The following is a 67,959-nucleotide window of genomic DNA, read 5'->3' on the forward strand; positions in this document are numbered from 1 at the left end:
AGGGGATGAAAACAGCAGGAAGAAGTTGTTGGAATACGAAACAATTGTTCAGAATCTGAGTGACCGAATCAGTAGTCTCCAAAATTCGGCATTCACCCTCGCAAGTTCTTATTTCATCTCGCAGGCAGTCGTCTTCACGGCACTCTCCACCACCAACTTTCTGGTGTGCCGCGACTCCTGGTTCCCTTTGCTCCTTTCACTGTTCCCCGGCGCTCTCAACTTGTTCGCGATCTTCAAGATAGGACAAGAGTACATAGAAACCACGATTTCACAGAAGAAATACAAAAAATTGAGGAGAAAGTGCGAGGTTCACAATACGTCGGGAGAAACTCCGATATCAATACTGAGTGATGAAATCAACGACATTTTGGAGAAGAGAGAAAAAGAAAGGCTTACCAGAAATTTATGTCGCCACATGTATGCTTTGGGTCTCTTGGCTGCTGTCGTAGCTTCTGGTATTTTGTGGATGCTTTGCTGGAAGAGTTGGTATGCTTTTGGTCCCTTGGCTGCTGTCGTAGCTTTTGGTATTTTGTGGATGCTTTGCCTTTGGGGGAAGAGTTTTACATAAAAGCTCAAGCACAATGCGAAATGAGTGAAGCTATGCATGTGATAGTGCATAAGAATCTGCCCCAATTCCTAATTATAGTACTACTTTTATTTGATGGTTCAAGGAATTGGAATGCTACAATTAAGTTGGAAATACTGCAATTGCTGGAATAGGGATGTTATTTTGTAGTTTCGGATGTGCCATTTTTGTTGTAGTTGTTGTTGTTGTTGTGTATCAGTCTGCCAGTTAGTTCCTAGCTAGACACTCCGTCTGGTACATTTGTGTCACTTTTCTTGTATTAGCTTTTAGTGCAGTGTGGTTGGCTTCTCACCAACTCTTCTTGTTCCGGGGGCTAATGTGCCAATCTAGTTGGGATATTAGTTTTTGGCTATGATGTTGTTTTCCTTATTGGGATATTGGTTTAAGGCTCAGGTTTTGTTTGGTTTAGTAGTTCAAAATAAAAATGTACCCTTTCCGTCCCAAAATTTTGTTCCATTTTTTCGTTTTTGGATGTCCCATAATATTTGTTCATTTTGTCTCATGTGAAGATGAAAAAAATAAACTAGTTGTTTCCTTTTTTTGCCTTTCATTGCCCTCTTCAAATTCAAACAAAGCAGTGGAAGAAAGATAAAATTTTGTCATCAAAGGCTTTAAGTTCAAGGTCAACTCAGGTACAAAGATATAATTTTGGAAGCATAAATGGTTGGGTGATGAGACTCTAAAAGTTGTTTTCCCAAGGCTTTTTAGGTTGTCTACCCAAAAAGAAGCAATGGTAGCTGACATGGTGGATGATCAAAATCAAGATAACTGGAACTTCCAATTCAGGAGAGTTTTGTATGACTGGAAAAGAGATCAACTTCAGAATCTAGTGCAGTTGATGAGTGCGGTGCAGTTGCATGAATCTCATGAGGACTGCCTTCAGTGGAGGTAGAGCAAAGATCTCATTTTTTCAGTCAAGTCTGCTTATACTAAATGGGAAGAATATAGATTGATATGTGGAAGACAAAGAGCTCTTTACTGTTTGGAAAAACATTTGCCCTCCCAAAGTAGAGCTCATTGTTTGGATGGCCATTCAGAATTGTATATCAGCTAAATCAGTTCTAGTGAGAAGAGGCATCTTGGACAATAGCCATAATATATGTCCATTATGCAATATTGAGGAAGAATCTCCTGATCATCTTGTCCTTTTTTGTAATGTGGCTAGGAAGGTGTGGGATGAAATGTTTGTATGGTGGCAGATGACTTGGAATTGCCCAACAACTTTTAAGGCTTTGTTTCTGTCTTGGGATGGTATTAGGTTCAAAAACCTTGAAAGAATATGCTGGCAAGCTACTTTTTATGCTGTGGTGTGGTCAATTTGGTTATGTAAGAATGATACTGTATTTAATACTCCCTCCGTCCTGGTTTGTTTGTTCCCTTTTTGATTTTTTGAGAGCGTTTGAACTCTCAAAGAATTGTTTATAATTTTCAACTCGTAATGTTTTTAATATGTAATATAGATCTTATTTGATAGATCTCAATTAGTTTTATTATACAAAATCTTCAAAATCATAAAAAATATTATAAATGGTAAGATATAAGTATATTTTTAAAAGACACGAATTTCGACAATTGGATAAACAAATTGGGACGGAAGGAGCAATAAACTTTGGGAGGTAGCAAATATTTCAGACCATGTGAAAACAAGAGTGGCTTTTTGGGTTAAAGCGAGGTGTAACATTCAAGTGTATCCTGTGGAGGATTTCAAAAGTAACCTGAGTGGGAGTAGTAGAGTCAATCTTTGATCTTGTTTTTGGGGGTTAGGGCGGTTCGGGGGGTGGGTCTGGTGATCAGCTTTTGGTTTGAGTAGGGACCTAGGGCTTTTGGGGTGTGTTTTTACTACTTCTTGTTTTTGGTCTTGAGGGGTTGGGCTGTTCGGGGTGGGTCTGGTGATCATTGTTTTTTTTTTTTTTGTGGTCCTTTTGGGAGCTTTCTTTTGGGTGTCTTCTGTTTGGGTTGTTTTGCGTCTGGGTTTGTGTCTTCGAGTGGTTGGGTGAGTATTGAGTCTTTTGGGTTTCAGTTCTTCTTTGGTTGTCTTGTTTGAGTCTCTTGTTGGTATTAGTGTCGTGAGTCCTGGTCCCTTGCTGCCTATTTGCGCTATTCTCTTTCAACTCCAGTTTTTTGGAGGGCTAAGAGTTGCTTTTGGATTTCAGGATATCTGTTGGTTACCCTTGATGCAGCTCCTAATGTGGCTGAATGACTTGTTCTCTGCTCTTGCAACTCCAACACTTGGAGGGCTAAGAGTTTTCTGGATTCTTTGGGCTACATCTATTGCTGCTCTTGTTATGCTTATTGAAAGGTATGCTCCCTCGATGTTGGTCCTGATGTGGCTGTTGAATGATGTGTAATCTACTCTTGCAACTCCAGCTCTTGGAGGGCTTAGAGTCTTATGGATATTTTGTGCTACACTTGACAACTATTAGGTAACTCTCCGCTGTGAGCTCCTTGAAATCCCAGTCAAGTCAAGGATTATGATACCAGTCAAGTCAAGGATTATGATACGAAATCTGTTTTGGTGTTTGCTTCCTTCTTAGATGTGGTAGATGGTAAATATTGAATACTCTTTTCAACTCCAATGTTTGGAGGGCTAAGAGATGATTCGGATTGATGGTCAAAGTTTGTGGCTTTGCTGCTAAAATTGTGTCTTAGTTGTTGCTGTTAAGAAATGATAGGAGGCCGAGCATCCTATTGTTGCTTCAAAAGCTATGGGTTACTCATTGTCATACCTCTTTTCAACTCCTAAGATTAAAGGGGCTATGAGGATTGGTGGTGCTCTAGAATTCTGCTGAATACTGAGGCTATCAAAATAAAAAACAAAGCAGTGGAAGTAAATTCATTTTTAATTCTAGCAATTGGACTGTTGTTTATTAGTCACTTTTTGATCCATAGATTAACCCTTTAAAAGTCAGGCCCTTTGACTCAAGAACTTTTCCCCAAAAACTTTCATAGTTTGTCCCTTGTGTGCATTTTAAAAGAAAAAGATCTCTTGGACCAATACTTGATGCATGGCTCTATCTTAAAGACACTACTGGCCCTATCCAAATCAATTCCTTTTCGGTCAACATGGGTCCAAACTCCCAAAGACTCAGGCCGAATTAGTTGTTACTCAAAGTGGTCTACCAATTAGACAAGTGATCAACCAGTAAGTCAGATTCCGGCAAAGGAAGGTAGGTTTGGGGCTAGGGAGAAATGACATACCTCATCTAGGGTTTCCTCCTTCATTTGCATAGGTCTTGCCTTACTTGCTCCGCAAGCAAGCGCGTGGAGAGCACGTTCGGGTAACCGTCTCAGGTGACGTCAAATGACACACCAGATAAGGTGATTATGGCACACACATGGCCTACCTGGCCCTAATGATGACACATGTCCCATAATTTGGCCTACGTAATGATGACATACATAACTAAGCGGGTGGATGCACGAGCTGGAGCCTTCTTCGGTGAAGTCACATGCGAAATGATGGTCAAGAGGGCTCGGTAATCCGAACAATAGCTAGGTTTAGTTCGGTCCTTCAAAACCAAGGGGCTCTCGGTTCAAGTCTTTGGAGGTCCTTTTAGTTTTTGGCAAAGTATTTCTTATTTCTTATTTTTCTCTTAGATCTAGGTAAATAATAGATGATTCTTGCATCACTTGTACTCTAAATTAATTATGCTTAAGTGGTTGTAAATATTACACAAAATCTGTTCAAATCTTTTGCATACTATTAATGTTTTGATAAGTTTTTCCCTTTCATTTATTTGAATTTTGTTGTCAATTTCATTTCAAATTTACAAAAAATAATTTTCACTATAAGTAAACCAAAATAATTTATTTTCACTGAACAAAATTTAATTAAAAAAGGTTTAAAATAAATTGTTCTCTTATTGTTAAAGTAATCCAAAATAATTTATTTTCACTAAACAAACTTTAATAAAAAAAGGTTTAAGATAAATTATTCTCTTATTGCTAAAATTAGCATCATCAAATTAATATAATTATGATGATTGATGAATTTATTGATTTTTTAGTAAAGTGGGTCTGTTAAAAGAAACAGAGTAATAAAACAAATTTAAAAGTTAAAGAAACAAATTAAATAGGCATCATATTAACAAGACTTATTTAGGTGTCCATTCTAGTGGGTTTGAATATTTATGTTCTCATCCTCAAATTGTCATGTTACCCCAATATGCAAATCCCAACAAAAAAATGTTTCTCTCTCTCTTATCTCTAGAACGAGAAACCCATATACCTACCATCACCGATCACCTCCACTGTCTTCGCCCCACCGTCTTCGATCAACCTTTCCATCGCTGTCAACCCTATAGTCGCCGACCGCACTGTCAAACCCATCATCAGTTTGGGTCTCTATTTCTCTTGATCGATGACCACCGCCATCGCCCAACGCATCTGCCCCTGGTTGTCGATCAACCGCTTGAGGACATATTCTTGGATACGAAGTCTATCATTGATAACGCAATGTAGCCTCTTGGTTGGAAATGATCAGTTCTGGTAATGAGTAATGAGTAATGACTCATTACGCTTAAACGATTCTTTCAAACCAGGGTTGTAGATACCGGCCGGTACGTTCTGTTTTAGCACAAATCTGGTAACCTTGACCTCCATTTCCGTCTCGTCCAACTTTCTGGCTGTTCTCAGACGATTCCGGCGTACTGAGCAAATTTTGGCCGAGATGTCGTTACTGGGAATTTCATCTAGTATTTTGCTAAACTAGGTTTCGGGGTCAATCGCAACAATTCTGGACCCGCAATTCTGGACTTTACAGTACCAGTGATGATTCGTTGGCAATCGGCTTCAGTCTAGAGAGAAAGATACACATACATATACATACACCTACATATATAGAGAGAGAGAGAGAGAGAGAGGAGGAGGAGGAGGAGGAAGAGGTTGAGGGAATCGATCAGGCCGGCCAGCTACTTTCTCGTCGAAAATCTCTCCTCCGGCAATAATTGTAAGTAAACCCTAAGATTTAAGCATTGTTGCTTTCAAACAATTGCTCTGAAACTATCCTGATTTCTTTACCACAAACAGAGATTAGCAAACAAACGCCCCAATTTGGCAACAAAAACAAGTGATGGCATGTAAATACCTAGATAAGATGCATTACGATGGTAGAATAATTCATATTATTAAGTCAATTATGTGGATTTTGTTGTCTTAATTTATGTATTTTATGATGAATAGCTTGGTATGGGGAATTTTTTTGAGTTAGAATTATATATAATTATTATATATATATTGTAGTTGCGATAAATCTGAAACAGTACCCGGTACCGGCATGTACCGTACCAGTAAGAAAACCGATATTTTGTCCGAAACGGTATTCAAAACCTTGTTTCAAATGACTAGTTCAACTCGCTTTTCTCTTTTCCTAGGTACCAAATTCACTACTTCCGTGTTACAGCGTAAGTAATTTTTGCAGCCTTTTGCGTTTCATTGTGTGATGGATGCTAGCTTTTGTAGATGTTGAAGAATATATCATGAAAATTGTGGAATAGTTGAGACAATTGTGTAGTATAGTGGTCTGTTATATCTATACAGGTTTCGTCCACCTCCGTTCTCGGGTTTTGTCCTCCACCGCCATTATTGAGTTCCGCCTAAACATGGATTATTTTCTTAAATATGTCATGAAATTCATGGATCACTTGTGTAAAAATTTGTATTGTAGTTGATGGTATGTTGAAGATAGGTTTTCATGTTGGAAGAATTGTAGTAAGTTTTCGGTTGAAATATTGAGTTGCAATAGGTGTCATTGTAAGTATCATATTTTACGAAATTTATCATGTTTGAACTCACTTGTATCGTGTTTGAACTCACTTGTATCATATTTTACAAAATTTGTCATGTTCATGAAACTTGCCATATTTGAACTCACTTGTTTCATGGTAGTAATCTATCAGTTATCTTTTTTTTCCAGATGAATATAATTTATTGATTCTTTATTTTTCATGAAATAATTTTTGAAATAGGTCATGAATAATTGTTGGAATATATCATGAAATAGATGACATATTTTAATAAATCATGATACTGGTAGGTTTAGGAAAAAATCATGAATTGTATAAATATGTCATGAAAATTAGATCATAAAATATTTTAGAAAAGAGAAAATTGGAGAGAGAATAATAGTTTTATTTTAAATTTGGTATTTAGATTTTACGGGAGAGAAAATTGAGAGAGAAGATTAGGAGAAAAAAAGATGTGAAAGATAGGAGAACAAGAGTAGAAAAACTAGAAATGGAGGGAGAATGATTTGAAGGATTATGAGAGAGAAACGGTAATTTGGGGTTTATTTGAATTTGAGGATGAAAAAATAAGTTTTTAAGTTTTTATGTAGGGCATGACTTAAGTATCTGACTTTAAGTTTTTTTTTTTTGGGTATAAAACCTTGCTATCTACGTACCTCGGACATGTGCTTTTGTGGGGCGTGGGATATCTTCAATGGCTATAATTTTTTGGGGAGAGAGGCATCTAAAAATGAGATGGTTGGGGATAAAAAGGAAAGATAAAAGAGCCTTTTATTGGCAATATAATAGGAGGAATCTCCATGGTTCTTGGTCGATCTTGTTTTTGGGTTCAATCGGCGTGCGAATCGCCATTGCTTCATTGGCAGCCTTTTTTTTTTTTGGTGGGGTAAAAGCATTATAGCAGGGAAGAGAGGGAGAGAGAGAATAAAGCGAGCAAGGGAAGCATGCAATAAAAAGAAGAGCAAGGGAATATTGGTGGATTTCGAAGGGGATGGCCTTAATTAAGAATCCATACAAAGAAAACACCCTATCTAGCTGTTAAGAACATGCTCAACATGACAATGTTTGATTATGACAAGTTTGCGTTTTGTTTAGGTAACCTCATATCAGTAGTGGATATTGAGAGTTAATTTCCATTGAGTTTTTCAGTATAGAAAGGGATTTGCTAGAATTTTTCTAAGAACTTCACATGTTAATATCATTACGATGTCCCATACGTTAAAGAATTTTTCAATACCGAAAATTGAGCATTCTAGAGTTTATATATAGGATTAGGTGGATGGCCTCGTGCCAATGCGACCATAGTGCCCATCGTTTTAACGTTGCAGGCTTTTTTTTCTTTGGCTCCATTTGTTTTGATGTAAAATATTTTTCGTTGTTTGGTTAGACAAAAAAAAGTAAAATGTTTTTGGAAGTAGGGGGTGTTTGGAAGGCCTGGTTTTACATTTTCCAATTCCCATTTTTGGATTTTGGGTGTTTGGTAGGAAGAGGGAAAATGGATTTTGGGTAAAATGAATTTTTCATTTCTAAAACAAAACGGAAACTCTGGTAAAAGGAACTTTTTCAATTCCCATTTTCGAATCAAGCCATGCCAAAAAGACAAGGCTACCCTCACTCTTTTGAGATAATTCCCACTCCAGTTCTCACATACGGGTGGTGGTGGTGCGCGGGTGGAGATCTCGGTTGGTGGTGGGGTGAGCTTGGTGGCGGTGGTTATGGAGGAGGTGATGGTGGCCGGTTGAAGGTGATGATGAGGAAGTAGTGGTGGCCGGACTCCCCTCTCTCTCCCTCGATCTCTCACACGCTGCTCTCTCTCTCTCTTCTCTCTCTCTCTCTTCTCTCTCTCAGCCCTGTGTGTGTGTTGTGTTGACCAAAAGAAGAAAAGAAAAGAAGTAAAGGAGAAGAAGAGTACTGGTAGGTGGGGGCATTGGTAGAAGAGAGGGCCACGTACCAGTAGAAATAGTTGGCGGGGGCAACTCAGAAAAAAATTAATTTATAATTCATTTTCATTTTATATCTTTCAAATATTATTCCTATTACAAAATGTATTCTGCACATATCATTCAAATACTTCACCAAATACAAAATACATTTTGATGATAATCTCAAAAGCCAAAAAATGAAAAATGAAAAGCCTAAAAATTGACTACCAAACACCCCTAAAACCTTTTCCATCATCCAGGCACCAATGATTTCATCCCAAGATTACCGTAAGTCATTTTCCCCAAAGGGCGTCATTCATAATTTGAGAACCCACTGTTCACATTATCAACAACCAATGGGAGAGTGTTCTTTGTCAATCATTGCAGCCCAGATTTTGGAGCCCAACAAGCAATTGAAACCAATTAAATTGTGAACATTATTGAAACCACCACTCCTGAACCAATTGGAACCGTTTTATGTTTGCAAGTATATATGTTGGTGATATATTACATTTTGTAAAAATTAAAAATATTTGAATCGAGAGAGCGTTTATTCAATTAAAATATTTTTAAACCAGCAACCTGCCATTATTTTGGAAAATATTTTTCAAGTGTTAACCAAATTAACACCAGGAAATAAAAGTTTGAAATTTGATTTTTGAAAAAATATTTTACATAGAAAACATTTTACATCGAAACAAACAAAGCCTTACTGTTGTTGTGTGGAAATGTAAGCAATACATATGTAGCATACTTATAATTGGAAGTAGTTGTAATAATGTAAAATAATCCATAGTTTGGAAGCAAATTTCAGAAACTTACAATGATTTGAAGTTCGAAATTGGCTAAGTTGTGAGTTTTCTGGAAGCACACGCAAACAACCATGGCCGAGGACCATGCCTGTTTGATAATGAATCTTTCATGGATCCATATAAGATGAACTTGAAATTTCTCAAATGTGAATTTTACAAGTCATATGAAAAAAAACTCACAATTTTGGCATGTGGATTTTTTTTTATAATTTCAAAAAAGCATGAATTCCAAATGTGTTAATTTTTAAGAAATTTACATCTTTTCATTGGCAGTATTTTTCATTTTTTTTCGCTCGGCAAAAGAAAATTTTATTAAACTCGAAGAGGGTACATCAAATAGAGGGGAAGGGAGAACCAGAAAAATCACCACATCCCAAAAAGATAAGGAAAATAAAAGGAAAGATACACCCAAAGACACCTAAATAATGAGTCTTCTAACACCGTCAAGGTTTCTTTTGATATCTTCCACCGTATACACCTTTAGATCAAATTTGGCTTTGATCCACAATACTGCCCTTTGTTTTTATTAACTCCTCCATTTGATTACAATCCATAACTTTGTTGTTAAATATAGCATCATTTTTTGCAAGCCAAATAGACCATAGGGTTGCGTAGAAGCAACATTCCCAAAGATGTTTCTCCAAATTTTTAAACCGAGAAGAGAACCACCAAGAAGATAACTCCACAAATTTGAAGGAGCCACCCAAGCTAGGTTCCACCAATCTATTATCTTTGACCACATGTAAGTAGAAAAGGGGCAAGAAAGTAACACATGCACTGGAGTTTCCAGTTCCCGCAAGCAAGCCAGAGCATTTTCATCTACTCCCACAATTATGTTTCTACTGCTCAAAATTGATCTAGTCGCAATCTTGTTTTTGACATGTGCTTGACCGATTTCTAGACCTAAAATAATGGGTTGCCCCAAGCGTAAGGCTGAGACCGATGTAGCACAATACCCGGTAAGACCGGAGTCGAATCCACTAAGGACGGTGAAGTGTGCTGACTAAAAACTCGGGTTGTTATAATTTAAATGGGCTCTTAGGTAGCCACCCTTTGTCGTTTTGATTGAGATTAACTAAACTCTAGGAATTGATTGTACTTTTTAGATAATTAAAAAGAGGTATGGTCGTAGAGTTCATAGCACTCGTAACCAGTCCGGATTAACCTGCTTCATTTAGTGTTCTTTAAAATATTCAACTTTGAATTGAAAAAGATACCCCGCAAGATGCGAAACCTTAGGGTCGCCGTATACCCATGCGCAGCGAAGAATGAGTTTTGGACCCCCATTCCCCCGTTCACATGGGCTCCGACGATGCCCGGATTCGTCCGCAGGAAGTATTTTACCAATCTAAAATTATTCTTTTTACATTTTTTTATTTCTAAACAGGAGCAGTTCTCATCCAAACCGATCACGGCGTGCTAATTACTCCGCGACCCTACCTATACGACTACTCACTAATCATTAAACAATAAACAAAAGAAACCCTAATTAAGAACATGCTTTTATTACACGAGCTAATAAATAAATAAAAGTTCTAAGTTAAACATGAATCAACGAACAACTTTTATAAGAAACAGAAATTAAAAAGAATTACTGAAATGCAAATAATTGAACAAAACATAAAAGTACTTGAAAGAAAAAGAAAATAAACTCAAGAAAGAACTAACAGTACTCTGAACAAAAATCGGCAGTCCCGTTTCTTCTTCTTTTTTTTTCCTACGGCAGCAGCCGCATTTTTCTTCTTTTCCACGCAGGGAGAAGAACTCCTTTTTTCATAAAAGCTGCCGACCCCTCTCCTTGACCAGTAGGTCAAATTGTATATATAGGGATTGAATACCTAAATTACACAAAGGCCCTTTGAATTTCATGAAATAATAAATGAATGATTCAATTTTGAATCATTTCGCATTTGAATCCCAAACTTCTTTAAAATCTTCTTTTTATCCAAAGTCTTGGACAACGGGCTCGAACAACCTATAAACAACAAAAGAATAAAATAAAAATCAATTAACCAAAATAAATGACTAACAAATGTAGTTTGGAAGGCCAAAATATGTATATTTTGGCACTTATCACACCCCCCAACTTACACTTTGCTAGTCCCGAGCAAAGAAAATAAAATGCAACTAAAGAAAACAAATTAAAACTGATAGTTCTTTTAAACCCCCAGGCGGCCCCGGTAGGACGAGTGAAGTCTCGTGAGGATTTTCAGCAGTGATTACCCACAAAACACATTGAACCTTTTTACATGTAATCCAAAACTTGTCATACAACTCATTGATCCATCAAGTAAAGAATGTGCAGCTACCACAAAGATAAAGAATGCACAAATAGTTCCAAACACTATCAAGTCAAGAAATAAACCATGGCACCTAGGATTAGCATGTGTGTGTGACATAGGCCTCAACCAAAAGTGTTCAATAACTAACCGCTCTCTCCGGACCGAGTCTCGACTTCAATCCTCACTGTGTCTTGCACTCACAAATAAAATCACTCCAAACAAGGTGCATAGTATGAACTCTCAAGTGTGCGGTTAGAAGCTATATATATGAAATCAAAACACTCGCACACTATGACACGAAAAGAACGCTTTGTATGGTGAACACACAGTCTCATGAATAGAATACCAAGTATTGGAACTCTCTCTCACATCCATCAATCCACTTTCCATCATCCCTAAGATCAAATAGGACTTTAATTTTGGTTGTAACGTTGGGTAATTGAAAGTGTGTAAAGGTTAGGGTAAAACATCACATGTCTGAGAATAGGCAAACAACTTGGGGCTAATTTAACAATGCGTACCCATTTTCTCACTCTTTTCAACACCACCTTATCTCCCCTTCTAATCTTTTAACATTTTTCAGCAATAAAAGTATGATTCCTCATTTTCATCTATATCGGCGCCCCTTTTATTTTTCTCTTTCTTTTGTTTTTTTTTTCTATTTTGTTTTCTTTTTTTTTTAAGGGGCACCACCAATTCAAGCACAAAAGTTCACAATCTATCCAAAAATTACACCTTTATACTTTTGCCTTTCTCCAAACAAAATATGGAAAGTGGAGCTAACCAAGAAAAGGCTAAATATATAGGGCTCAAAATGGCTTGCAAGGGATAAATGTGAAAACAAAGGAACGAACTGGCCCAAATATCAAGAAAATGCCTATAATCCTCTCCAAGGGATGTAACATCCATGTGACAAACCAAAACCCAAGGGATATTGTTATGCATTCAAGTTTCAATACTCAACAATCAAGAATAATGAGACCACAGCAAATAGATTATTTTCATGACAAACTAAGAGTTAAAGTGACACCACTCCAATAAAAGATAGGGCCCAAAAGCTCACTAGGGCATAAGTCTCCACTAATCTAGCCATCAAGATTGGTTAAGTCACAACTCACAAGTGGTCAAGGCCCAAATAAACGTGACATGCAATAGTGCTATACAAAAGTGCCATGATCAACTTCTTAAGACAAGCTAGCAAGTAAAACTACCAAGCCAAAAAAAGATATCACTATGGTAGGCAACACACCTCAACTCAATTATTCAACAAGTAATCACAACAAGTGCCAAATCACATGCGAAAAGGAAAATTTTCAATTTTTTTTTTTTGAATTTTTAAGAATTAGAAGAGTGAAAAACTTACCAAAGTAATCCATCCCCCCAACTTAAACCATTCGATGTCCTCATTGAATACAAAAGAATAAAAATATAGGACATGAAAGAAAAAGAAGGAAAAGGTATCACCTCGGAACGGAGAACTACGCAAGAGATAACATAGTGGGAAGAAGACCCCTCAACTTAAACAAAGCATCCTGCAATGTTAGTTCTCACAAAAAAAATAAAATAAAAATAAAAAAAATAAAATAAAAGTAACTAATCTAAGAAAGAGAAAAGAAAAGAAAAAAAATTATACAAAAAAGTTAATGACATTCAGTACTCCCATCACGTGAAATCCAACCATTCATCACACTACGAAGACCAATCAAAATCAACATCTCAACCCACTTCAAGCACTCCGTTAAAAATTGTATGCGACCATGCCACAAAATCAAATACTTAGAATATCTTAATGGCCTTAGCCGCATTTGAAATTTAAATTCCACCAATTGCATATTTCGAACTAAATTAACTTTCAAGTTGTTGATGAGTGTCGGAAAAAATGAATGGTAAACCATATTAAAATTATCAACACCAAGAAAGTCAATTTGTTCTAACGTGATAATCTCTTGCAATAATGGATGCTCAATAGGAGTGATGACTTCAATATCTATGGCTGGGGGTATTTGATCATCAAGAACAAGTGGATTTTGCACAATTATTGGCAAGGACTCCTCAGGAGTTGTGTCATGAAAATCCATCTCAAGTATACTAGAATGCTGTTGCACTTCAGGTGAACTAACTATTTCGTTAGTTCCAAGTGACTCTGTTGTTTCATCTTCCAATACACAAGAATTAATCACTTGAAAATTTTCAACTTGATTGCAAGAAAGAGAATCAGCTAATTGATCAAAATAAGATGGCTCTATTTCCTCTTTTTCCCTCCCATCAAAATTGGTATCCTCAGAACTTTCAGTCAACTCACAAAATTGGAGCTTTTGGGTTAATTCATCTAAGAAATCCCAAGCGTCTTCAGGGGTTTTATCCAGAAATTCGTCAGTGGACCTAAAATCCACCTCGCATGACTTAAGGTTTAAACCACGGCAAAAGATAACCAGAAGACTGCCAAGCTCACAATTAAACGACCAAGAGAATACAACAAATTTAAATCGCTCCCAACACTGTGACAAAGACTCATCATCATGTTGAGAGAAATCTGATAGTTCTTGTAAAAGCATGTGAGTCTCATATGAGGGATTGAAATGATTGAAAAATTGTATTACAATCTCACCCCATGTCAATCTTGAACTCAAACAATTAAACCAATCTAAAGCACTATCACGCAAAGATGCTGGGAATACATGTAAAAGAGCCACTTCATCACTAGCAAAAACCTCCTCAAGTTTATGAACATGCGAAAAATGATTTTCTAATGCAAAACCATAAAATATAGGAAGCGACACTGAACAATCAAATTGTTTTGCATAACCTCCATACCTCCTTACAAAATGGGTCATTTTTTTTTTCTTTTCAACAATAAAAAAAAAAATGAAGAACTAAAAAGAAAACAAATAAAAAAAAACTACCCGAATTATTAACACACTTTACCGTCCCCGGCAACGGCGCCAAAAATGCTTGACCGATTTCTAGACCTAAAATAATGGGTTGCCCCAAGCGTAAGGCTGAGACCGATGTAGCACAATACCCGGTAAGACCGGAGTCGAATCCACTAAGGACGGTGAAGTGTGCTGACTAAAAACTCGAGTTGTTATAATTTAAATGGGCTCTTAGGTAGCCACCCTTTGTCGTTTTGATTGAGATTAACTAAACTCTAGGAATTGATTGTACTTTTTAGATAATTAAAAAGAGGTATGGTCGTAGAGTTCATAGCACTCGTAACCAGTCCGGATTAACCTGCTTCATTTAGTGTTCTTTAAAATATTCAACTTTGAATTGAAAAAGATACCCCGCAAGATGCGAAACCTTAGGGTCGCCGTATACCCATGCGCAGCGAAGAATGAGTTTTGGACCCCCATTCCCCCGTTCACATGGGCTCCGACGATGCCCGGATTCGTCCGCAGGAAGTATTTTACCAATCTAAAATTATTCTTTTTACATTTTTTTATTTCTAAACAGGAGCAGTTCTCATCCAAACCGATCACGGCGTACTAATTACTCCGCGACCCTACCTATACGACTACTCACTAATCATTAAACAATAAACAAAAGAAACCCTAATTAAGAACATGCTTTTATTACACGAGCTAATAAATAAATAAAAGTTCTAAGTTAAACATGAATCAACGAACAACTTTTATAAGAAACAGAAATTAAAAAGAATTACTGAAATGCAAATAATTGAACAAAACATAAAAGTACTTGAAAGAAAAAGAAAATAAACTCAAGAAAGAACTAACAGTACTCTGAACAAAAATCGGCAGTCCCGTTTCTTCTTTTTTTTTTTTCCTACGGCAGCAGCCGCATTTTTCTTCTTTTCCACGCAGGGAGAAGAACTCCTTTTTTCATAAAAGCTGCCGACCCCTCTCCTTGACCAGTAGGTCAAATTGTATATATAGGGATTGAATACCTAAATTACACAAAGGCCCTTTGAATTTCATGAAATAATAAATAAATGATTCAATTTTGAATCATTTCGCATTTGAATCCCAAACTTCTTTAAAATCTTCTTTTTATCCAAAGTCTTGGACAACGGGCTCGAACAACCTATAAACAACAAAAGAATAAAATAAAAATCAATTAACCAAAATAAATGACTAACAAATGTAGTTTGGAAGGCCAAAATATGTATATTTTGGCACTTATCAACATGCCATCCACGAGAAAATCTCCACCTTTGGGGGGCTGAGGTTTCTCCACAATGATCCCAGCCCAGAATTTTGGTTACAAGTATCAGCTTCTCAAAGATCATACACAGATTTAACAGAAAACATGTTATTTGAATTACCTGTCTAGAGCATCACATCCAATCTTGACGGCACCAAAGACACATTTTGCAATCTGCCCCTTATTTCATTCATTTGCTCACGTTCCCAATCACGTAATCTCCTTTGAAAAGACACGATCCAATCCCTAGTTCCTTCCGAATTGAACATATTACACACCAGTTCATTTTTTTGCAACGATTTCAAATAAAGTCTTGGAAACTCCTCTCGTAGTGTTTGATCCCCCATCCATTTGTGATTCCAAAAGGAAGTGTTATTCCCAGAATACACTTGAATTCTAAATCCAGCTTGAATCATGTTCCCCACTTCACTATTTGAATTCCCAATTGAGCATATATCACTTCAAACGATAGATACGTGACCAGAAGATGGTAATTGAGGAAGCCAGTCTTGATGTGAAAGGCCATATTTTCTGCACACCACTTTAGCCCATAGGGACTAAAGCATTATAGCAGCTAGGAAAGAAAAAGAGAATAAAGCAAGCAAAGCAAAAATTAATGCGCGCAAGTTATACCGCACATGGGAATATGGTATCAAATCCACTCCTTTTCGATGGAATATGGCACAAAAGTAGCCATGAACCATCGATAAATAATCACTCCTTCGATGTAAAATTCTCCAACCCCACTGCACTCACGATACCCACCCCGCAAATTATTGTTATTTTTGCTCAGCACCAAGTGCCTTTTATTGGCAGTATTTTTCGTTTTGGTCGGTCTTGTTTTTGGGTTCAAGTGGCGTGCGAATCGCCATTGTTTCATTGGCAGCCTTTTTTCATTTTGGTGGGGTAAAAGCATTATAGCAGGGAAGAGAGGGAGAGAGAATAAAGCGAGCAAGGGAAGCATGCAAGAAAAAGAAGAGCAAGGGAATATTGGTGGGTTTCAAAGGGGATGGCCTTAATTAAGAATCCATACAAAGAAAACACCCTATCTAGCTGTTTAGAACATGCACGACATAACAATGTTTAATTGATTACGACAAGTTTGCATTTTGTTTAGGTAACCTCGTATCTGTAGTGGAAAATTTTTTTTCTCGCCAAATGAAACCTTTATAAAACTCGAAAAGGTTACATCGAAAGCATATAAATGCTTACGAGTTTAGACAAAGGAAAAAAAGGGGATAAAATTAAAACTGAAAAACGAACATCCAACAGAGAGTTGGATGGATCCACTCCTAAAAACACATTAAAAATTCACTTTTATGATTCCATCCAGGAAGCCCTTAAACTCCTCCACAGTGTTTAGATCAATGCCCTTAACTTTTGAGAGGCATAACATTTGTACTTTTATGATAAATTCACTTTTTATTGATTTTCATAATCCCTTTATTGATAAATGCACTTCATTTTTTTGTTGTTTAGTGAAATTTTTGTTTGATTTGTTTACTAAAAGACAAGAAGAGGAGTACATTTATAAAACAAGTGCGAAAATCATTTTCTTAATTTTTTTATGGTGTTTCTAAGATTGAAAAATTATCTAATGTGGTGTCAATATCCAAGTTTAATGGAATCATTTATTAATTTGGAAAAAAAATTAATTTTGCAGTGGTAAAAAAAAAAAAAAAAAACTCCCATGGGGTCGGCCAACCCCACACCCTCAAGTGTGGTGTCGCCACTGCCCGTGTATACCCTACTAGGTAAGAGCCTTGTACTACAAGATTTCCCATCTCTGAAAATGAGATGATGGAGGAGAAAAAGGAAAGAAAAAAGAGCTTTTTATTGACAATAGGAGGAATCTCCATGGTTCTTGGTTGGTCTTGTTTTTGGGTTCAATCGGCGTGCGAATCGCCATTGCTTCATTGGCAACCTTTTTTTCATTTTGGTAGGGTAAAAGCATTATAGCAGGGAAGAGAGGGAGAAAGTGAATAAAGCGAGAAGGGAAGCATGCAAGTAAAAGAAGAGCAAGACAATATTGGTGGGTTTCAAAGGGGATGGCCTTGATGATGCGGGTCCGTGGATTTTATTTTTGGGCTTACTTCTGTTTTTTCTCTCACCGGTTGGATGTCGCCATCCTTACTTGTGATTTCATTCAATTTCGCATTGGATGTAATTTTCTTTTTACTCTTTCTTTTCTTTTGACCTTCTTTTTGTATCATGTCTTCTCTCTTGAACTTAGAGATTGGTTGCCTCGAAATACCCTTTGTCGAGTTTTAATAAAATCTTGTTATCTATTAAAAAAAAAAAAAAGAATCCATACAAAGAAAACCCCTAGCTGTTAAGAATACAACATGACAATATTGTTTGATTATGACAAGTTCGCATTTTGTTTAGGTAACCTCATGTCAGTACGTAGTGGATATTGAGAGTTAATTTCCATTGAGTTTTCCAGTTTTGAATGACGAGTGGGATCCGCTAGAATTTTTCTAAGAACTTCACATGTTAATACCGTTACGATCGATGTCCCGTTAGAGAATTTTTCAATACCGAAATTGAGCATTATAGAGTTTATATATAGGATTAGGTGGATGGCCTCGATCGTGCCAGCCCGACCATTGTGCCCATCGTTTTAATGTTGCAGGTTTTTTTTTTTTACTACTTGTGTGTGGAAATGTAAGCAATACATATGTAGCAGACTTATAATTGCAAATTACAGAAACTTACTCAGGGTTATAATGCACAATGATTTGAAGTAGGAAATTAATTTACAAAGTTGAGAGTTTTTGCAAACAACCATGGCCGAGTGAAGACCATGTCTGTTGGGTAATGGATCTTTCACGGCTCCAAATAAGATGAACTTGAAATTTCTCAAAATGTGAATTTTACAAGTGATATGAAAAAAACTCACAATCTTTTTCTCTTTTTTTTTATCAGTAAAGAAAATTTTATTAATCAACGAACTGAAGTTACATAGATAAAAAGGAAACGGGAAAAAAGGGTATCACAACTTATGACCCACATTTCAACTATGTTAGCACCTAAAACGAGGACAATCATATGCTACCTACCACCCGAGGAAGGAAAAGTTGGCGAGAAAACCAACCAAAAGAACAAGAAAAAAAAACTCACAATCTTGGCATGTGGAATTTTTTTTATAGTTTCAGGAAAGCACGAATTACAAATGTGACTTTACATCTTTTCATTGGCAGTCTTTTTCATTTTGGTGGGGTAAAAGCATTATAGCAGGGAAGAAAAGAAGGAGAATAAAGCAGGCAACGCAAAAATGTAATACGCGCCAGTTCTATCGCACATGGAATAATGGATCATGTCTGGATAATGGATCTTTCACAGTTCCAAATAAAATGAATTTGAAATTTCTCAAAATGTGAATTTAACAAGTACTATGAAAAAAAAATCACATTGCTTTTTTTTTTTTTTTTTATCAGCAAAGAAAATTTTATTAATCACCAAACCGAAGTTACATAAATTAAAAGGAAACGGAAAAAAACGGCATTACAACCTAAAACTCACATCCTAACTAATTAAGTTGGCACCAAAGACGAGGACAATCATATGTCACCCTCTATCCGAGGATGGGAAAGTTGGCGAGAAAACCAATCATAAGAACAAGAAAAAAAAACTCACAGTCTTGGCATGTGGAATTTTTTTTTATAGTTTCAGGAAAGCATGAATTACAAATGTGCGAATTTTTAAAAACTTTACATCTTTTCATTGGCAGTCTTTTTCATTTTGGTGGGGTAAAAGCATTATAGCAGGGAAGAAAAGAAGGAGAATAAAGTAGGCAAAGCAAAAATGTAATGCGCGCCAGTTCTACCGCACATGGAATATGGTACCAGATCCACTCCTTCGATGGAATATGGCAGTACAAAAGTAGCCATGAACGATCGATAAATAATCACTCCTTCGATGCAAAATTCTCCACTCCCGCTGCAGTACTCACGCTACCCGCCCCGCAAATTATTGTTATTTTTGCTCAGCAATACCCACCCTGCAGTTGGAGTTATGGACAAGGTTCGAAAACTATTAAGCTATACCCTCCATGCAATTGGAGTTACGAACACTATCAAGCTGTACAACAAGACGGAAGAAGTTGTGGATATCAGGGAGTTACGCGGCGAAATAATTACGGGCGAGAACAATGTCTTCAGTACGATCACCGTCACAGCTGATGGCGAGGCCGACATCGACCCAAAAGAGTATGACGGGGCCGACTGCCGAGGAGGGCAGCTTCCTTTACTGATGATTTTCTGTGGCGGAAGCCTTCTGAGGTTGCCCAATGGACACTTTCTGTTACCTGGAGAAGAATTTTTTAGCACTATTTTCGAAACCGTAACTATTGTTCCGCTGAACGACCAAACTTCGACTGGAGTTGTCAACTACGATGTCAAATTTCAAGCACGAACTGCCTCTGACAAGGTTGACTCTCTTAAGGTACCATTTGGTTCACTTCGCTAACCGTTCTGTTTTGTACTATAAATAGTGGGATTTGTTATATACATGTGATGTGTGCATAGGGAAGTTACCCTCGAGTGTTAGTTGATGTTGCGTCAAGATTCGGATACATTTTTCAAATGGAATAATAATTCGTGAGAGTAATTGATTCTTTCGTGAGGTGGAACTTGGGAGTCGGGATCGAGAGCCATTAAAGATAATTTAATTTTGTTTACTCTACTTAAAAAACTAAAAAACACTGGTGGGAGTTGGGAGATGTAGGCAGGCAATGTGAGCCAGAAAGTCAAACAATATAAATTTGACGTCTCTATAGTTGGGTTTGTTCGTGTGAGGTTGTTCTGGCCTTTTGGGTGTGGTAGAAATTTTTTTCTTGTTAGGGAAGAAATTTTATTAACATTTTTCGCTCCCTATCTTTGTTTTGTGTGACACGCAAAGGCTAATAACATGTGAATAAATTGCTAGCTAGCATCCATAACTCATCTTTTTCTGCTCGATTTGGGAGACAAATGCGAGATGCGAAAAAATATTAGCATGGGAGCGATTAGTAATGCCAGACTTAGGGTCCTCAATAATTTGATCATTACGATAATATTGTCACATTAGCAGATTAATCAATAAAGAAATTTTATTTTATTTTATTAAAGACTGCTTTTTTGTTGACAACACTGTTATCTAACTAGATTATCAACAACTAAGAGCATCCACAATGAGAATAATCAAAATCAATAATCAAAATGTGTCACGTCAGCATTTGATTATTCATTTAGTTCATAATCAAACTTAACAACCTTTACCTCCACATTGGTTATTTTTGCATCCCTATAAAAAAAAACCCACAATACGCAATGCACCTATGTCCAATTGCAAACGAGTTCCAATCACGCACCCGACTATACCAAATTATTCATCTCGATGAGACGATTCTAATGTGGGGTATTTTTAGTTATTGAGTTTTGAGTTTGGTTAATTATTGGGTTTGGTTATTGAGTTTTGATTATTGGTAAAAGTTGTTAAGTTTGGATATGGAATGAGTGGAATTTGATTATTTGCTAAAAGACTTGTAACTTTGCTTATTACAATGTAAAATGTTTTTTTAGCATTGTTGTTAAGTTTGCTTATCCATACCAATTTGATTATTACAATGGAGATGCTCTAAGAACATCGTTCGACCTAATTTAAATTCATCAACAATTCATAATCATCCAAACCAAGGAACTTGTGAAGAAAAGCAGAATGATGTATTATTGATTGTGTACAAATCATAATTTTAACATGCTTTTATAGATGCTACAAGATTTGGTGATTAAGAAACTAACCAATAAAGGAAATATGCATAACAAGGACACTAGCCCTTTTTTTTTTTTTTTTGTCATTCGTCAAACCTAATCTACTTTATACATCCTAGGGGACTTAGGGAGTAGAATGAGTGCTTCCGGAGATCGAACCTTGCTTATGTACATGGAAATATAAAGAAGTTACCAACTGCACTGCACTGCACTCCACTTTACTAACAGAAACCAGACTAATTAGAAAACATAAATAACAAACTGCCTAAACAGAAAACATAATAACAAAACCTAGAAACTTGGTAACACAATATTTTGATATCATTCTAACATGAACATATTAAATTTTTTGGAGGTTTCCAACCTAAAATTAATTGGCTATAGGTGGAGTAGCCTCTAGAGTTTATTAACCAAGCTTGGGTGGCTTCGATGAGCCATGTTAACAAAGTCTAAGACTCCCCCTCGCGTGCAGCCCAGATGCACGAAGATGTATGAATTAAGGAGATCTAGAGATTTACTCTGTTAGACTTTATCCACAAGGCTCATTTAAGCCACTCAAGTTTGGTTAATAAAATCTAGAGGCTATCTCACTTATTATCAATTGATTTTGAGTAGTGCTATATGTACCGATGGAGGGGGAGGGAAATCGTACGGCTACCGGACGGCTGATCCGAGCCGTCCAAAAATTCAAAAAAAAAAATGATGGGGCCTACGCGGGAATCAACGGCATCCAAGGTGTGTAGGGTGTTTGATCCGAGCACACTTTTTTCGTGTATATACACGTATATATATATATACACGAAAAGAAGTGCTCCGATCAAGCACCCTACACACCTCGGATGCCGTTGATTCTCGCGTAGGCTCTATCGTTTATTTTTTTTATAATTTCTGGACGGCTCGGATCGGCCGTCCGGTGGTCGGAGACGGCCCGCCGGCGGCCGTCGGTACCATTTCTCTCCCCTCTCAGTCGGTACTTATATCATTTTTCATTGATTTTAGGTTAGAACCCTATAAGAAATTTAACATGGTATTAGAGTTAGATTTTGGATGGTCTCATCTCACGTGGTCGAGTCTCTGGCGCCCGAGCAAATCTTCTGGTCTCCTCAATTCGTACCGCCACGTGCATCCAGACTGCACGTGAGAGGGAGTGTTAGACTTAATCCACATGGCTCCTCTAAGCTACCTAAGCTTGATTAGTAAAATCTAGAGGCTATTCCACCTATTGTCAATTAGTTTTAGATTGGAACTCTCCAAGAAATTTAACAAAACTAATAGTAAGTCATTCATTCCTTTGATGGACAAGTCCCAATTGAAGTCAGTCAGGCCATGGTTGGCGGTTCTAGGACTGAAACTCCTCATGCTGGCATCCTTTAGGTGGTCCTCATTGCTAGTTTGTTCTTGCTTGTTTTACTAACATATTTTGACGTTGATCTCTTGTTTGTAGTTTTCTAGAGATCCAGTTTTGGACCATGATAATGGTTGGTCTGTGCAATGTATCAATGGGAAAGTGAAACTGACTCGTAAGGAGGGTAAGCCGATGGCCCTGGATCCGGAGTTATTTGCTAGTAATATTGTCCTTGAACCGGAGACTTCATTATTCTGGAAGGCACTTGTGACGTCCTGGCCCGGAACCTTTGCATATTTGAACGGCAAAGGTGATTTGGAGAAAACCGTTGGTGTTGTGAATGATCTAGTGGTCCAAGCGAAGAAATATAACGTTCATCGACCGAAAGATGCAGTTGCCAAGGTGAAGAAGAACGTTGACGTCCTTAACAAATTGTGCGCCGCCAAGGTGGAATGGTATCGCCCTTTATTCCCGTGGATGGTGGAAAATTTTCCGTCTGTGGCTGAAGTTGATCAGGAGAAGCTGAAAAAGTTTGAAACTTCCATCAAATCTCTGCTAAACTCCTTTCCTGGAAGGAGCAGCTGAAAGTCATGATCGGTTCTCTTAAGGAGCATTTGAACTTCTGCTCTTTTGTTTTAAGGAGTATGTAGTTTTTCGTCTTTTCAATTTACTTAGTTGTGGTTTGTAATGCGGTGAATGCCTGCATAATTAATTTTGACAATCTTTTGGTGATTGGGTTTGATTTATATCTTGTTCGGTTAAAAAGGCCATTGTGGATTATTTTGTCCTTATTTGAATTTTTTTTGCATTTGTTAAATTTTTGTCAATTTTTTTGTGGATTATTACTTTGTCATAACGAGAGAAATTTAAAAAGCAAACACTTTTGGACGGCCAAGATTGAGCTCCGTAAATTTTATTTATGGAGGCTCAGTAAAGAAGATTTTCGCTTAAGGAAAGAGAAATGAATTCCACTGAAGGTTGTCTTGATTAAGACTCTTGATTGAAGGTGATTTTTCCTCGATGTACCATTTGTCGAGTTTCTCAATAAAATTTTGTTGCCGATAAAAATAAAAAAAGACTCTTGATTGAAGGTGGAGTTGGGCCCAGGGATAGCCATGGACCCATTCTTTACCATAGACTAGGTGAACACCCATGTGCTTCGAACAAATAGCATGATCGTTGATTGTTACTTTGTGAGCGTCGTTTGTTTGAGTATGATCGTTGGTTGTATTTGATCCTACATAGGTTTTTAACATTGCTTTCTGCAACAATTCTATTCAAAGAACATAGTAGGTGGTGCATTGTATACATACTATTAAGACTCATTCCTTCAGCGTTTGCAGATCTTTTTCATTATGTGAATGTACCACCCCGTAAAGTGCACACATTATGGGAATCTCTTATAAGTGATACAGCTCATGTTCTTTCTTTCTTTCTTTCTTTTTTCCCAGAATCATAAACAACATTTACCTTTGTAGAAAACAATCATCGCAAACTAAGAAGGAAAAAAGGATATCAACAAAGAACCAAAAGTCTAGATCGATCAACCCGAGCTACAAGAAAAAAGTCGTCAAAAGTGAAGTCGCACCCGGTGTTGGAAACCATCATTCTCTCTTATGAAAGGGACTTGAAAGTCAAATATGTATCAAGCTGAAGCTCATTTTCATCACTAGTCGTTGTTGCCGGTACTGTAAATCGGTAAAGAGTGAAATAGGTCACTCCTTAGGAAGAGAATCGCTAGCTCGTAGCTCACAACCATCGAGAGGAGTGGGGGGACAGGGCCACACTAGGGAGGGGAATGGAGAATAGGGGGTGGCTGAAGCCCATAGAGACTGAGGATTTTCTCTCTCCAAAACGTGTGATACTCCACTTTTTTTTTTAATAAAGTAGGGTGTCCCGGATCAGCTTGCGCATACCTTGAGCTAATTTTCAAAGTTCCTCCCAAAGCCTCTTCACCCGATTACACATGGCGGTGAGATAGATCCAAGACAACCAGAATATATAATCACCTGAGTTATTATACTCCATTTTCAATTAGTGACTGTAGCTTTTCAAACTATATTAACGTCCCTTTTGTTTTATCAGGCATGAGCATCGGGTTAAACTATATACAGCCGAATTATCTATTCGGTCTTGGTTAAAATCCATGATAAGCAATAAACATGATATGGTCATATGGGACACTATATTGCTAATCAAACGCTATATTCTAGTTCAATTAAAGAGACGTCCACTCAATGATATGGGACACGCTTGTTTGGTTTGAATTTGAGGGAGGTTCTGAAAGTAATGAGAGGAGAGATATAGATTGAGAAAATTTATTAAAGACCGTATCTAGGAGCTTTGAGACCCCAAAACGAACAAGGCGGGTGTACCTAGCCTAGGCAAACCGCCTTAGTGCTAAGGGTCACCTACAATAAAATCGCGTCTCATTCTACCTGAGTTTCATTGAGTGCATTCGTCGGATGAAAATAATTTCAACAGTCTAAATAGCTCATGAATGGATTTGTAAGTTGAGTTTCCTTTTTTTTTTTTTGATAGGCAACAAAATTTTATTAAGAATTGAACAAAGGGTACATTGAGGAGAGACCAAATACAGACCACGGAGAAGAGATACTGTATAGGCCTGAAGAAAAGAAAAGAAAAAAACACATTCAATGTTTCAAACAGTCAGATTAAACATTCCAGTAACATCCTCAATAGATCAAGACCTAACAAAAGCTCTTCCACACTAGTTCAGTAAATATCAGCTCCTCATCCAGCTCATTTCCTTTAGCAATAGTGCAGCAAAAAACCAATCCCAATTGATCATGAAATCCCAGCAAACTGCATTCATCTCAGTTCCATACTTCCATTATCATCAAATGCAACGAAAGCATTCCCATTTAGTCATGAAAACCCAGCAAACTGATTTTCCACACGATTCATCAATATTGCACCTATAGTTTAGCTCATTATCCAGCCATATCCAACAGCAAAAGGAGCATCCGCATTTGGAAAATAACTAAACATGCTCAGAACGTCAAAAAAGCTCTCCCATCTTTGTGATTTGAAAAGAGAGAAAAGTCCACTCCTGCAGAAATAACAGCCTTGCCTCAATTCAGAGAAGGCCCACACTTGACTAATACTCAGCCCTCCAACTCTGAGGAGTTGAAAGAGAATTGGATATTCAAACATCTTCATGTCTTCTTGTCCAGAACATCAGCTCTCATGATCTCATGAGTCCTCCATAGCATTTAGGAATTAAGAAGAGGACTATCCTTCCAGTAGACCTCAAAGCCCTCCCAAAGATGGAAGTTGAAAAGAGGGAAAATACCATACCTCTCCTTTGCATCATGAACCAGTAGAGTGAGTAAAAATAGCAGTAGGGAATAGATACCAAAACCAGCAAAATCTAGATATAGTATGATATAAGCCTCTTAGCCCTCCTACAATCTTCGGAGTTGGAAAAAGGATAAAGCAACCACAAAATCCAGAGAATAGCAAGGCAACATCCAGTTATATCAGCAAATATATAAAGTAGCATCAGCATCTCTTAAACCGTCCTAATTGTAGGAGTTGAAAAGGCCAAATAGGAATGATACCATCTGTTTATTCTCTTAGCCCTCCATAACTTTGGAGTGGAAAGAGATTATAGGGGCAGCTTCCTAAAGTTATACCAGCAAAATCAGAGCAAGCCTCTTAGCCCCCAAAGATTTTGGAGTTGAATGAGGATAAAGCAATATCAATTTCTATGGGTGATCACAGCAAGTCAGAAAAATCCATAACTTCAACATATAGAAAGACAGCAGCAGCAGTTACATGGATGCCTAAATTGTCTTCCCATCATAGGCAAGTCCATCAATTCAGCTTGGTTAAAGAAGTCCCTGAAAAGTCTCATGCTTCTATCTAATCTGGTACATCCCACTCTTTCACACATAACTTTAATCTCATTGAAATCTCCACCCATGCACCAAGGAATATGATGATAAGATTTTCAAAAATAACAGGTCATTCAATAATCCCTCTTAACTCCTAGCCTCATTTGGAGCATAGACATTGATCAGAGCACATTCCAAATTTTATGGATTATTATTAATGACGGTTTAAAAATCCTAGGATTCCACATGGTTAAGAACCTCCTGAAGCCCCTACAGCCCCAGATTCAGCAAACTCCACATTAGTCAAACCCCTTATATTTCATGATATTATCTTCATGCTATGCACGGAAAAGTTTATTGAAAGCATTGTTGTTCCTCTGAAGTAAGAAATAATCTTTGGCTTCAACTTCAATCATTTTCTTCATTTTTAAGATATCAGAATTCGCAAAGTCAATTTCCAGAGTGTTACCTGCTGCAATGATCGTTCGAAGTTCTTCTGAGGTCATATCCTGCTCCTGTCCCTCTGAATATGAGTCTGAAACATACTCATCATTATTATCCTCGTAGCTTTGGCTCAATTCATACAAATTGCGTCTTCTTGCTTTTCTTGATCCTTTCTTAGTATCTCTTGCTCGAAAGTCCACGTGTAAATTGATTCCTTGTATTTGGGAGGCACGAACATTGGAATCAATCTCCACCGGGTTATTCACAGCAAGAGCATTTGCTTCAATCTCCTGTTGTTGTCTTATCACCTCAGCACTTTCAATACCTTGAGCTTCATGATGGTGGTCTTTGTTTAAGGGGCTTATTCGTTCCTCTTCTGATTCTATTCCTGGGTCCACTGAGTCTTGTACAACAGAATCAAGACCTTGGGTGGAGTGCTAATTTCCTCATTACTTTCTTCAACAACTTCTTGGTTTGAAATTTCAGTCGACTTTTGAACATAGGTCTGTTGGTCTTCCATCCCTTGAGCAGCCAAAACTTGATTGTCCTTCTTTGCATGGCAACCTGTATTTTCCAAGCAGTAAGTCTACGGTTCCCGATCTTGGTGCCCGACTTGGTTCCCGATGCTGACGTGGTGGGTGGGCCCCACGTCCGCAAAAGCAAAATTAAAATAAAAAAAACCAAAAAAGGGACTTCTTCTTTCTTGATGCGAAAAGGAACTTCTGGTGTAACAGAGAGAGGGAGGAGGAGAAACAGAGAGAGGGAGGAGGAGAAAGAGAGAGAAAAGGAGGAGGGGGGACGAAGACCACCGGCATCGACTCAACCTCAACCTCCGGCGACCACTGACGCCTCCCTTCGCGAAAATAGCCTCTCCAGACGGCACCCCTTAGCGCACCGACGCCAAGCCACCACCAAGATCTCTCTCTCTCTCTCTCTCTCTCTCTCTCTCTCTCTCTCTCTCAGGAAAGCAGGATTTCAGTTTCCCCAAAAGAAATTCATACTAGAACTTGTTCAAACCACAAAAAATTAGGGTTCCATGTTGTGAAATTGGGGATCTTGATGTACATCTTAGTGCATGACATATGGACTTGTTTTCTGTCAATTGAAGTAAATGGGTAGTTCAAAAGTGAGGACCTGAGCCTAAATTGGAAATACCCATCTGGGTTTGTGCTGCTAAATTGTTGAACCCAGTTATAACCCCACCTCCTCCCCTGTTCAGTTTGGAATCAAGAAAACCCATATCAAAACTGTTATCTAATGACTAATGGGTTACTGAGAAGTGAAAACCCCACCATCCTTGTTATTCTTCGTCTTGGACTCTGGTGGTGGTGGTCGCCGGTTGTCTTCGTCCCTCCTGGCCTCTCCCTCCTCCTCACTCCAAGCCTCACCCCCACCCCCCCCCTCTCTCTCTTCGTTAAAAACCAGAAATCTCTTTTGATTTTTTTTTTTAATTTTGGACAGTAACTGACGTGGCGTGAGGCCCACCGCCACGTCAGCATCGGGAACAAGGTCGGGCCCCCAAGATCGGGAACCGTAGACTTACTGTTTTCCAAGGAAACAGCAAGCCCTTTGTATTACTCCGTAATTGGTAGGTCCCCCTTTACTCCTTTATTCCTTTATTCCTCTCTATTGCGCTGTTGTCCTTTTCTGATACGTTGTTCTTGGTCCCATTGGCTACCTTGTCATCACTTGTACTATCCACGTCATCATCTTCCTCAGTTGGCTTTGAAACCTCTGAACCAGGGCTTGAGACTTGTTTGCTGGATGACACAATCCTGAAAGATTCTTCCTCCTCAACACTGACCATAAACCTCTTCCCTTCCACTATTAACTGAACTTTCCCTTCTATCTTGCAAGATTTCTCAGTAGCAATAAGAAATCTACCTTTCTCAAAGGAAACTTCTCGTAACGTATTATCATCAACTTCGATAAAATGACCCCAAATACTCGCTATTCTTCTAAAGGACGGTACATTCCATACATTGAGAGGCATACCGAAACAGGAGACCCATGCAAATCTTTCCTCTTGAGCACTTTCTCCATTCCATGGCTTGAGTTCTTCTAACCATAATAAGGGCCATTCTAATTTGATCACTTTATCCCTAACTACTCCATTTGCAAACGTTAAGATTAGAAATCTTCCACCCATTGGCTTTATTTGGACCTCAACACCTTCCTTTTTGAAAGCTTCTTCCAAATCTTGAGCTGAGATAAGCCTTCTCATTTTACCCACCGCACTCCTTTCCAGCCATCCATTTCCAACCGGTTGTAAATGGATGCTATTAACCACTCCGTGATTATCTTGAATCGGATTCCCTTCTCCCTGTTTACTCGCTTCTGCTTGGTCTTTCCATCTCCAAATCTCTTTCCCCCTTTCCTTTTTTGAGTGGTCATTATGGCTACGGCCATGTATGGCTGTGTTGAAGCTCTGATTTGTATTGTTCCTGGGGTTGTTATGACCTTTGAATCCCTCTGCTTGCTGGTTAATCCTTTGATTTCTAGGGTTTAACTGAAAAGGAACAATACCTCTTTCAGTATTCCTCTGGTTTAACTGCATCTGTTGAGTTCCTTGGCTTCGATCTGAGTTCCTATCTTGATCTCTCGCTATCTTTTTCATGAATCTTGCCACTTCAACCACCAATTTTTGATCCCACACCCAAGTTCCATCTATCATAGATACAACATGCATCGCCTCTTCTCTTGATTCAAATTTGACAAAGCAAAATCTTTTACCCGATATCTTGCTCCTCTTATTTGGGATGTATATGTCTCTGATCTTCCCAAATCTACAAAACAGATTGTAGAGCCTCGTCTTCCTGATCTCCTCGTATAGATTATCCACGAACAGAGTTGAGTTACCCTGACGATTTCTCTCTCCTCTCTCTCTCCATTTCCGTTTCGCTAAAAATTAATTGGTTTACCTTATACGACATCAAGAAAGATGAAGAGATAACAAAAAATTCATTTATTTGTATTCTGGAACGTTCATGTAACATGTAGTAAGAGTTAATTCAACCGAGTATTCAAATAGTAATAACTAATGATCCTAGCTCTCACATAATATGTCCCGCAATCTAATTAATATACAGATTTGTGAGCAATGGTTTGACTTGTCTCACGTGAATTGTAAGTTCCACCCCGAATTTCACATTTCAAAAACACTGTCACATAAGCGGGATATTTAATAATTGCTCCATAGTAAAGAAATTATTCGACACAAGTTTGGGAGCATACTCCGTACTTGCTCTTGAGTACTTATGTCATATTTCCTTGACATCCATTTTTAGAACTCTTTTTATTCGAAACAAATAAAATGAAACACTAATTAACTGTAAACATAACCACAAAAATTATTTGTTCATTTCACGAGTCCCAATAATTTTCTTGAGATTTTTCACTCGTACTACTCACAATTCTATCTCTTACATAGTAAATGGCATGGCTGTTACAATAACATCTTTATACATGTATATATCTGGACACACAAATATATCTACTAGGTGTTCTTATTTATTTATTTATGCATATATATTATAACTATCTTGAAGGGAGTCAAATGGTACATTTTGTTACCCACGTTACAATCCGTCACCGTGTATAGTTGTCTGAACTTAAACGATATTTCGTAATCTGCATATTCTCCTCAAAATAGTCGGGTTAAATTGGAGGAGAAGAGTATATATCTTCACACAACTTGACAACCTCATCCTTTAGTAGCGTAACCATAGCCGCTCTGCTAAATCCAGCCTCCCCCGGTAGCGATGGAGGGATTAGTACTTGCCCTTCTCCCAACACAGGCTCAATGTAACAAGAAACTTGAATCCGATCACAAAATTCTTCAAATATGGTTGAATTTGACTCCACGTTATCTAATTTAGCACAAATTTGGTCTCGATCGCTAATTGTGGATATTGAATAGGATTCAAAATTATCACCTTCCAACCGCTCAATCAAATTGAGTATCCTTTTATTTTCCATCTTCTTCACTGCTTCCCCTATAGCAAAAACTGCTTCTGACAATCCATTTTGATCTCCCAAACATTCCCATGTGTGAACTTTATGGTGTACCATGCAATTTCCAAAGAAACCCATGTCCAAACCTAGGGTTTCCCTCTTATCTGTGGGCACACGCTTCGAAAATAGCATCGAGTGCGCCCCTTTTTAGAGCACAGCAAAACGCTAAATTCAAAGTAGCCACTTGGGTTTCAAGGTCCGACACCCAAGGAACCGAACTTAAAACGTTTGCTACATTTTTTGATTTGAAAAAGGCTTTATAGACTAATCCGTTGTCACCTTTGATATCGTAGGTTCGGGAGCCAGGTTACGAGAGAAGAAGGGTTTTAAGACACCTCCTCTCACCCAATCCGGAGATCGGTCTCTATGCGGGCATTTGTAAAACGTTTGTGATTCTCTCTCATTAATCAATTTTTAGCCAGTTACGGCGGAGAAACAATTTAAGAGAATTAAAACTGTAACAGGTTTGCAAGATGTGATGGATGACATGCTCGCTTATTGAAACAACTAGTATAGGATAAAAATAGACTCTTGTGGGAGTTTAAACAGACTGGAAGGCTCTCATTTTAGAGTACCATTTTAGAGTGTCGTGCGCAGAAAAAATCAACATGCACTGATCAAGTCACTGCATGCAGACCAAACCTGCGTGCGCCACACCAAAACTTGCCCGCGCTAGTAAGCTTAAACCCACAGTTCTTCTTTTCAACCCTATGGGCTCTGGAAATGACCAGTGCACATCTAGGATAAACCACGCAGTTCGTATGGCAGTTAATGTACAGTTATAGGCAGTTTTGCGTGGGCTACAAAGCCACCAAATGAATAAAACACGTCATAAATAGTGTGGGGATAAAAACAGAGGCCAAGGCTTAGTTACCCATACAAAGGCCAGCTTACTGGTCGAGACTGGAACTGCGAGCGTGGGTAGACCACTGCTGTGCACATGTTTGAGTCAACAAACCACTGCTTCATTTCACATATTTATGGGTTCTGGAACATATCCAGGATGGCCCCAGGGGCATTCCATTGTAGCAAGTAAGAATATTAACTAAAAACTAGCAGTTTTAACAAGGAAAAACAGTAGACTAGCTTTTAGCATGCTCACAGTGATATATATGCAAAGAAAACAGCATAAAAGAACAAGACCCATGTCCCCATGCACGCAGATTTGCACGCGAGCTATTGACCGACGCACGTAAGTCTCTTGTCCACACGATTTTTGAAACCCTGCTAACTTTAGGGCCAGGACTTAGTATTGATTACTAGCCTTGACCCTATCAGCCCACCTTAGGGATCAGAACAGAATACAGATCAAAGGTGTTATACCTTTGGTTCTAGGGTTTGAAAAGATGCAATTAAGCTTTGAACTTGAAGGGTTGGATGGAGGTGCTTGATGTGTGGAAAACAAGTGTATTGCTTGTTAAGGTCCTTTTTTTGCAAGAGAGAGATGAACAAGAGGCTTATGCTTTGAAGCTTGTGCTAGGGAACTTTTGTCACCTTGGAACCCCTTGCTTATGTGTGAGAGAGGGGAATATATAGGGCAATGGGGGTGAAAGAGGACTACACCAGCCAAGTAATGACTAATGGCTTTGGCCCAAAGCCTTCCCCCTCATTAGATGAAAGGGTCCAATGAGAGGGAAAAGGTGAAATATTAATAAAGGGTGTAAGGGCAGTCCCCTGGCGAAGACTGCTCTTTGGACCAAACAAAGTCTTCCACCAGCCCCAAAAGACCTTTTGATCATGACTGAATAAAGGTGATGGGACGAGATTTGACCAGCACGTGCGGGTGGTGGACCTGTGTGCGCGGGTTCAAGCAACCATGCATCAACAGACAAACTTTGACTGTTGACCAACATGTGGCACTTGGACCAACGTGCGATGGTTTTGGACAAACGCATGCAGGCAGGTTTTCTGGCTTTTAAATTGGCTTAGGTTAGGTTAGGCTCAAAAGTGTGTCAAACACTCAAAGCACAAATATGCTATCATTTTTGAGGTGTTCTTGATCCATTTTATCATTAGGGAATCAAATACCGTAAGTAAACTGATCTGAAAAGTCCAGATTGGGGTGTCTACAATATCCAAACTTGTAGACATGTTTGTAGTAGTACCATTTCCTTCTCCTTTTATTTTGCTCACGCAAACCCCAAATAGCCCAGCTAGGGCTTCAGTGGGCGTCCGGGATGAATCATCGGGTGCACCTACAGTTTTAGCCATGGCTATACAGGATTGCAACATTTCGTATGTAAACCTGAATGCAACAGTTGCATGTTGCTTAGCTATGTCAGGAGTTGGATTTCGTATTGATGTTTTGTAACGGTCAATTAAGGTAGTGTAAGTTTGGTGGTTGGTGTTTTTGTTGCCAGGTTTTGGTAGTGGTAGTGGTTGGAAGGGAAGAGGAGTGGGCATTTTGCCGCCAAGGGTTATGTCAGCCCATGCCTTGATGAACATGGCAGCAGAAGGGGGATCAACTAGGAGGTGGGTGCAGCTCAGGCCGATTGCTAGACCGCCACTACTACAATAATCGTAAAAAATGACGCTTGGAAAAGTGAAAAGATGTCTCTTTTTGAAAAACTATAATTAAAAATAATACAATGAGTAAATAATGTCAGTCATCCAAAAAACTGTGATGTAATATATTTATGATGTCATTTTCTAAAAAACTGACATAAATATTATTTCTTTTTAATGTCAATTTTTCCTAAAATGTGATATAATATATCTATGATGTCACTTTCTAAAAAACTGACATAACTATTATTTCTTTTTAATGTCAATTTCTCCTAAAGTGTGATCTAATATATTTATGATGTCACTTTCTAAAAACCTGACATAATTATTATTTCTTTTTAATGTCAATTTCTTATTAAATGTGACATTAAAAGAACGTTGAAAACAAAACAATACAAAGGATCTATTGAAAGAAACTCACTTGAAAGAAACTAACCTATTTATAATGAAGGCCGAAGCCAATGTACAAGAGAGTGGAGAGGAGAAAATCAGAGTGATGGTTTTTTAGAGAGAGAGAAGGGCAAACCAAAACCTGCTTCACTAAATACAAGCAGGACCTATTTATAAAGGTCCAAAAACCAAATGAAAAGAAAATTACATCCGAATTCAAGTGAAATGAAATTCACCGGGTACACAGAGGGGGCCCCATCGACATGACTTTCGATCCACTGGATGTAAAAACTCCATAATTAAGCTTTACTATTTCACCAAAGTTAGGTGAGATAATTACTTTACACCGAAAGTAATTTTGTCTTCAAGCAAACATTATTGCTTCTTTTCTTTTCCTTTACAAGACAGCTGTTCCGTCATTATTTCGGTCATACTGTCCCAATAATCTGCCAGAGTCGGTGCTGGTGTGGACCCATCATCTTCATAGGGGTCCTGGGATTCTCCTGCTAGGCAAGTAAATGGATTATTGTCATTTTTATTGCTTTTTGCTGATGTCATGGACTCATCATCAGCTGCTGTTGTAGTTTGGACAGTTTGAAGGAATTGTTCCTTCATGAAGTCCATGGTCTTCATAACAACTTCATCATCTGTTAAATTCGGATTTTTTGCCCTAATTTGAGCAGAGATATCCAAAAACGGATTCTTAATTGATAATTTTTCCTTTTGCTTGATCTGCAGCTTCAATTCATTTGTTGCAGATTTTATTTCTGCAAATGTTTTTTCTATATTAATGCCTTTCCACCATCTGTATTGAAAGATTCGGTGAAGAACTGGGAGGCCTGAATTATCTTTGCCAATTTCAATATCCCACTTCCATATCCATGGAATACCAAAAGTAATCATAGTGAGAAGGAATGATTTTCCTTCTGATATCCCCTGTAGTTGAGGATGATGTTGGTTGAAGAACTCCATTTCCTTCTGAACCTCGGGAGGCAAAAAATCAGCTTTTGGTCCAAATTTAGACCACCATTAAAGAAACCAATTTGGAAGCTCATTTTTCCCCACAAATTTGGGACATATTTTGAAAAACCAAGAATGTTTTCTTTTTTGGTTTTGATAATAAAAAGCTTTTGTCCAGGCTTCAATGTAGTCCCAATAATTGAAATGTATTGGAACACCATTTTCACCTTTTATTGACAAGGTTTTGGTTTGAAGTGGGTGAATTCCCCATTTTCCGATTGGAATGACCATCTTAATTATGGCCTTACTGTAACTAATTGGGCTTTTTTGATCCAATTTAGTTTCGTATGTGTGGCTAAATTCCACAGAACCTGTCTCGGAGAGCATTGTCTCATATTGATATCTGTATTTCCCATTGAGAACCGGATAACTCATTGTATCCAAATAACGGGACTTAATTTCCCATGGATTATTGCAATATTGTTCATCCTGCGATTCCAGGATTAATATTATTTCTTTGGTTTCCAACAATTTGAAAACCTTTTCTGTTTGAACCACCTCTGCCATTGAAAGTGATGATGATGCAGAAGCAGCATCCTGTAGTGATGGATATTGGAGTTTGTGAGCCTTTAAGTAGGCTTCCACTTCTGCTTGCGTGACCCTCGATTTGCCATGCCCACGAGCACTATTACCACGACCTCGTCCTCTATCCGGAGGTCTATTCATCTGCAAAATTAAGCAGTAGACAGAATTGTTAGCTCCGTTTGAAGTCTTTGTATTGATAACTGGAGTAACTCTATTTCCTAGTCTTCATCGTCATCAGATCCATATTGGTGATAATGCCGAAGCAGTGCTTCTCTGGCATGTATCCATCTTATAACATGGCTGAGATTGTGAGGCCATTTTAATATTGTCATTTCAACATGAGTGTTGAAAACAGCTCTTTGTAATTTCAAATATTGCTGAAATATTTTTCTTTGCAAAACAAAGTTATTATAATTCATCCCTGCAAAAATTCACGGGTGAGAAAATCAGGTAGAGAATTATTTTCTCCCTTAATATATTCAATATTAAAATCAAAAGCAGATAATTCAGACTGCCATCTAGCAAAAATTTGCTTTGATGCAAGGTTTTTAATATCCTGCTTTAAAACCTGTTTGGCAGCACTACAATCAACTCGTAGTAAAAATTGTTGATTTAGTAGGTCATCCTGAAATTTATTTATACATTTGATAATAGAAAGAATTTCTTTCTTTATTGTGCTATAATTAGCTTGTGCATTTTTGAAGAGTCCAGAAGTAAATCTTACTAACTCTTCTTTTCCAGAATTTGGGTTATACTGTTTTAAGATGCCACCATAACCAATATTAGAGGCATCAGTTTCCACAAATTTCTTCCATTCTGGATTAGTAATAGCAAGACATGGAAGTTGCTTGGCTTTCAATTTAATTTTTTGGACAGCCTTAGTATGTATTGCTGTCCAAGGAGGAGGATTCTTCTTAAGTCTTTCATATAATGGAGCCGAGTCCTGAGCTAACTCCTTATAATAATCTCCTATATAATTAAGACTCCTAAGAAATCGTTGCAATTGAGTCTTATTTCTTAATTCATCAGGGAATTTAGAAGCAAACTCTATACTCCTATCAATTGGAATAATTTTCCCTTGATAAATATTGTGTCCCAATAATCGGACATTGGTTTGAAATAGCTTCATTTTTGGGGCAGAAACCACCAAACCATTTCTCTTAATAACATCTTTAAAAATCCTAAGATGTTTAATATGTTGATCGATGTTTTGTGAAAATATTAAAACATCATCAATATAACAAATTGCAAATTCTGCATAAGGATAAAAAATATCATTCATAATATTTTGAAATTCTGAAGGTGCATTCTTCAGACCAAATGGCATAACACTCCATTCAAAATGTCCAAATGGAATTGTAAACGCTGTTTTGTATCGATCAGATTCGTTAATCTGAATCTGCCAATATCCAGATTTTAAATCAAATTTAGAGAAAATGACTGCCTTATTCAGTCTATCTAACAAGTCTTTTTTATTGGGAATAGGGTATCTTATCCACATTAGAACCTCGTTGAGGGGTTTGTAATTGATAACTAATCTAGGAACACCTCTCTCCTTCTCAGCATTTTTATTAACATAAAAAGCTGTACAACTCCAAGGAGAATAACTCTTCCTGATTAATTGCTTTTTCAAAAGATTGCCAACTTCATTTTGACACATAATCAAATATTCTTGTTTCATTTGAGAAGGTCTTGCTTTAGTAGGAATTTTTCTTTCATCAAAACCTTTCTCATAAGGAAGTGAAACAATGTATTTTTTCCTATCCCAGAAAGCATTAGGGATATCACTACAAATTTCTTTTTGAAAATCTTTTTCTATTTGAGAAATTTTCTCTTTCAAAATGGGTTTTTGTAAAGTTTCCTCAATCCCCATTAATATTATTTCTTTTTGAAGGAAATTTATTTGTCTATCCTTATTGGAAATTTTTCTCATGATATCATTTATTTCCCTGTATACAGGAGGAGAAACAAATTCAAAGAAGATTTCATGCCCATCAACATGAGCAGTTATACCAGCAGTACTAGTCTGCATTGGCATCAGCATAGTTAAGAAAGGAGTTCCCAGAATTAACTCATGTTGGAGATTCCTTATACAAAGAAATGATGTTTCCAAGCAAATGCCTTTATTGCAAATGTAAACATTATTGAGTTTATATTTAATGATCATCTTAGACCCACTTGCATTAGTGAGACTCTGAGAAGTTTTCTCAAAATATTGAGTTGGGACTATACCCTCTTGGATACAATTCATGTCGGCACCACTATCAACAAGAGCAATGATATTGTTAATAGTGTATTCCTTATGTATTACCAGATTTACCCGAACATGCCATTTCTGATAAATCATATTATTAATATTATGAAGATAAGTAGAGTCTTCAGTTTGACTCTTAACTTCTTCACTTAAAGGAGTCAATTTTTTGTTAATTTCACAAAGCTCTTGAGTGGCCTTGACTTGAAAAGATTTTAACAGTTTGATTTCTGTTTTCAAAATATTTATTTCGCCCTGAAGGTCAGGAATAGTAACTGGTTTGGTTCTATCAACCTGTTCTATCCTATCTAGAACATTTTTAAGACTATAAGTCTTATTGGGCATGAGAGGTTGTTCCCTCTCTTCTTCAATATTAGAAGAAATGCAAGTCTCAATGATTTTATTTTTAACTGAGGATCCTCAATCTGATCAATAATATCCAACAAGCCTTGTTGCTTATTGGTGAGAACATTGATACTAAGGCCATTCATTTCAACAATAGCCTTCCAATAATTATTAGAGGTTGAGCATTCTATACTATTACAATTACAATTATTAGAATCCTCTTCTTCAGTAGAAGAAGTGTTTTCCTGGTCATGATCAGATACTTCATTTATCTGGCCTTCTGAGTCTTCCTGTGACTCAGAATCACTAGAATCTATCAATAACTTAAAGAGTTGTTGTTTTAACCCTTCATCAATTTGGAGCTCATTAAGCTTCTTCTTGGTCTTGCACTTGTTAGCATAGTGCCCTATCTTACCACATTTAAAACATTTTGCTGTGGTTTTCTTTTGGGATTTACCCTTTTTGTTTTTGTCAAAAGTGGACTTCTTAGAATCAAATGGCTCAGAAGTCTTTTTATTCTTATGGATTTTTCTTTTAGAATATTGTTTAGTAGTTTTATTACTACTTTTTTTTTTGTTTTTGATCGGTTTTGGGTATTGAGTCATATCATACCCAAATTGATCACAAAATTGATCTACCTCTTGTTTACCAGTCAAATTTTGTTTTTTCAATTGGTTGTGCAATTTAATGTCATTACACAAAGTTAATCCTTCCTGGATAATAATGGCAATTATTTGCCCATAAGTGTAATTATCATAATTGATGGTTAGACCATTGTTTTAATCTCTCATTTTCTTCCTTATTTTCTCTGCAAAGAAATAAGGTAAACCATCAACAAATTTAGATTTCCAATGCTCACTATTAGCATCTGTTCTTTGCATGACTTTTGCAAGAAACACATCTTTATACCAACGAAAATGGGTTAACGTTGGACATTTTAAATTCTGAAGTAATTCTCTACTTCTTTCCCGTTGGTTATCCCAGTGGCCAACAAAATGTAAAATTATTGATTGAACATGTGTATAAACTACATCTTGCACTTGTTCACCATTCTCCTTAGTCTTTACAGCATTTAAAATTTCTGATCTTTGGTTTGCTGTTAGGACATTATCCCACCAACCTTTGATCATACCAGTGAATCCAACAGTGATCCATCGAGCCACCGTTTGATCATCATTATCATTATTTACACAAATAGTACTGTACATCAACATTTGATGAACAACTGCAAAAATTTGATATTCAATCATACCATCTATGTTCCATTCATAGATTTTCCTGCCACTATATGACATCTGTTTCTGGAAACTAGATTCCTCATAAAGCATATCTTGAGGAGTTGGTCTTTGATAGTAATACCTATCAGCTCCTGAATAAGGAAACTTAGTGGGGTATTGTATTTTATTAACAACATCAGGCTGTGACTGGGCAAAAATATTTTCTAATTCAAGCACCTCTTGGTCGTCCATGTCATCGGAATCCATATCCTCAGATATGGTGTTCAAAGAAAGACCTTGAAGTCGTTTCTGCAATTCTTTGACTAAGTCAGTAGTTTCACTTGGATTCTTTAAATTGAATCCAGTTATAGACACGGGTGGCCTAATATTCGAAGGAGAGACTTCATCTTTCTCCTTATTCTTTGGTCTGAGTTCCATAACTTGACCATCAATATAGCTAACCTGTTCCTCAATTTGAACCAATTGGTCACCAATAGTATTAAGAATTAGGTTGGTATAATTATTCTGTTTGTGAATCCTACCATTAACATCAGTGTTTGCAGGTTTCACAAACGCTACAGTCTCTAAAGAAAGTTCAGAATCTGAACTTCCTTCCACTGATAAAGGGATAGTTGGAGGATGTATAGAAGAGATCGGTATTCCTGTCATTGATCTCCAATTCCTCTTATAATCTTGGATAACATTAATTTGTTTATCCAATTCTGTAAAATATTTTCCATAAAACCAGTGGATAAAAGGAATAATAGTTTTGGTATAGCTTATGCTATCATAAAATTCTTCTTTGAATTTTTGCAACTGGTTCTTGCTACACTTAGAGAAATACCATTCTCTAAATTCCTTATATTTAGGCTGTTGAAATTCTCTATTAATTTCCTTCCTAATTTCAGGATCTATTATCATTATTAATTGTAAAATTCATTTCACTAGCAGTAGGCGATTCTACTGGATTATTGTAAACTCCATGAGGAATTTGATTTTGGGATATACTAATTCCTGCCAAATTAATATCTTCAACAGGATGTTGTGATTCGGGAATTTCCGAAATAGAGTGTCTGCTATTGGTAGGAATACTAACCCTATATGGTTGTCTATTTGCAGAAAAATTAGAACTTCGGCTCCTTAGAAGTCGGTCAGGTTGGGAATTTCTGAAATTCAAAGATACCTTGCCATCACTGTCTTGAACTATTTGTTCAATTTGATTAACAATGGGTCTAGGTGGGACCGCATTATTAATCACCCAATTATCTGGGAATGTAATTTCTTCCCAGATGATCAACCTATTGGTTACTATATTAGAGGTCAACATATTTGTTTCAACCAAAACAGTCTGATCCAAAGGTCTTAATTGACGAACTCTGGGATTAACTGTATTCAAAACTTTATAGCAAATTCTATAAACAACAGCTATAACTTCAGATCCAGACAAAAAATCATAGCCCCTAGTTTGGATCTTGCAATTCAAAACTTCACTCAAATTTCTATCCGTCAGTGATAGAGCTAAATTAGGATAAGCATTAAAATAAACATGACCATGACACAAACTGGTCTCAACAGCCCCCATAATTGAGGCTCTCCAATTATTACACCTGCCATCTCTAAGTGTTACTTGTAGGCAAGTATCCATACCAAGTAAAGTTAACGGTTTAAGTGCAATTTGTACTAAACCAATATGAACATATTTATATCTGTGCATATGTGCAACAAGATCACTACGATCCATAAGATTTATTATTTTATCCTGGAGCTCTAGGCTCTCAGTTCTTTCCATGGTTTTTATTGCCATGCTGCTTTTGAATTCAAACAAACCATACCCATATATATTAGAAGGGCGCACTGGAGGAATTGTCCAGTGATTCAATTGTTCTTGCACATCGGCATATTCAATTAATTCTGAATTTTTTATTCGATCATTATCAGATCTAAATATTCTTCTCATTTTGTGATTGTGTTAGTGCTTGTAAATATTCTTCTCATTTTTTTTTGTTTTAGAGTAAACGGCACCATATGCGGGGCACGCGCAGTACCTCTAATCTTAATCCCGCCCAAAATAAACCCCGATGGAAACCTCTCAACTTCCACGATCTCTCTCTCTCTCTCTCTCTCTCTCTCTCTCTCTCAACCAACCCTAGCCATTGCTTTGGAGTCTCAAATCAAGTCACTTGACATCGTTAAGTGGCGGTGGAAGCACGTCACTATGATATTCGCAGTTGATTGATCTTGGTCCCCACTCGCCCCGTCGTTGCTTTGGTCACCGATTGGCTTGAAATCATACAGGTACCCACGGCTTTGTTTAGACAGTTCCTCACAATTTTTTGTCTAATTTTTTCGTTATTGAATTTATGGGTGCTATTTACATGGTGCAAAATTTGTTTCAATGTTGATTGATCAGTTGCTAGGTCTTGTCTGGATTGTCAAGATGAATCATCTAGGTATGAATTCATTTGCATTACAGGCGTTTGATAATATGCTCGTGTCAATCTATGCTCTGTACAATCATATAGGTGAGTATCCATTCGCATTATAGGTGTTTGATAATAAGCTCAGATGAATGATATTCATCCACTTTTTAGGAAGTAAACAAGGTTCACGGGCAAATCTTTCTATTTGGTGAACTCATTAGGAAATTTGGGTTTATTACCATAAGGCTAAGGTTGTTGCCTTTGATGAAATTTACAAGGCCCCTGAAGAGAAAAAGAGAGGAATCACAATTGCAACGGTAGGATATGTATGTCTTTTGCTGGTTTTCACATTGTTATGCTAGGTCATATGATTGAGCGTAGCCTTCATTGCTTCTCGAAACCATGTGATAGTTTTGAAGCACCTTCAGTGCTGACTACAATGTTATGTTGAAGGCCCATGTAGAGTGACTGCTAAGCGCACATGTAAATTGCCCAGGTCATGAATATTATGTTAAGGTAAGACCTAGTAAATATGCGTTCACCACAAACGAATTACGATTTTTTCCTTTGAATACTAATCCCCGAAGTTCCAGTTGGTTGTTTATATTTCATTTGTTTGTACGGACTACATAGATATGCACTAATTTCCCCCTACTTGTTGATTTGCAGAACATGATTACTGGAGCTCCTCGAAAGCTTAGAAGTATTGAACATCATTTCATAGTCTTGCCAAGCATTTTAATCCGTTTAGCAGGTAGGCCTCGTTCCTTATCATACGATTTCACTGTCCAATTTAACTCCCCATCTAATTTGTGGAAGCACATAATTGTTATAGAGAAACTTAGTGTTCCTATTTTCCTATCTAATTTGCTTTTTTATATGTATGGAATATGTGGAATTTGCGAGAGAAAATATAATTTTTTCTTTTTTCCAATTGTGTTTAATGAAGGATATATATGCCGAGTAATGCAAACTTTTGGGTTGGAGAAAGTTGGAATAAGCGAATAGTTATATGGGGTCATTTATTTTTATTTTGTACTTTTCGGATTGAAAGATCACACCTTATGTACTAGAGCATATTTTAATTTTAATTTATCAATGTATACTTCTTTATTCAGTAATGGATGTTTTTATTTTTTTATTATTTTTAATGATTCTGAGCTGGAACTAGAATTGTGATTTTTTTTTTAGGATAAAAGATAGAAAAGATGACAGTTTAAAACTGTCATCTTTGACTTTTTTTTATTATGCTTTAAAAAAGTCATCTTTTGAAAAGATGACAGTTTTAAAGCACTTTAATGATGTTTCACAACTGTTATCTTCTACTTTCAATTACATTTAAAAAGCGTCATCTTTATAAATATTGATGACAGTTCCAAACTGTCATTTTAAGCTTTAGACTTTTAATGACAGCTCCATAGATGACAGTTTTAAAACTGTCATCTTTCATGTTTAATGACACTTTTAAACTATCATCTTTTACGATTATTATAGTAGTGGCCTTCTTCAAATTCAGTGAGCTACAATGGAATAATAAATTAATTAATTAAGCTCCCACTAGCATGAATTTTGTCTTTCATATATATAAACCAGATAATCTAGACAAAAAAACAAAGAAAAAGAACCAGTAATAAATCAGAGTCCGGGTAGAGGTAACTGGACTAGGAGAAACCCAGCCGAGGAAAAAGAAATTGGGAGAAGCAAACTCTACAAAGGAAAAGCTGAAAAACCGTAAATAAATCCACTGGCTTTTCTTATCTTTTATTTGGCAGACGCTCTGTCAACTCTGAACTCGCAAGATTTGCACCTACCGAAAGGGTTGAAGGTGGAAGAAAGGAACTAGAGGCAAACCGGATCGAGCAGAGACTCAACTCTCTACATGTTCATGAAAAAATGGATCCGGAAAATTCTCACACTTCCACTGTAAAATTATTGTACTTTAAAATCAGTACACTTTTCGCTGTGAAATACTCTCACGTATCGATGGCAAAACAGTCAACTCAATCACAACAGGATTTACACGTTCATGAAAAATTCAATAGTAAGTCAACAAAACAGAACTATATAGCTTGCAGGCTGCACGCAAAATGAATTAAATTTTTTCATTTGTATGGGTAACTAGATTACATTCACCTCTGAAAAAATGTAAAATAAGGGGGAAAATGCTTCAAACAAACCCTTATTTGGAACATAAACTTGCCTGAACATAAAACGTAGACCAAAAATAGGGCTTGTAGTACATATCCTCCCAATGAACAAGCTCAAGCTCTTTCTCCCCGTCCACGCGCCTTAACCACCCCTCCACGCTCCCTTTCGCCTATGCCTCCATCAGTATCACTCCTGCGTCATTGCACTTGATCATCCACTGCCCTTCATCGTTCTTCAGTAACCGGCCTGTCACCATAGGAAAGCTATTAAGCAATTCCGATATAGACTCTCTTAGCTTCTTGGTAACTGCCCCGACTGCCCGATCTGGAGGGGTCGGATAGTAGTACACCATTCGGATCGCCCGGTTGGGTTCCATGACCAGAGCAGATAGATGGTGGTATTTTCCGGGTTGGACTGGCTTGGTGCTGACCACGGTCTGTTTGCATAGTATTGTGATTTGATCCGACATTGATTGGATTGTGGTCTAGACCCTTTTTGCTCTAGCTGTTTAAGTGTTGTTCCAAGTTTAATGTATATATGTATATTATTTGTAGTTATTTATGACATCTATTTTTGAATATTGGCTTGAATTAATTAAGGTGGTCAAGTTCTCATGTCTAACAGAAAAACCGAACTCTTGTTTAGTGTGGGAAATGAAGTTTTCATGATTCCTATGGCACAAGGTTCTTCTTTTCAAAAGAAAATATGAGACGGTTCTTTTATAAGCACTATACGAGGCCAAAAGACCTTTAATCTGGTCTAATGATACTTAGTGCGCACTTACGTGCTAGAAGTTAAGATGTCAGAAGTTAATTTCTCTAAAGTGCTAATCTAACTCTTATGACAGTACTATCTTTTAGGAAGGGAAAAAAAAAATCACCACACGTGCTATTTGGCCCAAAGTTTGGATAGCACATTGGCGTGGGGTTTGGTGTGGTGTGGTGTGGTGTCATCCGCGTGGTGCATGCTATCAACAAATCATGTAATGACAAGTATTTTTTGACCAATAAACGACAATTTGGGCGGATATTTTATGAAATGTTTTTGCACTGGTTAAATGATCTTAATTTTTTTTTTGCTCGGCAAACGGAACTTTTTATTAAATTCGACGGGGTACATCGATCAAAAACAGTAACTATTACATGAAACTACAGAGCTATATCCAACCAAGATTGGATAGGAACACCTCACTGACTACCCTCTTTGTCTACCTCACCATACATTTTCACTTTTCGGATCCCATCCAAATATCCTTTGAAGTCCTCTACCGTGTAGAGCTTGATGTCAAATTTGGCCTTCATCCACATGGCTACCTTAGTTTTAATTAGGTCCGCCACCTCCAGAGCCTCAGTTGTTATCCCGTTAAAGATATACCCATTCCTCGTTAACCAAATTGACCATAACGTTGCAAAAAAACACACTTCCCAAATATTTTTCTCCAAGTTTCGGAATCTATTCCCAAACCACCAACTTGCTAACTCTTCCAATGAGGCTGGACAAACCCACTGGATGTGCCACCAATTCAGAATTTCAGACCATACCACCCACGAAAATCGACAATGTAATAGCAAGTGTTGAGGAGTTTCCACATGAAGGGCACACAAGGGGCATGCAGCCAAGTGAACCTCGGGGATTAGATTCCTATCAAGAAGAATCGACAATGTTGCAATTCTATTCTGAATGGCCATCCATGAGAAGATTTCCACTTTAGGAGGGCTCAAATTTCTCCACACCGATCCCAGAGTAGTATGGCGTGATTGCGACTGCATTTCCCACTTCTGATAGACCGACTTAACAGAGAAAATTTTGTTTGCCGTCCAGTTCCACTGCATCAAGTCAGATTTTGAAGGATCTAAGGTCACCCCATTCAATCTTTGCTTCAACTCCTCAAATTGGTGATGCTCCCGTACACGCAAAGATCCCCTAAATTAACAACAGATTCCAGTCACCATGACTCCCTCCTCCACAAATATTACTTAGTACCTCATTCTGTTGGGTAGAACGTCCATATAGTCTTGGGAATTCATCCTTAATCGCAGTATTGCCCAACCATATATGCTCCCAGAATAGTGTATCGCAGCCAGAGTTTACTTGCACCTTGAACCCCTCCCGAATAGAAAACCCAAGAACCGAGTCATTTTCCCCAACTGAGCATATGTCCTTCCATATATTAGAAACTGATCCAGAGAGTGGAGTATATGGGAGCCAACTCCTCCGATCCAGATTATATTTCCCACGAACAACCTTTACCCACAAGGAATTTTTATCGTTACTAAATCGCCACCACCACTTAGCAAGTAGAGCCAAGTTCTATTGAAGCAATCTCTTAATCCCTAATCCCCCATTTTCCTTCTTCAGATTAATCCTCTCCCAATGGACCACGTGCATTTTCTTTTTATTCGGTGTATCTCCCCAAAAAAATTGCCTTTGTAACTTCTCCAGCATTTTTGCAACTGCCACTGGCATTTTGAAGAGGGACATGAAATAAATAGGCAGAGTGCTAGAGTTGTGGTTGATAAGCGTAAGCCTGCCCCCGGTAGAGATGGTTCTCGTTCTCCAAATACTTAGCCGCTTTTGAGTTCGTTCTAGAACAGGCTACCACGTTTTGATTCTCTTAGGATTAGCACCCAACGGAAGCCCAAGGTATTTAATTGGCAAAGATTCCACCCTACACCCCATCACTTGTGCAAGTGCTTGAACATCCTCCCGCTGAATCTTTACACCACAAACGAAGCTTTTAGAATACTTGATCTTCAAACCGGACATTAACTGAAAGCACCTGAGAATTCTCTTAATGTTCCCCATCTCCTCCAAATCATTGTTGCAAAAAAGGATTGTGTCATCGGCAAACTGAAGGTGAGAAATAGTCACTCCATTACTCCCTAGCTTGACGCCTTTAATTATGTTTTTCTCTCGAGCTCTTTCCAACAAAATATTGAGTCCTTCAGCTACTACGTTAAACAAAAAAGGAGATAAGGGGTCCCCCTGCCTCAATCCTTTCTGAGTTTGGAACTCCTGTGTAGCTGACCCATTAATCAAAACAGACATAGAAACTGTGGAGCAACACTCTCTGATCCACCCACACCACTTATCCCCAAAACCTGCCTTCTTAAGCATATAAAGTAGAAAACCCCAATTTACACAGTCATACGCTTTTTCAAAATCCAATTTAAGAATGAGACCTCCTTGAACAGAGTGTTTCCAACTATGAATAGCTTCATTGGCGATCAGGACCCCATCCAATATTTGTTTACCCCCAACAAGCAAGGAAGGTGAGACCAACGCTAGGGGGACAGTTTTAGAGACATTTGCCCGGTGATGTATCATTACAATTGGAAAGACCATTTGAGGAAGGGGAAATTGTGGCGGCTCTAAAAGGGTGTAACAGTCTAAAGGCTCCAGGTCCGGATGGTTTCAACTTCTCGTTTATCAAGAAAGGGTGGGAATTCATGAAGGACCTCATAACTCAATTCTTCTTAGAATTCCATCGGAATGGAAAGCTCACGAAAGGTATTAACTCTACTTTTGTAGCTTTGATTCCTAAGATTGATTGTCCCACTACCTTTAAGGATTTTAGGCCTATAAGTATGGTGGGAAGCATTTACAAGATCCTATCCAAAGTGTTAGCTAATAGGCTTAAAGAACCGCTATCTATCATTAAATGATCTTAATTATTAAACTGTTTTGTTTGGTGCAAAAAGTTTTAAAAATTAGCTATTGACGTTTACTTTCTGCATGTGAGAAAATGTACAATTTTTGGAGTGATCAAATGTGTCCCGATTATGCAACTACGAATGTCATTCAACTTGAATTTTTTTTTTCCCGCACTACTTTAAACTCAGTCCGTAAATCTAACAAGAATGAACGAATTTCAAGCCCCGGCGTCAAGCCCGTTTCAAGCAATAGAAATGCTAAGGAGACCGGCGGGTTCCCCACTGATGGGGTACTGACGGGTATGCGGGGCCTATTCCGGGCCTCGCACGGATGATCCAAACCATTCAAATTTTATTTGTTTTTAAAACCGAGTGGGCTATTGAAAAAATCAATCCAATCTAATATGTGTAGGTGCTCGATCCAAACTTTCATTTTTTTAATAGTGCCCCCACCTTTTAGGCATGAGGCTCCATGATTGAACGGTCCAATTGGAAAAATCGGACCCTGAAAAAACATCCATGGAAATTGGATTGTCTCGCTTTACCTCCGGTCTGTGGATATGAACCGAAACTTATAAGGAGAAAAGTAAAACATCTAAAGACCAATAAAAAAAAAATTTCATTTCCATTTGAAAAGACCAATAAAAATTAATTTTTCAGGGCCGGGGCTTCCACGGACCCTCATTGCCTCCGTATGAAACATGTCGGCTTCGATTTTGAGTTTGGTTTGGGTTTGATAAAAGAGTCCTGTTATTGGTACCGATAGGTTCCCTACTGATGGTGAACTGACGGGTATGCAGGGTCTACTTTGAGTCCTACATGAATGATCCGATCTATTCAATAAGTTTTTTTTTAAAAAAAAAAAGCCAAGCAGGCTTGTTAAATATGAGCTCAATCTGATATGTGTAGGTGTTCGATCTAATCTTTTATTTTTTCATTCAAATTTTATCTTTCATTTTTTCATTCAGATTTTAGGATCCTATAAACCATCAAAATTAACTATAATGGAAAAGCTTTCTACTCCAAAAAATTGTGGCATCAATCCGAAAGCCTACAAGTATGATTTTGGAGATATTGGGCAGTGCAAATTTACTGTTAGGTCCATCTACTCGACAGCGCCTGAGCAGCCCCTGAAGAAAGCACGCAAAGAATTTTTCAAGATTGATGCCTCATCAGCCTCAACAGCGGTTGAAGATGCTGACATGCAAGTAACACCAGAAGAACAGGACCAGACTCTTGGGTCCAAAAAAATAGGCTGATTTAAAAATTAACTTTACTGTTTGTTTTTACAGTAACCTTAATTTACAGGTGAAAGAACTAATTTATCTTACATTCTGTCAACTTTTAATTTTAAAAGACTGTCCTATTTGGTTTGGGTTTTGAGGAAAATTATTGAGAGTAATGAATGGATAGAGAAATAGATAGAGCAAAATTTATTGAAAACCGTGCCCAAAAATTTTGAGACCTCGAAACGAACAAGGCTTACTAATGTACACCTAGTTAATTAACTCACAACTTTCTCTCCTTTTCTCATACGAAATGAGGAAAATGACGACTGCATTCAAATCACATTGTATTTTTAATCTGAATGATGAAGAGATAGCAAGAAATTCATTTATTTTCATTCTGAAATGTTCATGTAGCATGTAGTACGGGTTAACTCAACCAAGCCGGTGTGCCCGAGATTCGTTTAATATTTGTATCCTCTTTAAAGATTAATAAAAAATTTGTGATTGTAAAAAAGTAAATCAACTGAGTATTCAAATAGTAATGACTATTGACTAATGATCCTTGAAGAATAGTCAATCCATTCATATCAAAGCCCAAAGGACAATGATTTCAACAAAGGATACAAGAAAGAACCAAAACTATCAAAGTTCAAACATGGGCACCACTGCAAAAGCAGACCATCGAAAATCGTGGGCATATAGAACCCAGTCAAACCTTGATAGTAGAAGATCCTACAGGATCCACAGCTCAAACCGGATGAAGCACAGATGAAATCATCGGTGGATATGCTATCCACGAGCGTCAATCACCTGCGCGCTCACGAAACATCAGTGAGCAAACACCAATAGAAGCAACCTCCCAGAGAAGAGCAAACAGAAGTCCGGCATGAGCTTCCGCTGTCACGGCAAGCATTGGCTGCGAGCCGACATTCTTGCTCTCACATAATTTGATAATTATGTCACATTGTGAACAGTGGTTCGACTTCTCTCACGTGAATTGTAAGTTCCGCCCCATTTTTAACACAAGTTCGGGAGCATACTCCGTACATGCTCTTGAGTACTTATTATGTCATATTTTCTTGACATCCATTTTCAGAAATCTTTTGTCAATTGATTTTTACTACCATTTTATCCAAATATTGTTTCTTCATTGTTAAAAAAAAGAGATGAAACACCAACCATAACCACAATAATTATTTGTTCATTTCACAAGTCCCAAGAAATTTCTTGAGATTTTCTATGCGTACTGCTCACAATAACATTTGGATACATGTATCTATCTGAACACAGACATATATATATGTATACTAGGTGTTCTTATTTATTTATTTACTAGCAAATGTCCGTACCTAAAGACACATCAGAATGTAAAATAGTTTCAACTTAAATAAATTAGTTATTTTATCCGACTTTTATACGCGATAAACATAATATCCACAAAGAGTCAATTACTATTTTGAGATATTTTTCTATTTGATCATTAAAGACAACAATTACATAGAGATACATTATCTAAAAAATGAGGATAAAGAGACATAGATTTATGAAGAGAATATTCTCTATATCTTTTAAAAAAGAAATAATCTTATGGCTAAAAATTAATATGAAGCGATCTAACGGTTGTAGATGTTATTTTCGTTTCAATGCTTAGACATTTTCTACAGAAACCACTCTGTTTTATAATATAGATGCATATAAGTATAACTATAACCCTTATCCTCACTAACAATATTCTTATCTAAAGCTTTGTCTTTAAGGAGTCCAATGGGTACATATTGTAGGATCTATCACCTTGTACAGTTGTATGAACCTAAACAATATTTCATGATTTGCCTACTCCCATTAAAATAGTCGGGTTAAATTGATGGAGAAGAGCATCTTCACACAACTTGACAACCTCATCCTCTGGTAGTGTAACCATAGCCACCCTGCTGAATCCACCCTCCTCCGATGGCGACGGAAGGATTAGTACTTGCCCTTCTCCCAACACAGGCTCAATGTAACAAGAAACTCGAATTGGATCATAACAATCTTCAAATATGGTTGAATTTGACACCACGTTATCCAATTTAGCACAAATTAAGTCTTGACCGCTAATTGTGGATATTGAATAGGATTCAGAATTATCACCTTCCAACCACTCAATCAAATCGAGCATCCTTTTATTTTCAATCTTCTTCACTGCTTGCCTTATAGCAAAAGTTGCTCCTGATAATCCATTTTGATCTCCCAAACATTCCCATGCAGGAACTTTATGGTACACCATGCAATTTTCGAAGAAACCCTTCTCCAAACCTAGGGTTTCTCTCATATCCAAACCTATAGACATCTTTGTTAGAGTGCCATTTCCTTCTCCTTTTATTTTCCTCACACAAACCCAAAACAGCCCAGCTAGGGCTTCAAAGGCCGTCAGGGATGAATCCTTGGGGGCACCTACGATTTTAGCCATGGCTATACAGGATTGCACCATTTCGTATGTAAACCCGAATGTAACAGTTGCATGTTTCTTAACCATGTGAGGAGTTGGATTTTGTATTGATGTTTTGTAACGATCGATTAAGGCGGTGTAAGTTTGGTGGTTGGTGTTTTTGTTGCCAGGTTTTGGCAGTGGTAGTGGCTGGAAGAGAGGAGGAGTGAGCATTTTGCCGCCAAGGGTTACGTCGGCCCATGCCTTGATGAACATTGCACCAGAAGGAGGATCAACTAGGAGGTGGGTGCAGCTTAGGCCGATTGCTAGACCGTCTTCTTCAAATTCAGTGAGCTGGAAATGGATTAATAAATCAAAATTCCCAATGGCAAGAGAAAATGAGACAAATTAAAAATCTTACATTTGTCAAATCAAGCAGAGAGTAACAATACAAAAATTATGGCGACGAAGAGAAACTTGAATATAAATTTTTTCAAATTTAGAGCTCCAACTTCAGAACTGAAATTGTAGAAATCCTAGTCGGTCATGCAAACCTAAAGAATTTTTGATCGTACTGATGAGTGCCGAAATATTGATATTTTGGCCATCCAAACTACATTTATTAATTATTTATATTTGTTACTTGATATTGATTTTGCTTTTATTTTGTTTATAGGTTGCTTGAGCTCATTACCCAAGATTTTGGACAAAAACGTCATTTAAAACAACTGCGAGGTCGAAATACGAAGTTACTCAAAGTTAGAGTGTCAAATAATTATTAAGCGAAGTTTGAAGGGCCTTTATGTGATTAGTTCATTAAAGCCCTATTAGAAACAAATGGAAACCGACTGAATGGAGAGTCAGCATTTGGAACGGAAAATTAGTTTAGTTTCGGCCATGGCAACTGCAAAAGAGTATTGAAGGATGGAGGCTAAATCAAGATCAATTTGTCTCTTTTCCATGGCCGGCTAAATTTCTTATCTAGGGGGACGATGAAACTTTACGCCAAGTAACCTTGTCTATGCATAGGTTTTGGTTTATTTTTTGGATCGATTGTGAAACTCAGAACCTTTTTCATTGCAATTGAATGGATTGATTTTACTTCTTCCTATTGATTGAGTATTTGTATTCGCGATTTCAAATACCTAGTTTTGCAATAGTTTTCACTGTTTGTGGTTGGAGTTTTTACATAGATTATGCTCGTAAGACGAATCGTGCCGTTAGGTGGCCAGACCGTGCTACTGAGAGACGGTCCGTGCGATGAGATAGTTTATGCCTTTTCGCAAGCCCTAGCGATAATCTCTTTTGATTCGAATAAATAAACCTAGCTTATGCATATTGTTGTTACGCGGTAGGGGTGGATTCGAAACCCTAGATATTTCCCTCCATCATCTCTAAATCTTTTAATTAAATTGCTCTTTAGTTTAATTAGCTCTTCAAAACAAATCAACCAATCAATCTTTACTTTTTCAAATTAATCTAGAAGTTGATTGAATTATAGTAACGTAGCCAATCTGTCCCTGCAGATCGACACTTGGTCTTAACCACTATTCTACGGAGTAGTAGTTAACTCCAAGGTTTTATAAATTTATTTTTGACACGGAACGACGTGGTCAAATTTTGGCGCCGTTGCCGGGGACAGTTTGCACGGTTGCATTAATTCAATTAGTTTTTAGTTTAGTTCATTGTTATTTATTTTAATTTTGTTTGTTAGTTCTGGTACTTTTAGCTACAGGTTACGAGGTGACAAAACGAGCGAAAATTATTGTGGAGTAGCGGTGCCGTGATATAAAGCGATTTTGTTGACCCACTGTGAGTTTTGTTTTTCTTTTTGGTGAATTAGTGTATGTGTCTGGAGGTACCTCATTTTTTTTTTCACTTGTGGGGTATTGAACTTGCATGCTTGGTCGTCGGTCTCAGGAACCTGAACTCATTCCTGTTAATTTGGACTTAGAAAGGAGACGCAGGGTTCACAAAAAGACCAATTTAGTCACAATGGCTGATGAGCATAGGGACTTAGTTGTACCTGACCCCCTCCCTCTCAACTCACACTTCACCCCCACAGCGTACACTACACCATCATGTGTACGACTACCCACGATCACGGCTAACAACTATGAGATTAAGCCCGGTACACTCCAAATGTTACTTAAGTTTCAAGGGCAATCTAAAGAGAATCCATATCAACACATCACTAAATTTGAAGCCCTCAGTCCCATGCTTTTAATTCATAATTTTTCGATGGATGCATTGAGATTGATTTTGTTTCAATTCACTTTGATAGGGAACGCCAAACATTGGCTTAGTACTTTGCCAGCTAATTCTATAACATCTTGGGCACAAATGAGTGCGGCATTCCTTAAGAAATTCTTCCCTATAGGAAAAACACTCAAACTTTGGCAGGAGATTACCACTTTTCAACAAGCTGCGAATGAACAGTTCTATGAGGCTTGGGAGAGATATGGGGATCTCATTTGTAAGTGTCTGCACGATGACATACCTAAGTGGCAGTTAGTACAAAGTTTTTATTCTGGGCTGCTTCTACCGCATCGTGTGATGGTTGATGCCTCATGTGGAGGCTCTGTGATGGTTAAGAATGAAGAGGATGCCTAGCAGTTGTTCGAAACTAGGAGCGAAGGGTCCCTACAAAATGTCCTACAAAATGTTTCTTTTGAGAGGAGAGGTAAGTCAGTCACTGCTGGTTCTGATAAGCCACGAGGTATGAACGAGATTAAACCATCTCATGACCTTCATTCTAAAGTAGAAATATTGACTGAAAAGGTTGAAAAGCTTCTTTGCATGGGACAGGCCACCCCGCAGCCTCCACCTTATCAGGGGGCATGTTCTTTATGTGCTAGTCCAGTCCATTTCATTACCGATTGTCCTGCGGCGCCACAATTCCCCATTTTTGTGGAGGAGCAAGTCAATGCTACATAGGGGTACTCTAATGCACGGGGTTTCTCCTAACCACGTAATGATCCATGTTCTAGTACTTACAACCTGGGATGGAGCAAACACCCCAACTTCTCATGGAAATCGCAGGAGCAAGGCAGCTCCTCTACCTAGCAACCTCAGCCCTTTAATACTACATTCAATCCTGCGGCCTATCGCTCACAAAATTACCAACAAGCACCTCCCTAGCCCTCGAGGGATCCATCCTTTGAGGAAAAGGTGCTACAAGCGCTTGACAGACTAAATGACACCTAACAGCAGGTGCGTACCAACACACAGTCCATCGCGAGGTTAGAGACCCAAGTGGGTCAAATAGCCAATGCGCTGAGTTGTAAGGAAAAAGGTAGCCCGTCCAACCCCCTAAAGGACAATTTGGGGTTCATGAAACCGCCCCTGCTGACGCAAAAGTAGTCATGACATTGCGCAATAAGAGAAAGGTCAAAACTCAACCAGAGAAAGAGAAGCCGAAGGAGCATTTGGCTCCCTCTAACCCCAATGACTTTTGGGAGGAGAGTTCACAGAGTAAGGAAGGAACCCCTCCAATCACACCTATACCACCCACTCCCATGTCAAAGGGCTCTAAGGTACCACCCTATGTGCCTAAAGCCCTGTTCCCATCATGTTTGAATGCACCATCTCCCTTCCCTAAGAGGGGAGCATCAAAGAAACACAACAAAATACAAAAAGAAAAAAGGGGCACCGATAAGTTGGAAAAAGGGGGAATGGTTGCTTTGTAATTGAAAGATGTTGAAGGGTTAGAAGGAGAGATAAGGTGGATTTGAATTAATGTTAGCAAGGTACACATTGCATATTTGCCCAGTTTAGTTGAAATACTCGCATATTTTCTCACTCTTGAATCTATTTTTACCCTAGCCTTGATAGATTATCCCATCCCTAATGCTATAACCTTGAGTGAAGTCCTGTTTGATCTTTAGGGGTGTTGGGTTGAGGATTGATTGGTGGAGAGTTTCAATGCTTGGTATTTTGTTCATGAGATTGTGCGTCCACTACATAAAGGGTCCTTTTCGTGTTATAGTGTGCGGAGTTCTTTGCTTTCCATTTACGTAACCTCCGTACCGCACACTCGAGAGTTCATAATGCACCTTGTTTCAAGTGATTTCATTTGTGAGTGCATGACACGGTGAGAATTGAAGTCGAGGCTCGGTCCGGAAAGAGCTGTTGGTTATTGTTCATATGTGATTGAGGCCCATATTCACACACGCTAAGCTTAAGTGCCACAGTTTATTTCTTGAATTGTTAGCCCTCGGAACTATGTTTGCCTTGCTATATCTTTGTGTTAGCTTTGTGTCCTATGCTTGATATGTCGATGAGTTGCATGATAGGTTGTGATTTTTGTGTTGAAACGTTCTTCGTGTTTGTGGGTGTTCATTGCTGATAACCCTCGCACTTTTACGAGATTTCACTTGTCCTACCGGGGCCACCCGGGGCATTAAGAGAACTATCCATTTTACTTATTTTCATTAGTTGCATTTATTTTAGTTTGCTAGGGACTAGGAAATTGTAAGTTGGGGGGCGTGATGAGTGCCGAAATATTGATATTTTGGCCCTCCAAACTACATTTGTTAATTATTTATATTTGTTACTTGATATTGATTTTGCTTTTTATTTTGTTTAGAGGTTGCTCGAGCTCATTACCCAAGATTTTGGATAAAAACGTTATTTAAAAGAACTGCGATGTCGAAATACGAAGTTACTCAAAGTTAGAGTGTCAACTAATTATTAAGCGAAGTTTGAAGGGCCTTTATGTGATTAGTTCATTAAAACCCTATTAAAAACAAATGGAAACCGACTGAATGGGGAGTTGGCTTTTGGAACGGAAAATTAGTTTAGTTTCGGCCATGGCAACGGCGGAAGAGTATTGAAGGATGGAGGCTAAATCAAGATAAAGTTGTCTCTTTTCCATGGCCGGCTAAACTTCTTGTCTAGAGGGACGATGAAACTCTGCGCCAAGTATCCTTGTCTATGCATAGGTTTTGGTTTGTTTTTCAGATCGATTGTGAAACTCAAAACTCTTTTCATTGCAATTGAATGCATTGATTTTACTTCTTCCTATCGATTGAGTATTTGTATTCGCGACTTCAAATACCTAGTTTTGCAATAGTTTTCACTATTTGTGGTTGGAGTTCTGAGATAGATTATGTTTGTAAGACGAATCGGGTCGTTAGGTGGCCAGATCGTGCTACTGAGAGACAGTCCACGCTATGAGATAGTTTATGCCTTCTAACAACCCGATTATTTTCTTGATGATTATCGTTAGGGTTTACAAGCCCTAGCGATAATCTCTTTTGATTCGAATAAATAAACCTAGCTTATGTATATTGTTGTTACGCGGTAGGGGTGGATTCGAAACTCTAGATATTTCCCTCCATCATTTCTAAATCTTTTAATTAAATTGCTCTTTAATTTAATTAGCTAATCTAGAAGTTGATTGAATTATAGTAACTTAGCCAATTTGTCCCTGCGGATCGATACTTGGTCATAACCACTATTCTACGGAGTAGTAGTTAACTCCAAGCTTTTATAAATTTATTTTTGACACGAAACGACGCGGTCACGTACCAACTTGAAAATGAAAATGAATGTAAAAACCAAGAAGATGTGAACGTCCACATTCAGCCCAAATGAACATAACTTTCCGATAAGGATTTTTGGCCATTTTTTTCAACAATACCCCAGTAATTAAGGTTCTCCATTTCTAATAAATTTTTATGTTCTAAATCCTCACACATGCAAAATTTCCACACTTTAAAAATCTCACACTTTGATTATAACAGTCCCACAACTTGATTGTAAAAACATCACACAGGACAAAAGTGAATCCCAGAGGCGGCTCCACCCTTAGGGTTGAGTGGTCAAGTGAACATCCTACAATTTTATTTGTTTGAATTTTATTTTAGGCTTTATTGGAACACTCAACCATATATTATGAACATCCGTCAACTCAAATAATTTGTAATTGGACACTTTATACATTAGCCAAAACAGGATACATATTCCTAATGACAATAATATTTAAAATAGAAAAATTCTAAAATCAGCCCAATTGACTGACAATAATAAGTGTGTGAATATGTATTAAAGAGTATAAAAAGTACACATAGATACATGTTTCCTTATCTTCTTGTGTTCTTAACTGACAATAGCAAAACCGTTTAAAATATAGAGAGAAAAAGAATGACCTATTGGTAGTAGTATATCAAGCTCTAGCTTCATTCTGAACGATACTCCACTCCACATCCCCAGAAAGAAGAGAATATATCCTATAAGATTCGTGAGAACCTATTGGCCACAATTTTCTCAAAAAATTGTGGATTTATGCACCTAATTACTCTTTGATCAAAATGGAAAATTTAATTTTGTCAAGAAAAATTGACAAATCTGATGTATTTTTACGTTTTCTATCGCACCATTCGTACAACTATATAAAATTTTGTGTATATTCTGTTCACTAATAGAGGTAATGAAGTCAAGTAATTCTAGAACACCCTTTCAAAAATTTCTAGAGCCACCACTTGGCAAAACAATCAATACAGCCCCAGAAGGACTTAGATATATGCACGTTCTTGAAAAACTGGATAGAAATTTTTTTCACACTTCCACTACCACTGTAAAACTAGACAGGTAATAAGTCCACTAAACAGAACTTGCAGATTGCAGGTGAAAATGGAAAAGGATTGAAAATTCTTCCAAACAAGTTAATCGTTATTTGGAACAGAAATTTACCTGAACATAAAACGTAGACCAAAAATAGGGCTTGTAATACATATCCTCCCAATGGACAAGCAAAAGCTCTTTCTCCCGATCCATGCGCCTTAACCACCCCTCCACGCTCCCCTTCGCCCGCGCCTCCACCAGTCTCACTCCTGCGTCATTGCACTTGATCATCCACTGCCCTTCATCGTTATTCATTAGCCGGCCCGTCACCATAGGAAACCCGTTAAGCATTTCGGATATGGACTCTCTCAGATTCTTGGTTACTGCCTCGACAGCCTGACGCAGAGGAGTCTTGTAATAGTACACCATTCGGATCCGGTTCAGTTCCATGACCCTGTCCAGAGCCGATAGGTGATGGAATTTCCCGGGCTGGACTGGCTTGGTGCTGACCACGGTCCGTTTGCATAAGATTGTGATTTGATCCGACATGACTGGATTTTGGGACTAAACCCAATTTCCTACTTGCTTGGTGATCTAAGTTTAATGTATGCAGGTGCAAAATTTGTATTTACAAAGGCCATTTTATTTTTGGAAATTGGCTTGAACGTGGTCAGGTTTTCATGTCTAACAGAAAAAACAAACCCTTGTTTAGTGGAGAAATGAAGTTTTCATGATTCATATGAGACGGTTCTTTTATACTCCCTCCGTTTCAAAATAAATTTTTGGTCCGCAAAACGAGAACTTCAAAATAATAGATTTTCTTTAAGAAAAGTTTGCATTTATCTTGAAAAAATTGTATTATTTTTAGTTCTAATTTTACGGACCAAACATTTTTTTATGGGACAGAGGTAGTACTAAGCCCAAGGCTAGTTGGGCCAAAGTTCAGATATATACATACACTGGCAGGAGACTTTTAGAGATCATTCGATGTATTTGGCCTTGAAAGTTTTCCTCTGTTTATGAGCAGGTTTTTTCATCTTTGATATTTGTCAAATGTTCCACTTATAAGATAAATGGAAGAGAATATATTTTCTTCGAAAAATTAATAAATGCTTATGCAAATTTGGACATTATGCATTGGAGAGTTTCATGAATTGGTAAGTGGTGGCTGTTTTTTTCATTAAACATCTCACTTTGCAAGTGTAGTGGAATTGTTATAATATTTGAAATAAAAAGTTGAGAACGAAATGATATACAAAATGTATTAAAGTGATTAAATAAAGAATTTTTTTTCTAAGAAGCAAATTTATAGAAATAATTCAAAATTTGAGAAAACAATAATAGAGAGTATTTAGTAGGGGCTCGTGCCCCAACTCATCCTCAAGTGGCCCCACCACTGGCCGATAGGTTATCTCTCTTGTTTTTTCCCCATATATCAGGGTGTACGGAACCATTTATGTGGCCCTCGGCTTATTTTTGTGTGACCAAGCTTGCCTTCTACTAGCTAGGATGTCATGAACAGAGTCTTGTGCAAAAAGGACCTACTAGAGTTGATACAATAAGTAATTATAATTCTATGTGGTCGTTCTTTTGAAAGATAAACAGCAAGACTTTCAAATATAAGCAAAAATGGAGGGGCTTACCACCCTAAAGTTCCATGTTCGACTCCCCTGCATTGTTAAAAGTCCTAGGGGCCACTACATGGAAAAAAATCCTTTGGGTTAGCAAAGGCTGGTGGGGGCTAGAGAAATTAGTCATGTGGTGCGTGCAAACTGGTCCAAGGATCACTCTTCATTACCAAAAAAAAAAAAAGTATTTAAAAATTGTTAGAAACATACTTGTGTTTTCCTAAACGTTCTTTTAATTTAAATGTCTACTCGATCAAACAAAGTATCCAAAATTTAGAATTTTTTTTTTTAATAAATGGGTGTCTGGATGAACTTATGTGTACCTAAATTGTTATTTGAAGTCACAAAGTGAAAGACCTCAAAAACCTCCTGTGATCTTATGAGATTTTGTTGACGGCGGGGGTTAAACCTGGAAGTTCCTTAAAAGAAAGAAACGCAAGGGAAAATTCACTTGCGCCTATGATCCCACGATTATCGTACACGTGGAAAATTCTCGTAGGGATCTAATATGAATCTGGGCATTTGCTATATGCACTTATGTCACTTTTGAGTACCAAATGAAAAAGGGAAATGATAGTGTTAAAAATTGATTTTGCTAGTTTCAAAATTCTAGTGCATAAAAGACTTGTACCATGTTCAGTATATAAGTCTTTTATGCACTGAAGTTTTAGCACTAATAAAAATAATTTTGGTATTATCACTACCCATAAAAAAATCAGAATTATTGTAAAGGGAATGCTAGTTTGGAGCAAAACTACAAACGCTATTTTTTTTTTGAATAAAGACATAAAAAAATCAATTAAGTACTATAACTTTTAGTTTAGTTGAAACAAGGGCTAGTGCAAATTGCAACGGTAAGTACTAAATAGAAACCCAATTATTTCCGAACTTAACGAGTGTCCGATTTTCTCTGGCAGGATATATAAGAAATGGGATATTGAGATATCATAAATTCAATTCCGATCTACCCTATTCCCGCCCTGTGTATTTCATTTCATATAGGTATTCACAATTTTAAGCATAAATTAAAAAATTTCATGAACTGACCATTTGGTAGATAGTCATTTTCAAAAGAATGTTAGGTTCTGCTAATGTTAGAACCAAATAGTTCCAAACTTAGGTCTGCTAATGTTAGAACCAAATAGTTCCAAACTTAGGGCCAGTGGCGGATCTAGAATTTCTATATAGAGGGGTCACCTTCCAAGCATAACTTTGATTCTTAACGAGAAGATAAAATATTTAAACATTTCTATTGTTCAACCACTAATCATTCATTCGGAATAATCATTCATTCGATTCAGTCGTCAATTTTTCACGATGTTCATCGCAGAAATTAAACACCCTTTCAACAGTACCGTGAATTTCCCCAGAGTTTCCAGAGCAGACATGTCATGTTTTAGAGAGAGAGAGAGCGCCCTGCGGTGGGGCTGAAGCTTAATTTGTATTTTATGTGGTGGCATTATTGTTGTACTGTAATTACCAGTTTTCATAATCGAAAGGCCCAAGCCCGTTCGCGTTTCCAGTTTCCACTGCTAAGACTCATTTAGCCAGTTTCCCATCTAAACTTGTTTCGGTTCTCAAAATTTCAAAAAAATAATAATAATAATAATAAAAATCGAAAATTGCAGGAGGGTCACGCGCGTGACTCTCTTGTGCTTGAGGTAGATTCGCCCCTTGGCCTGTTTAGGGCTGGTTTGCCTTATTTTTTCTGTCTTTTGTTCAATTTTTTTCCCTAGCAATAATAAAAGAATAAGCAACAATATTCAATTCTCTCCCTTCCCTCTCTTTTTTTATTTTTTTATTTTTTTTATTTTAAGAAAATGGATCCTCTCCCGTTGTAATCTGAATTGTCCAGTTCTAAAATTATGGATTGGCTCGAAGACTTTTTCCGCTCGAAGACCCGAAGATTCTTCGCGGGAAGAGTCTTCGAGCAAATCTAAATAATTGCTTTTGGCATTGGAGAGAATCTAAATAATTGTTGCTCTCTATTTTCAACCATACAACTAGAGAAAATTCGGACCCTTTTTCTGAAACGGTGAAACTCATGAAATTTGAATCCCAATTCCAGAATCTAGTTTCCAAATTAAACCTAGCCCATCTTGCTCTACTAATAACTATATTTTTTGAAGTTGTAGATACCCCAATTTGGGTTTCCCAATTGATTTTTACTTTGTTTTTCGATTTTTTTTGTTTCCCGGATGATGAGTTGGATCAAAAACAGTCTTGAGAAAGATAATGATTTGAACTTTGAGTATTTGGAATCCCTTTTCAACCTTAAATCCTGAACCACAAACCCTAGCCCAAGGTTTGACCAACGTGCGTGGATCTGAAATCTGAGCACGCCAGTTAACCTGCCATATGACACCCCGCTTTCTGGTGGCCGGCGATACTGCAGGGTAGCAGGCTCCGTCCGGACGGGAGGGGGTAGGTCATGGTTTATAAAAAAAGATCACTCCTACTTGTACAAGGCCTTTCAAAACCGTGAGGGCGGGCCAAAAGCGCATAGGAACTTCACAATTACGCTTGTTCATCCTGGGGTAGTTCAGGGATGGGTGACCTACTGGGAAGTCTTATGGGCTTTGGGCGTCCAAAGTGGACATATTGTACAAAGATGGAGCAGATCGTTACAAATGGTATCAGAGCCCCGCCCTAGGCAAAGTGATGGGTAGGATGCTGTCTAGTGCCACGGACCCCAGGGGAGGTTGCTGGGCCTGTGCAACGATGACGTTGCATTCCTAAGGGGGATAGATTGTGACACCCCACTTTCCGGTGGCCGGCAGTACTACAAGGTAGCAGGTTCTGTCCAGACGGGAGGGGGTAGGTCATGATTTATAAGAAAAGATCCCTCCTACTTGTACAAGGCATTTTAAAACCGTGAGGGCGGGCCAAAAACGCATAGAAACTTTACATTTAAGTATGTTCATCCAGGGGTAGTCCAGGGATGAGTGACCTACTGGGAAGTCTTATGAACTTTGGGTGTCCAAAGCGGACAATATTGTACAAAGATGGAGTGGATCGTTACATGCCAGGTGTTGGTCAAAGGTCAAACTTTGACCATTGACCAGCATAGTGGTAGGTTTGATATGCGTGCGTTGGTCCGAAACCCACGCGCGCCGGTCAACCTCCTGTCTCATCACTTTTTGGCCGGCTACAGAAACCATCATGGTCAACCTCCTGTCCCATCACTTTTTGGCCGGCTACAGAAACCATCATCAGGCAGTTACTAAGCCAGTTGAACCTCCCTGGTAGCTCGGGGATCACGCCAGCTCCCCCTCTCTCACAACCACTCCTATCACCTTTTGGGGAACTCTCACCACCATGCAACCACAAGGCTGGTTGTATCTCCACCATTTCCACTTCCTTTTTGCCTATAAATAACCCTATTAGTCTTCCATTCAAAGGGTTACAAAATCTCTAAGTTACAAAAATTTAAGCAAAAGACATTACATACAAGTCTTAACTCTCTCTATTTCCAATTTTACATTCCTCATTACCGCTAAAACACCCATTACTTCCATCTTCAACCACCAAATTCCAAAGTTTAAACCTGTTTTCAAACACTTAAGCAAAGGTGTAAAACCTTCATGTTTATTGTTTTGATTCCTGAGGGGAGCTGACAGGGCCAAGGCTACAAGGGTCATGTGGCCATTCACATTTGCGCCCAACTGTATGCGTGTGCCAATCCTTAGCTGCACGCATAGACCAGTGTGGGGATAGGGATGTTGGCATTTTATGTTTTTAATAGCATATAGAACACCTTGCTGCATATTAAAACTTGATTTACAGTTTTAGATGATAAATTTCTTAGTAGTTATTCAAAAATGCATGTTTAATGCTTTGGAATGCCCCCGGGTTGCTACTAAATATGGTCCTGGTGTGCAACACTAATTACTAGAAGTCCAGTCAGAATAGGCGCTCGCCTGTCCTTCTACCTGCGCGCGCAGGTTAAAGAATCATTCCAATGATTGGCTTTGTATGAGTAACTTGGCTTTTGACCTTTGTTTAATTCCCCCACACTGTTTATGGGGTGTATTTCGATTTAATATCTGTTCTGTTTGTATTATGTAATTCCCTGTACATATAAACTGCTTGGTTTGTTTCTGGGTGAGCATTGGTCATTCCAGAGCCTAGAGAGGGATAAAAATCAAGTCTATTGAAAACAAGCTAATCCACGCGCGTGGATGGGACATTGGCGTGAACAGGTCTACTTGTATGCACGTAGATCATTGCATGCAAGTTGATCATTATTCGGGCCAATTTCCTGTTGATGCACTGTTTCAGTTGTTTAGCAGTATATTCTGACTTTTATCTCATTTATTTGCTTATTGTACCATGCCATCCACTATGTCATCACATCCTGCAAGCTGTTACAGTTTAAGTCCCCATTTTAACTATTTCCTCGTCATAATTGGCTAAAAAATTGATTAATAAAGAAAAATCTCGAATCTGTTCACAGAATGTCTAAGTAGAGACCGATCTCTAAATTGGGCAAAAGGGGTGCCTTAAAAACCTTCCCCTTTCGTAACATGGCTCCCGAACCCAGATATGGTCATGACGGACTGGTGTTTTCACTTTTTTTTCAAATCAAATGGTGTATAAAGCGTTTCAAGTTTGGTTCCTTGGGTGTCGGACCTTCAAATCTAAGTAGTGACTCTGAATTGAGGGCTCGTTCCGCTAGCGCTTCCTCGATCTTGGGCTCTGTTTTAGAAAACAGAATTTCTAAGGGCACGTTGCCCACAAAAGTGTTCTCTCCCAAGGATATTGAATCCTTATTTCGTCATTGGCAAAATCTGTCGTCAGCCCTCTGGGGTGACTATAAGTGGGTCCCTTTACCTCTTAAATTTTATATGTTTTCTGAGAGCTTGTGCAAGTAAAAAGTCTACTCCTAAAATGACGGAAATAACCCACCATTCCCTGTAAATAATAAAAAGAGTATGTTGTTATTTTTCTTACAAAATCACGCACACTTTCCCACAAAAGTTACTTTTCCTATTTTTTGTTGGCTGCTGATTTTGCCACTCCCTTTTTTGTTAATGTCATTCCCCTGCAAGTGTATTTTTGGTGCAAAAATACACTTATAAGGGAGTGGCGTTAACAAAAAAAAGGGAGTGGCAAAATCATTTTCCTTTTTGTTTTACTTTACTACTACTAGTTTCCTTTACCATTTTAGGCTGCATGCTTAACAACATGTACACTAATAAATACTGTAGATAAACTACCTTATGAATAGTACATATTTTTGGTTTAGCTATCAACTTTTTCTTCTTTCATAACTACACCAACACTATTTATCATCAATTAAAATTTATATTTTTTGTCTGTTTAATTTTTCTTAGACTGTATTAAGTGCTCCAATTTTAAATTTGTTTGAATCGATACGAAAATTTTATTTTTTGATCATTTTAGCTTAAAGGGTCAAATTAATTTTAGTCTGGAGGGCTCTCATAATTAAATATTTGTTCTTTATTTGGGAGCCTGTAGAGCAAATACTTGATTATGATAGTGCTAGAGACAAAAATTAATTACGACCCTTTAGGATAAAATGATCAAAAAATATGATTTTCGCACCCATTCAAATGGAATAAAAATTGGAGCACTTAATTTTTTAGACCTTTTGTATATTAAAAAATATGGTTAAAAAAATTAAGTGCCCCAATTTTTAATCCGTTTGACCCGAGGCGAATATCTTATTTTTCTAACCATTTTATTCTAAAGGATTATGATTAATTTTTGTTTATAGGGCTGTCATAATAAGTATCTGCTCTACATGATCCCAAACAAAGAGTAGAGAGTTAATCATGAGAGCTTTAAAGATAAAAATAATATTTTAATAAATAACTCATGAACAATGGTTCGATATTTGTAGTGAACTTTTATTGTGAAGGAAAAATTGCAAGCTTGTTTTGGTGTCCAAATTTGGAAAATAGTAAGTCTGTCCACACAAATAAATTGTACACAGATTTTGTTTTGGTATTCACACAGATCTCACATAAATAATCCGAGCCATTCAATAAATATACATTTTTTTAAAGGTCCCCACGAAAAATCATCTCAATCTGATACTATAGATACAGTCGAAAATCTGAATAAAAAGTTGAATGATTGGATTGAACACCTATAAGTATCAGATTGAGTTGATTTTTCATGAGAACCATTGAAAAAATATTTTACATCTATTGAACGGATCGAATTATTTGTGTGGGATTCGTGATAGGCCTCATAATAAAATCTGTGCACAAATGTTTGTGTGATTAACAATGTTGTTTGGTAAAATAACTTTATTTCGAAAGTTGAAAAAAATATTCACACCGAAGCCGTGGAAAGAAAATTAATGAACCATTGGTCGTTGGAGTAGTAAAAAGCCGTGGAAAGAAAATTAATGAACCATTGGTCGTTGGAGAAAATTAATGAACCATTGGTCGTTCGAGTAGTAAAAAGTAGGTGCATCTCAGATGGGGAAAAAAAGTAATGTAGTCAATTTACCTTAACAGCTCACATCAAGTCAATCACATGGAGGAAATGGCTGGCAATGCTTTGAAATTAGGCGGAAATATAGCCCATTTTGGGCACGTGCAGGACACCATCGTCACCCCGTTGAACTGACTATATATAGAGGAACCGAAATGGTATCCCACCACAAAAAAAACCCTTGGATAATGAGATGGGAGGTTAAGGGTTTGAATCAATTATTCTACAGCCACAAATGCGTAAATATTTACACAAATTCATTTACATTGGGTCCTAGACACACTATACCTCTCGTGTATGTGGGATCCACCAAAAATTATGAGTGATATGCACAATGTTTGTGTAAGTGTATGTGATTATATAATAATTGGGATTTGAATTGGCTGCTGATTTTGTCACTTCATTTTTTGTTAACACTACTTTCTTGCAAGTGTATTTTTCGTGCAAAAATACACTTGCAGAGGAGTGACGTTAACAAATAATGAAGTGACAAAATCATTTTCCTTTCAATACTGACCAGTGCGTACCATTTTATTGAGAAACCTGTACGGTAGGGGTCTGTCAATGTTTGGTTGGTCCAATATTAATATGATATCAGAAAGTCTCCAATAATAAAAACCATGGCCCTCAACCTGTCTTCTCTCAAATTGGCTCAAATTACTCTATATGTATGTAAGGGGTTGTATTTGGTATTGTGTTTGAATTGTTGAGTATTAGATATAAGAAAAAGAAAGAACTTTTGATGAACTGGCCAAGTGCGTATGAGCCCCACATAAATGTTAAAGGTTATGTTTGATGTTGTGCTTGAATTCAAGTGACCCTAAATCACACAGACTTAAACTTATTCTTTTCAAACCCGCACTTATACACACAATCACACAAACTCTCATATTAAATCTGGGACCCACACACAGTGTCACAGATGTGTGGATCCATGTTTGATATGAGAATTTATGTAATTATGTGCGTAAGTATATGTGATTAGAGAATTATTAAAAGAGCCCTACCCTAGTAAGGGCCTTCTGACAGCACAGACAGCCAACCGTTAGAGTTGACGCGAGAACCTTCCTCACCATTAGTTTCCATCCACTGTCGGCCCCCCTGATTGAATGCTTGTGGAATCGCTACGTTTTCACTCCTAGTTTTCATTCACCTCAGTGGCCCCAGCAAAAAACAAGATATATTTTCGTTGGGTAAAATAAGACCACTTTGAAGTCAATATCAAAACATAGAGGCCATGTTGGTTTTGGGTTTTGAGATGATTTTTTTTGGGTAATGAATGAGACGAGATAGATAGAGAAATGAGAATACAAATTTGTTAAAGACCGTGCGCAGAGAAGAAAATTTTAGTATAGAGTTTGAAACGAACATGGCCATATTATACGTGTAAAATATGTGCTAAAAGTCTATGAAAATCGGTAGAATCGTCTTGAAATATCGGATTAATGCATCGAGATCCTATATGTTGTGCCATTATAACCTTTATAAGCTAAAGTTACTTAAAAAATCACCCTCAAAACTCAAATCGAATAAGACCGTGCTGTCATTGGAGGAAGGCAGTTGGAAAACTTAAATTACTTGTCCAATAAGGGACCAACATTCATTTAGGGTGAGTACTTGTAAACGTAACTTATATTTTCGTTTTGTGTGTTTTGCTTATCTTTTTTAAATTTTTGTTAGATTTGCGTAATATTTTTTTGATTAATTATCCATCTCGACGAAAGCAGTTTAAGAAGTACAAAAATATAACCAAAAGCAAAAAGAATTCACTAAAAGACGAAAAAAAGTATCAAATTAACCTATTTATTTAAAGTGCCGTCTTATACGAATGTTTTCAACATTTGTCTATATTTTTATACTTTTTTGATTCGTCTTGTCAAAACGAACGATTAACTCCAAAGAGTACGACAAAAAGCTAAATAAATTTTACGAAATGTAAAAAATACTAAAATTTTTTTTAGACTTATAAGTTTATAAGAACACATTCTTACTCTTAAAAAACAGAGAGACAGTTGGGGGTTAGTGACTTACTGTGGGTCCAACCTTTGAAGCCATGCATACTGTGGGTCAGACCTTTGTCGCGATGCATGAAATCACAAGCCAAACAGAAAAATTACTGCTCAATAGTCAATACAGAGGGAGTTTCTCTCTCATCTCATGGCTCAAACCTTTTTATAAGCATATATTGTCAAGAAAACCATGCCATGCATCTTGCTCGATAAAGGGGACAAAAAGGAAAATTTTCGGTGGGAAAAAGGGAAAA

The 67,959-nt window shown here is 37.6% G+C and overlaps 4 protein-coding genes, 1 long non-coding RNA gene and 1 pseudogene across 5 annotated transcripts; 2 read left to right on the forward strand and 4 right to left on the reverse strand.

Annotated features, from left to right (window-relative positions):
• Nucleotides 1-19,245: 19,245 nt before the first annotated feature.
• On the forward strand, nucleotides 19,246-23,422 carry LOC131315602 (uncharacterized). Its single transcript, XM_058344763.1, has 2 exons — nucleotides 19,246-19,953; nucleotides 22,705-23,422. The coding sequence occupies exons 1-2, from the start codon at nucleotides 19,429-19,431 to the stop codon at nucleotides 23,188-23,190; spliced, it is 1,011 nt and encodes a 336-aa protein (XP_058200746.1). The 5' UTR covers nucleotides 19,246-19,428; the 3' UTR covers nucleotides 23,191-23,422.
• A 5,087-nt stretch (nucleotides 23,423-28,509) lies between these two features.
• On the reverse strand, nucleotides 28,510-30,376 carry LOC131317507 (uncharacterized). Its single transcript, XM_058347056.1, has 3 exons — nucleotides 30,336-30,376; nucleotides 29,831-29,885; nucleotides 28,510-29,730 (listed from the first exon to the last, which is right to left on the reverse strand). Exons 1-3 carry the CDS (start codon nucleotides 30,374-30,376, stop codon nucleotides 28,510-28,512), a joined length of 1,317 nt encoding a protein of 438 aa, XP_058203039.1.
• Nucleotides 30,377-30,566: 190 nt separating this feature from the next.
• Nucleotides 30,567-44,213, reverse strand: LOC131317508 (rosmarinate synthase-like; annotated as a pseudogene).
• Nucleotides 42,117-42,733, forward strand: LOC131315604 (uncharacterized). The gene is made up of 2 exons (XR_009196828.1): nucleotides 42,117-42,350; nucleotides 42,546-42,733. It is a non-coding gene; the product is annotated as an uncharacterized LOC131315604 (long non-coding RNA).
• A 718-nt stretch (nucleotides 44,214-44,931) lies between the features above and the next one.
• On the reverse strand, nucleotides 44,932-47,089 carry LOC131317509 (uncharacterized). The gene is made up of 4 exons (XM_058347057.1): nucleotides 46,344-47,089; nucleotides 46,170-46,203; nucleotides 45,728-45,988; nucleotides 44,932-45,645 (listed from the first exon to the last, which is right to left on the reverse strand). The coding sequence occupies exons 1-4, from the start codon at nucleotides 47,087-47,089 to the stop codon at nucleotides 44,932-44,934; spliced, it is 1,755 nt and encodes a 584-aa protein (XP_058203040.1).
• A 3,328-nt stretch (nucleotides 47,090-50,417) lies between these two features.
• LOC131315601 (protein ECERIFERUM 26-like) lies at nucleotides 50,418-58,306 on the reverse strand. The gene is made up of 2 exons (XM_058344762.1): nucleotides 57,730-58,306; nucleotides 50,418-51,387 (listed from the first exon to the last, which is right to left on the reverse strand). Exons 1-2 carry the CDS (start codon nucleotides 58,147-58,149, stop codon nucleotides 50,449-50,451), a joined length of 1,359 nt encoding a protein of 452 aa, XP_058200745.1. The 5' UTR covers nucleotides 58,150-58,306; the 3' UTR covers nucleotides 50,418-50,448.
• Nucleotides 58,307-67,959: the final 9,653 nt, after the last annotated feature.

This window comes from Rhododendron vialii, chromosome 2a (assembly GCF_030253575.1).
Source record: "Rhododendron vialii isolate Sample 1 chromosome 2a, ASM3025357v1".
Taxonomy (NCBI): domain Eukaryota; kingdom Viridiplantae; phylum Streptophyta; class Magnoliopsida; order Ericales; family Ericaceae; genus Rhododendron; species Rhododendron vialii.

What these genes read in the sequence shown, in the direction of transcription:
- LOC131315602 (XM_058344763.1), top strand. Translation starts at nt 19,429, where the DNA reads ATGCAAAATTCTCCACTCCCGCTGCAGTACTCACGCTACCCGCCCCGC. An exon ending in ACAAGGTTGACTCTCTTAAG is followed by an intron (nt 19,954 to 22,704) that starts GTACCATTTGGT and finishes TCTTGTTTGTAG; the next exon opens with TTTTCTAGAGATCCAGTTTT.
- LOC131317507 (XM_058347056.1), bottom strand. Translation starts at nt 30,376, where the DNA reads ATGTATAAAGATGTTATTGTAACAGCCATGCCATTTACTAT. An exon ending in ACAGCCATGCCATTTACTAT is followed by an intron (nt 29,886 to 30,335) that starts GTAAGAGATAGA and finishes TGAACGTTCCAG; the next exon opens with AATACAAATAAATGAATTTT. An exon ending in CTTTCTTGATGTCGTATAAG is followed by an intron (nt 29,731 to 29,830) that starts GTAAACCAATTA and finishes CTATACGAGGAG; the next exon opens with ATCAGGAAGACGAGGCTCTA.
- LOC131315601 (XM_058344762.1), bottom strand. Translation starts at nt 58,149, where the DNA reads ATGTCGGATCAAATCACAATCTTATGCAAACGGACCGTGGTCAGCACC. An exon ending in GGTCTACGTTTTATGTTCAG is followed by an intron (nt 51,388 to 57,729) that starts GTAAATTTCTGT and finishes ATCCATTTCCAG; the next exon opens with CTCACTGAATTTGAAGAAGA.
- LOC131317509 (XM_058347057.1), bottom strand. Translation starts at nt 47,089, where the DNA reads ATGGTCTTTCCAATTGTAATGATACATCACCGGGCAAATGTCTCTAAA. An exon ending in CCTAAGAGAATCAAAACGTG is followed by an intron (nt 46,204 to 46,343) that starts GTAGCCTGTTCT and finishes TCAAAATGCCAG; the next exon opens with TGGCAGTTGCAAAAATGCTG. An exon ending in GTTCTACCCAACAGAATGAG is followed by an intron (nt 45,646 to 45,727) that starts GTACTAAGTAAT and finishes CGTGTACGGGAG; the next exon opens with CATCACCAATTTGAGGAGTT.